The sequence below is a fragment of the Adiantum capillus-veneris genome, chromosome 21 (genome assembly GCF_014529385.1).
Source record: "Adiantum capillus-veneris isolate H3 chromosome 21, ASM1452938v2, whole genome shotgun sequence".
In the NCBI taxonomy this organism is placed as follows: Eukaryota; Viridiplantae; Streptophyta; class Polypodiopsida; order Polypodiales; family Pteridaceae; genus Adiantum; species Adiantum capillus-veneris.
In genome coordinates, this window is record NC_140951.1 from 88939329 (window position 1) to 89011417 (window position 72089).

General features: G+C 42.3%; 1 protein-coding gene across 3 annotated transcripts; it reads right to left on the reverse strand.

Moving 5' to 3' along the window:
- Positions 1-12898: 12898 nt before the first annotated feature.
- Positions 12899-38620, reverse strand: LOC147431319 (serine/threonine-protein kinase 52-like). Of its 3 annotated transcripts, XM_086494567.1 has the most exons (10): positions 38410-38620; positions 37801-38021; positions 36049-36170; positions 35764-35972; positions 14443-14617; positions 13960-14094; positions 13839-13872; positions 13665-13705; positions 13487-13520; positions 12899-13287 (listed from the first exon to the last, which is right to left on the reverse strand). In XM_086494567.1, the coding sequence occupies exons 1-10, from the start codon at positions 38562-38564 to the stop codon at positions 13262-13264; spliced, it is 1152 nt and encodes a 383-aa protein (XP_086350693.1). In that variant the 5' UTR covers positions 38565-38620; the 3' UTR covers positions 12899-13261. The 3 variants fall into 3 exon arrangements, with proteins under 3 accessions (XP_086350693.1, XP_086350692.1, XP_086350691.1); XM_086494566.1 differs by having other exon boundaries at positions 13665-13872; XM_086494565.1 differs by having other exon boundaries at positions 12899-13520; positions 13665-13872.
- Positions 38621-72089: the final 33469 nt, after the last annotated feature.

A 72089-nucleotide genomic window follows, 5' to 3' on the forward strand; every position in this document is an offset into this window, starting at 1 on the left:
CTCTAGTAGGCAGGGGTGCTATCACACAGTCTCAGTGGTTCCTTTTGACATGACTGGTGAAAGGTTGCTAGCACGACCAATCCACTCTATATTCAAGATTCTCGTTCTCACTTTCCTTTAATTACTATCATTTCACTAGTCATTACGTCTGTTTACCAGGTTATGGAAAAGCTCACTGCAAGAATTAAGGTCTGCTCTGACCTAGAGAAAAGAGCTCTGATTTCGGAGAAGTTACAACTTGCTAAAGAAATTGAAAGCACCTTTTCTAATATCTCTCCTGCATAGGGCTGTAAAACTCAAAAATATATAACCTATGTATAAGATCTTCAGATCTACTTAGCTCTTCCAAATTGCAGTAATCTAACTACTGTTATTGAAATCTTTGCAGATTGTTTCCCTTTCCCAAGGGCTCGCTCTTCATGTGGAACCCCTTTCCTTTGCTTCTCTAGTTGTGCTGAAATGTATACAAGATAGAAAAGCCTCTGCCTTAATTTTTGATGCTTTGAAGGAGTCTAGTATGTCTCTTGTCCAGCTTATTTCATTTGACCAATGGGTGAAGGTTCTTGCTCTCCTCGTTAAGAATAAATCTGATGGTATCAACCTTCTGCTGGAATTTACTTCTAATTTGGCTCGTCTTTCCAAAGCCCATATTCAGGACTTAGCATCATTCTCTTTTAAAGGCTCTGAACTATCCAATCTTCTTAGAAAATTTTGCGGGCTTAGTCCCATCTTTGTTACGGCTCCCTCTACTCCAATTGTCCCTCCACCTAACAACCTCTTTTGCTGAGATGCAGTTGCATTGGAAGATGTAAAATAATTTCAGAAGGACCTTTGTTCACTCAGTGAAGCTTCACTTTTGGATATGGTGCCGAAAGTCTCTAGGGCCTTTCCTTTTTTACCATCACGATAGATTGAAGTAGAATCCTTGGGGGTAGAGCACATGCCGTGGATGTTCCCAAATAAAGGGTTTCTTGCACCCATTTCTATGGAAACTTGGGTCTTCCTTGCCAACCTTGCCCCTGCCACTATTGAAGAATGAAAAATTAAAGTTCTTAAAGGGATTCAGCTCTTGGTTAAAGGAGATCTGATTAAAGCTCCATTCAATATGAGTTTCCTTGATGATAAAAAATGTAGTTCGAATACAGGTTTATATGCAAGAACCAAAGGTATGATGAACTTTAGTAAAAATAATGTTGATTACTACATTGAAACAGTGTGGAATGTGTTCAGACCTTACCTTAAGTGTGCATGCAGATTTTTAGACCCCAAAGTTGCGTGTGAGTCAAACATCTTTTGGTTTGACCATGCTATTTGGTACGCCCTCAACAATCTGCCTAGTATCTTTCCTGACAAAGCAGAAGAGTTTCACCTTTCCCTCTTTTGCTCATGGCTTGGTGGACAAGCTAAGGATCTGGTCTTAGCTCAAATCGCCTTTATTCAGTACAAAACGATTATGTGTGACACCCTCGAAGAGCTTGGTTCTGATGGATGTGGCACACAACTAACCACTTATGGAGGCTTTAAAGGAATCAAGAGCATGGTTGGGAAAATCAAGCCGAATATTGATGATGATGAAACTCAAGTTTCCAAACGCCCTAACACTCTTGTCTCTCCGTCTGCTTCTTACACCTCTTTCTTAACTCCCTCCTTGAGTGATTCTGTTTTTGGGAGAGGGAGAGGTAGAAGTTATGTTAGAGGACGGGGTAGAAACCTATCAATCAGAAACCTTTTGGATATATAATCTGCAGGTACGAAGGAACGCTTGTGGCAGACTTTACCTACCTCCGAAGGAAGAAATGTGTAACATGATAATTTCACATTGCTTGTTTACTAGCAAGATTTTGGATTTCTTTACTCCCCAAGCTATTTTTACAGAATGTTTTGGACATGTGTTTCGATCAAATCTGTTACTAAATGATGTGATGTTTGGATGGAAACACTTGCCACCTATCAAAAATCTTTTTTATTCAAATGATTTCCTCCATAATGAAGTGATTCCTATCTGCTCTTGTCACCTATTTCCGAAGTTTTGTAAGAATTTCACTAACTTTGGATTACATGTTTGTACTTCTAACTTAGAAATCATATCTGATCCTCCTGTAAGGAGCCTCTTAAGTAAAGCCTTGAATCATATTCCTCCTTTTCCACTAATTATATAATTCTCAGATTGCCTTATTGGCTCTACTTGAATGCCTAGCCGACTTGGCCTTAAAACTCCAACTGGAGGTGGATGTTCACATTCTACTTACCTCAACACTCAAAGAAATTTTCTAGAAAAAGATCAGTCTTATGCCGCAAGTATGGCTAAGTATTGATACTACCTGGCTTATGCCTAAAATTATGACCTCTATTTCTGACGTTAAGGAGAAATGGTTCATTATTGGCTTGGATAAAGCCTGAAATACTGCTTCCTTTATATGTAAAACATTAGCATTTGAGTCTGCCTATTCAAGACTCAATAGTAAGGATTTTCTTAAACTTGAGACCTCTCCACTTAGTACGGCTACACTATTAAATAAGGAATTATCAGGACTTGGTTATTGTCCTAACTCTCTGAAAATTCCTGTACTCTTCCCAACTTATAAAACTCATAAGCATAAATTTGGATGGATTTCTGACGTATCCAATAGCCTGTTTTCTTGTGTTACGAATGACATCACCTACTGCTTAAATTTTATTTTGCTAGAAATTGAAGCAATCTGTGCCATCAAGCGTAATGATCTCAAACAATTTAGAAATATAGATTATTGCCCATTTTGGGTTATTAAAAATGCAGCTGAGGTTTCTATCAACCTCCCAGAAAACATTTTCTCTATCTTTACGGCAGACATAACACAATGTTATGAGCTTATCCCTTTAAAAGGACCGTATGGGCTTTTTGATACTTTATCTATTCTTATAAAGATAGCCTTTTCTCACAGAAAGAAACTAGGGTATACATGTATCTCACTAAAGATGAATAAAGGTTGGGTTGAAAAGTCTAATAAGTCTACACCTTTCATCTTTAAAGAGGATGATTTGTATAAATATATCTTTTGGCTCCTTAATAACTTCTGTATCCAAGTAGGTGATACCTGCTACAAACAAATTTTAGGGATCCCAATGGGATTTTCATGCTCTCCGATTATGTGTAATCTCTATCTTTGTCACTTCAAAATACCAATGGCTCTTAAAAATATTAAGTAACCCTACTAGTGCTTCGTTACTCACACACTTTGAACTTTCTTTTAGATTTATGGATGACCTGTGTAGCCTTAACAATCCCTTGTTCGAGGTTAATCTTAAAGATATATATCCACCTTGTCTTAATATTGAACCTACGTTCTTTGATAGAGTACTATGGCATGATAAATGGGGTCATTTCTAGGACTCATTTCTTGAATATTGAGTTTACTCTGACTCCCCCATTCTTGGGTAATTTTTATACTCGCTTCTTTTGGAAAAGAGAAAAGGTCAAGCTTGTATCCTCAGAATTTACAAAAAGGAAAAGCAATAGACCCTTCAAGAATTCTCTACACACCTGTCTAGGAATGCTTTTTCTCGTAATGTATGCCTCGTCAGACAATTTTATAGCATATGAAGAAATCAATACTTTGATTACCAAGTTCATTAATAATAGGTTTTCTAGAAAGGACCTCGTTGCGTGTATCTGAAATTCTTTACAAAAACACAATTGGACTTGCCTTAAGTTTGACTTACAGAATTTGATAAGTCTCTTTAAATGAGAATAAATTTAACTGCAGCATCAAATGTCTCAAATTAATAAAAACGCTTCTTGAGGTAGTAGGCCCCTATTCTATGGGGTCCACTACTTCATAGAATATGGTGCATGGGAATGGGTGGGCGCGTACACACACACACACACACACACACACACACACACACACACACACACACACACACACACACACACACACACACACACACACACACACACACACACACACACACACAAAATTACATGAGTCCTTTCACTTGACTCACCACCTAAATTGGACAAAAAAAAGCCTGATTGTTGTTTTTCTTAAAAATGACCTCTTCATCTACATCTCTATTAAACCGCCCATTACATGATCACACAAATAGCTGTCACAATAATAACATGTGTTTGGACGCTTGGCTAAAGGTAGGATACGAGTCGCAAGACTACCCCATACTCCCGGGTGCGTGGTGTACTATTAAAGTATCCTCTTAGGGGATGTCTATAACTACAATACAAAAAAATCTTATGGTGAGGTAGAAACTGGGCTAGCAAGTATAACCGCTCTGAAAACCCTTGCTTCAGTGAATGTTCTACATAATAATATTGTGGCCCTGCGCCCATGGCTTCAGTTACCATCGCCACACGGATATTGTTCCTAAAATGCTCTCGACCCCAAAGGGTCACACGCGTCACTCAGTCCTGATATGTCCACCACTTAGTTTGGGTAACAGATGTTCCTAATTGCGAAAATAGATGACCTAACGAAGTAGTGTGGATCTCTGAGTAGATTCACTTGACTGATGAAGATGTGCTGTTGCTATGGCAAAAACCTGTTCTTGAATATAAGCCATAACATATAATGTGTATGATACACCTGATGACTGAGTAATCTGGAGGTGTAAACTCCGTGGAAGTTACTCTAGACTAATACTATACACTCGGTTCTGTAAAAAAGACGCCCGTCTTATATAGACCCACTTTTGATTCCTGGACCAATTTGGAACTAGTACGGATTACTCAAACTAATTGACTTATCTAAGTAGATTAACTCTCATCTTCGGGATTGGTGTATGTATACTCTAGTAATTTGCCCAAGTGGATAAGCTGTATGACATAAGCTCATTGGAGGTTTCGGTCTTATGGGTAACTGGTTGTGTATGACCACCCAGGGCTAGTAACTCGTAAATAATAATGGACCGTGTATCGACCATGTGAAAGGATTACTTTCTTCTGCCATATTAAAAAAGGCGTATTTGTCTTGTCCTTGCATTTAACATAAATATATCTCTACATTAAAATTATACGACATCATAGTAGTGTTTAAGTTATTCCTCTGCATTGAGTTTTGTTGTTTCAGGTCGCATGCACCGTCTTTGTACTGGAGAGAGGGTTTGCAGGAAAATACTGTAGTGGGTGTGTCTCGATAAGGCCTGTATCCTCCGGATCTTGGGCTGAGTATAATCCTTGAGAATGGGGCCCTTATTGGCGACCTTGATGGCGGGAAAACTTGTCCGACTCTGGGTCCTATCTGCAACAACAGAGTTCCATCAGTATCTATAAAAAACTCTCAAGGTGAGTACTCTTACTCACTTAGCATTGTGCTCTGTAATCATCTGCGTGTGCATTCAAAACTGTTGACTGCTATGACTTCAACATGTCGAAAAAGACTGAGAAGGGGATTGTGGAGTCTTCTTCGTCTCCTAATCTACAGGTTGACATAAAACTTTTTCTCTATTGAAGCTTTATAAAAATACTGTGAGCCGGACTGTTTGGCTAAGATGATGGTGCTTGAAATTTGGTAAATTGTAATGTTTGAAAAACCAGTAATTAGACTTAGTTTTTGATAAACTTCTTGTTCTGGAAATGGATTTTTGCTGGTTTATTGGAAGAGATGGGAATTATTCCTGTTGATAAGAGTTGTTAGGTCTCGAGATTAGCATACTGTATGGTTTGTGAGTATTGGATGGCTTTATGACGGATGGAAGGTGGTGAGTCTCTATGGCTGATGATGTTGTTTTCCGTAAAATAGCTACTCAATAGGATGTATGTGCTGGTGAATGAGATACTGCATGTCTCTGAAAAGTGTCGGAAATACCCTTTAAATAAAAGACTTCAAGACGTTGAGCTGTGATGGTCTTATATGACTGATAAGATACTTGGGTAAGCTGTAATACTATTGGTTTGAGGTATTTTGGGTAAGTAGACAAACCTTAGATCAAATTGTTGCTCAATTCACGAGCTGGTATCTCTAAATCGTCTGAGATAATTGAATTCACTGTCATACTGAGTACTGGTTTCAGAATTGCTACCTTATCTTCAAATGATTCGTAGTTATTGAGTAGCATCACATACCCTATTGCGGTAGTATATATAATTTTTTGCAAATTTACTTGCTCTCTTTTACCTTATTACATCACATACTTGTAAGATTGCTGACGGTTTTTTGTGGCTCGCCACATGTTCAGTTTATTGATTGATTACGGCTTGCCGTGTTTTGGTTTGACCCTCGGCTATACAATAAATTAAGCTTGCCATTATTTGCTCGTTTCTTTTTCTCACTCGAGTATATAGGAACAGTTTTGACTACCCACTTTCCGCGGATACAAGGAAAAGTTTTTATGGTGATGGTTTAAAAGGTTCTCGCTAATATAAGAAATCTCATCAACTCTTTTTTAGCTGGTCTTGGCTTGTTAGACTTACTTCAACTTTTTCTCTGTCTACTTCTGAGCTGGCTCTATGTAATGATTTTTTACTTAAACTTGCCTGGCCGGTGTGTTTTCAGAATGGTCGCTCTGAGGCATACACTATCAATACACATATATAGTCCTTTTTCACAAAAAAGACTTCGATTGTTACTTTTTTTAATAAAATGAAAGGGTAGGATTGAGTAGTCTATGGTAATATGGTATAAAATGTAGTTTGTAGTTGGCTTTGCTAAAAGTATGTCGGACATGACATAATGACGGAGGTATTTTTGATAGTGGCAGTAAATATGACTGAACCGGCTCAAAATTCATAAAATAGGCTCTGGTTTGTATTTTGAAAGTCGTGAAATACTTAGATGTTTTTTTTTGGGTTATCTCAGCTTTTAAATAACTAAAATTTTTTGTAAAATAGGAACTTTACCAAAGGACTTCCTTTTCTATACTTCAAATTACAAAAATAGTTTTTTGGGGATATGATTATGTTCTAAAGAAAATCCAAGCTCAATTTTTCAAATCCCTCTAGGATGGTTTGCAGATCTTGGACCTTAATATATTGTTGTGTTGCTGGTTGGTTTGGCTTCCGTGAATATACTACTGATGCCTTTTGGGCTTTGAAAAGGAAACAAAATCAGGCTCTAACCTCTTACATACATAGCCATGCTGGCCTTTATATATACAAGAGATGTGGTAGTCCTTAAAAAATTGATATCTGGCTCAAGCTTTCTTGTGCGTACTCCTATGGAGTAATATTCTCTCGAATCTGATTAGAGAAGAAGTTTTTTCAGGTTAAAACTCCTTAAAACTAAGGTTAGGCAATGGAAAATTTTATAAAATAAATATGGAACTAACTAGATATATAGTTGCTCTGTGGAAATTTCACGTTCCAATATCGGATTGGCAAAAAGCCAAGGACTCTTTTTATGTTTTCAAAAGGAACAAAATACATGTTGAGAAATGTTTGTTTTTTCATTGTGACATGGATAACAACTGGGATGCCCAGCATCCCCTACGTACAGTCACGTGCTAACGAATTGTTTTCTTGTGGCTATGGGTGCAGGTGAGGGGTACCTTCTTTGATTAAAACATTCTGTTCTTAACTTGTTGCGGATCTCTTACCCTGAAGCAACATTACCCAGAATTTGGGACTACTGTTTCCCATGTTATATTTTGTTATCTTTATTACCTTGTATAAAATTTATTTTCAACTGCAAATAAATTATTTACAAATCCATTGTTTTTTCTAGAATTGTTGGTCTGTGAACAAGAGTGTTCGTTTGCGTATATATATAGATTTAGAACTGCAACACACACACACACACACACACACACACACACACACACACACACACACACACACACACACACACACACACACACACACACACACACACACACACACACACACGGATAGTTCTGGCATGTTGCTATTTCCTTGGTATAATTTGCTGGGACTGTTGGCCGGGGGTGCCCTTAGAGTATAACGGCCTTGAATTCACTAGGTAATTTTTTTTTTATAGTAGGTGGTACTTTAATGGGATCTAACCCTTGGTTGTTTATTGGGTTAAGTGAGGTGGACGCATTGGCTTGCTATATCCTTTGTATAATTGGCTAGGTTTGGAAACCGTAGGTGAATAATGGCTTGAATTCACTAAAGGATATTAGAGGGTGGTACATTAATGGTACCTAACCCTTGTAGTTAAAAAGGGGTTATGATCATTTGGCGGGTTTCTTGGCTCTGTAAACCCTGTCATTTTCTGCTTAACTTCATGGTGGCTCCCTCCTGACAGGCCTGCTCTACAATACCCTCTAAGTGCTATCTCTCTCTCTCTCTCTCTCTCTCTGTCTCTCTCTCTCTCTCTCTCTCTCTCTCTCTCTCTCTCTCTCTCTGTATTAGGCGGCACTACTGTATACCTCTACCTCTTGATGATGGGCCTGCCATACAACGCTATTGTATACCTCTACCGCTTGATGGGCCCACTATACAACACTGGAGGAATGTGGCCACTAGCTCCAAATGCTATAAAAGGTGAACTCCCATGCTCACTTAGCATTGGTACTGTATGCTTCTATGGTGTATGTGTGTACTTGAGAGTTGTTGTCTGTACATTGGGATTGTGAGGGAGATACCTGCAAGAGGTGTAGTGTTAAAGTTGTTGGCTCTATGGCAAAAGGCAAGGATAAGCAGGCTATTGTGGAGCTGGATGCTTCGACTTAATCTAAGGTGACCTATGGAATTAATATGGACTTCTATCTGAACTGTTTGGATGTGATATGATTCACTTGTTGTTATGGTTATATTCTTCATGCATATGCCGGAATATACATAAATGGCAACTTCTACTGTAACATTTACGGCACTGGTCTTTTTCACCTTATGGGTTTAGGAAAGGCTTTTAGTTTATGATTAACTTATCATTGGCACATATATGTGCATCCTTTTGTCTGCGGCTTTGGTTTTGAAATTCCTTTTGAGGTTAGGGATATCTGGCAATGCATATCTACGGGATTTTTCATAGGCATGTTTTAAGAATAACTTTAAAAGGTGGTATCCTCTTGCAAACACTGGATAAATGTTGCCTTCAATTGTTGTTTTAGCTAAAATGAAATGACAGAAGCTCTTAGTGAATGGCCCTATATAATAGGGTTGAACTTTTTGTGGGGGGTAAACATACAGCGTGGTATACTCTGTTATGGTTGGTGCGACTGGTATGATACTGATGTTGTGCCTCTGAGGTTGTTATCGAGCTTACCATTACTGCTCGATTTCAATCTATAGTGTTTTAGTGTTGTGGATATAGAGCTTTAACATTTGCTCGCTTAGCCATGAATGGGTGGTGGTGTACATGGTTATGATTGATTGTGGCCACAGTGGTTATTCTATCGATGTGTGCTTATGGGGTTGGTACCGAGATTACCATTCTTGCTCAGATACGGTCTATGCCGATTTAGTGTTATGTATATTGATTCTTTGTAAAATTGCTCAACATGGCCGAATATGGTTATTAACGGTTGTGAACAGGGTTATGATTGATTGTGGCTGATTATGGTTAAGATAATGGTTATAAAAGGTTGTGGATTATGGTAGATATGGTTGTAAATGGACTACTCATGAGGCTGTAAATGGTTGCTTATTGCATCTAAGTTATGGGCCACAGCGGCTCACTTTCCTAGCTTTTTGAACAAATATGGAGCTATGAAATATCCCATTTATATGTTGTATGTTTTAGGGAAGTAGCACTCATACTTACTTCTTTATACGTGTTCTCAACTCCGTATAGGGATGTGTAGGACTTACTAACATCCTTTTATGTTACGGGTGACTCCAAAGTCTAGATTGACTTCACGTATGAGCACTGTCAAACTGACCCTGAAAAAAAGCGTCAATTAATGCCAAACTCTGTAAAGTCAAGAAACATGTAATATGTGGCCCACTTCGATGCTAAATTGCCTCATAAAACTTGTCTACGGCCTTATCTCATGAGAGCTTGCAAAGCTAAAGGGGCTCGAAATGTTTTTTTCCCGTAAATGAAATTATCTCTGAATATATGAGTAGCTTCACATTTTTTATTATTTATCTTTGAAAGCATTTCACTTGGGTGACATCTATAATATGTGGGATACCCATGCATCACCTGCATACGGTGCCAATGCTAACTGAAATTTGTGTTGTTTCCATGAGTGCAGGTGAAGCTTACCGTCTCAACTATGGTTTTCAAAGTTCCTTGGCTTGAAGATGGGGGACTTATATATCTTCAGGCTCTTGATTCTCTTGTACTTGTGTATAAAGTCTGTTCTATACTATGAATGGGAATTATACCACCTTTTCATTGACATAGTTTCTAGTGTCTTTTGTAATTTGAAAAAGTATTTGAGGTTCGTATTTTTGTTAAGTCATAGAGAGTTTTAACGAAACAATTGGATTAAAAATCGAACTCCAGGTCTATTAATTGTGGTTCTTACTCAATTGGGAACAATAGGTTGCTATGGAAAATTTAAGCCTTTAAAACTATATTTTAAGATAAGAGTTGACCCTTAAGAAAGAAAGAGAAACTTTTGGCTAAGTTTTAGGAAAGAAAGAGTGGTTTTAAGAAAGAAAGATTATTTTTAGCAATTTTTATTTTATTTTTAGAGAAGCAAAGAAGGTAAGTCAAGATTAGAGCTTTGTTTCTTCTTTTTAGACAAGCTTCTCCTAAAATCAGAGTCTCCAAATCTCACATCAAGACGCGTCCGCATAAAAAGTACATACATACATACATACATACATACATATATATATATATATATATATATATATATATATATATATATATATATATATACACACACACACACACACACACATATATATATATATATAAGTTGTGAATGCGCACGAACTTTTCTTCGTGCTTTTCACTATTATTAGCACCTTCTCTTGAACTTGAGAGCCTAAATAAAGGCCCCTCTTCTCTTAGTTTCCACACACACACACACACACACACACACACACACACACACACACACACACACAAGCTCTCAAAAGCGGAAGCTCTCTTGTCTTGACGCTGAAGTTACCTTCTCTCCCTCAAGCTCTCACCCTCAACCCATCTGCATCTCCAACTCCAACTCTACCATCATCGTGCTATCCCTCGATTGTAGAACTCTCTTTCCTTCTCTCTTGCCATCTTCTTGGCAAGCAAGTAAGCGATGACTCTGCTTCATCTCAACGTAATGCCCCTGAAGCGAGTGACACGAAGCTCCAAGAGACATCACTTCATTATGGAAAATCGCCAAAAAAAAAAGATCATAACCCTGTCTTTCTTCCATGTGATTAAATGGTCCGATGCCATTCTATTCTATGCTTTAGAAAGATGTCCTAACCATTTCAAACTTTTCCAATTGCTCTTTGGCTTGTGCACAGCTCGTATAACTAGATCACTAGAAATACCATTCTTTTTTATATTTTCCATGATGTTCAAACATGTTTTTGGCCTACCAATGGAAAAGGTCTTAGTGTTTATAAAAATAAAATGAAATGATGGCTTTAGGTGGCAACCCCGTTTAGATCATTGTTTATTTCTTTGATGGTAAGTCTTGCACTTGATAAGTTCAATGCTGACCATTGCATTTATACTCTTTTTTTAGAGTGCTAAAAGTAAATCTACTACAAACTAAAAGACTGACATGGGCGTGTGTATTCATGTTATGAGGGATGAGAGGAAGGGAGCTCTAACATCGAATGGATGTGGAACTATTTACATAGGGGTTAGAGAGAGAGAGAGAGAGAGAGAGAGAGAGAGAGAGAGAGAGAGAGAGAGAGAGAGAGAGAGAGCTACAATTTGTGATATAAGCACTCAAAATGATTGGTTTGTTGTGTCCCCAAAGAGTGGTCTAACAGTAAGGCTTTGGCCTCTCAACCTATAGGTTGTGGGTTCAAATCCCCCGTTGGGTCACCTCTAGAGGGACACCTTGTGCTCACCTAGTGTTCACGTTGCTAGGGTTCTTACCCTTGGACACTCGAGTGCATCCTCCTCCTCAAGTGGGTTACCCGAGGAGGAGGTTCCTAGCACATGGTGCATCAATTAAGTGGCCATGGTGATGCCTACACGTGGCAATTGCCCGATGGTACATGGCCCTTGCCTGACCAAGTTTCATGGCTAATATTTGGAAGGGATAAGCACCTCCCCTGTGGGCCTCTAGTGCGTCCAAAAAAAAAAAGATTGGTTTGTTGCTAACAAAGAATGCCTTTTGATTGTAGTCAGAATACTATTACATGTTTGCCAAACTTTGAGGTTTGTTGCTATCAAAGAATGGCTTTTGATTATAGTCACCTTACTTTCCTCATAATATTGCCAATCATAGAACCACGTGTCAATTGACCTTGCAAACTAGATAAAGTTCAAAGTTGCAAGATTTTACATTGCATAGGCAGTACTCTACAAATTAGTGTTTGATCAATTTCAATTTATCATAGGTGTCATAAACTTGTCATTTTGATTATCTCCACAAGTGCCTGCTTTTGAAATGTATTCCAATAAAATAATTTTTCAGTGGCCATCATGATGGGAGAGAACAATTGGTATGATTATTACAAAAATATATGAACTTGCATAGTTTGGAATTTCATGATGTGAACAAGAGAAGTCAACTTACATTCTCTTCCCCAATTCTTGGATTCTATATGGTAGAATGTATGAAGCAAGCACCAGCTCTACTAGTACACATGCCACCGCTAATTTAGACAGATGCGTAAAACCAAAATGAACAAAATGCGGCTTATACAAAGCTTCAAGATTTCTAAGAAATTCAAAGTTGCATACCATGGAAACTTTTGCCTAATTTGAGATTAAGATGTGATCTTCAATGCCTCTTTAAGGCAATCTATTGGCATGCAATTGCACATTCACAAAGTTCATGATTTTGTATACTGTCACAAGCTTCTTTGTGAAGTAATGTGAGTTATAGAACACCCAAGTTTACAAAAAGATTATTGAGTGCCAAATTGTTACAAACCATTCATCTTGAGGCAAAGTTTCATTGGAATTAATTTGCTCAATACATGTTGTAGTATTCTTGTCAAGGAAAATTAGCAAGTAAAGAAGCTAATGCTCAAAACCACAAACTTATCAGCACAAACAAGCTTTCTAGGTTATTAAATCAATCCATGTTGTGACTTGCATCAACAGCCTTACAAGTGCAGTGCACATGAGTGATCAAAAGGTGTGTTTGCCTTAAAGTTTTGGGCCTCAGCAGTATCACTTTGGGCATCATCCTGCCCCGGCTGGCTTGCAGACAGCTGGAAGCTCTTTTCCCCCTTGCCAGCTTGCCGGCTCTAGCCCAAAAATAAAAGTGAAGTAACATTTGTATGCTGTTCTTAGGTTAGGTTTGCCAAGCTGCAAGCTGGAGGTAGTATACGAGTTATGAGGACCTCATCAAATCTGATTGCAGATGCTGACTCTCAAGAAAATGTATTGGGGATTATTTCTCAAAGAGACAATCATGATAGCCCCTCATTTTGCAGGACACAGAAGGCCATGTACTTGGAATGACAAATAAAGAGATGGAAGCAGACAACTCTTAATTATAGAGAAAAGCTTACCTTGCAATGCCTTCTCTTTGCATGTGTATCCAGCCTAAAACCCCAAGCAAAAGCACAATCATCCTCATTAAAGAAAAATTAAAAAACAAAACTTCAAAGCAAACCATCACCTTGCCAAAACCACCACCCAAAAAAAAAACCACCTTGTAATTGACCTCAGAGAAGCAGATATGATCACCTGCAAATCACGCAAGACAAAAGAAGTCTCGTAGCTTGCTACTGCTATTGGAGGGTTTCATCCTTCCCTCACTGCTAACATCGATGTTTTGCAGCATAATAACAACATCCGCCATAGTTGGTCTCTTCGGAGGATCGGGATCCCAGCATTGCTTCATAATTCTAGCTAAATCACCAGGGCAGCACTTTGGGATCGGTGGTCGCACATTCTGTATGAACACCACATCAATCAGCAGCGAAAATTCCAAATATTGATCCCAGAAAAGGCTTTAGTGTTCGATGAGCTTTGTCGTCACCTTCAGCACTACTTCTGATACGTACTTGCTGAATCCATAATGCTTATATGGCTCCTCACAATTATATATCTCCCACAGGCACACTCCAAAGCTATACACATCACAACTTCTATTGTACGGCTTGCCTTCGACCACCTGTCAGAAGTATTGCGGACGCCCATAGTTGTAAATGGGCTTGCACAAAAAGATGCTTCCAATGTTGAATGCAAGGTTCATCACCTCTGAACCTGCTTATATGAGAAGTGCCATGAAAATTCCTGCCAAGAATGTGCCAAGAACCAGATGCAGGCAAACGGGGTCGTAACCTAGCAGTTAAGGTGGATGTGTGGGTGCCTAAAAACCCAGGTTCAATACCCAGCAGCATCTCATCTGTACCTCAAAAGAACCAGATGCATTTAGGGTGTCCTGCTCTTGGGTCTTGAACAAGACCCAGCAGTCATAGAAGATTTTTCTGTACCTCTACTGTCAAAGCAATCAACCAACCTCAGGTGCCATATAATGAAGAGTTCCTGTATCGCCTGTCATATCCTTAGCATTTTTGGCCTCAAGTCTGGATACTCCAAAGTCAGCTATCTTGAGATTCATATAGCTGTCCAAAAGCAAATTATCTGGCTTCACATCCCTGTGTACAACTGCTTGAGAATGCAGATAGCTTAGCCTGCAACAATGATGGAAAAGTTAGAAACTGCTAAAAATTAACATAAACCTTCTTCATTGCAAGAAAAAAAAACATTTAAAGCTTGGTTAAAGTTAGCCTCAACAATAATGACCCTTGGGGTTTACTAAAGCTCTATGGAGGTGCAAAATGTGGATATATGATTCATTTTCAAGGGGACAAAAAGACACTAAGAGCTATTTTGGAGAGTGAACCTTGGGAAACAAAGGGCATGGTCTCATTTGGGAAAGTGTGAGAAGGAGGTCGCCTCACACTTTCAAAAGCAAGCAAGGTTGTACATCCATTGGGGCATCACCTTTACCAGTAAATCTGGGAGATTCTTGATGTTAGAGGTCTTCTAGGGCTGTTGACCTGCTAGAGGTACTGTATCATAACATTGGCCATGCTATATAGAGAGTGTCACTTGGCACACTTCCAAGAGCCCTGCACTAGTTATTTCAAATATTGGGTAAAAGTTGACCCCATGTCAAAGTGCAGCGGAAGGCGTGGTAACAAGGGAACACACGAGTGAGAGAGGGGAGAAGAGGAGAGAGAAAAATGCTAGAGAGAGAGAGAGGATGGAGAGAGAATGTGTGCTCAAGCCTTGCGGTGCCCCCCCCAATCCAGGGAAGTAACAATATGCCCCACCCACATCTCAATGACCCATGTCAAATAAATGGGAATATGAAGGGTCCAAAACATGGCGCCTAACGTAAAGGCCTGAAGTGTCACACCCAAAAAAATATGGAAAATCCCCATGATGCCTGGACTCTAGAAAAGACTCACATGGGGCTGGGCACAGCCACAAAGAAGCCCTCACTCCAAAAGGGATGGTTTAAAGCTTGAAAAAATTTATGAAATTTTCACAACAAAAGTTTTGAAGACGCCAAATTTTGAATCCATGTGCCACCATGTGCAAAGTTGGCACCATTCGAATCCCAGTTCTTCAGGAAATCCCTCCGAATATGAATCTGTTCTCCACACTCATGACATATCACCTCCTTCTCAAATCTCTCACCAATACCAGAGGTGTCATCCTTCTGTGCCTTTTGCTTTTGCTTCTATATCCAGACATACTGTCTGTCCAAGAGGTACCAACCTCCTCCGGCTATAAAGCACACGTCACGAGGTAGTTGCAATACTCCCAGCAGTATCATCAATCCAATTGTTCCACTCAGCACAGGTAAGACAATGATCCTCCTTTCTGAAGAAGAATCTAGGATCACTATCGAGGGGTTAACAAGGGTGTTTAGGGATAAGTAGAAAGCTGGGACTAGAGAAGACGCTCCTCCAAGATCCACAACACATCACCACCTTCGGCCAAAAGCTTCTCCACCTAACACCAAGAGGCCGCATATGGCTGGATATGCCAGAACTCACCACATTCCCACGAGAACACGTACAAGGGTATAGACCACATCCAACTATCTCCAACAACACATCCACCTGAGAAGACCATGTAGACTCAATGCAAGTTAAAACCACCAAGTCTCTGTTGAGGTACTGCAATATAGACTCTCCATTGTCCATCTCCGACATATCCAGCAAGGCACGAGAGAATAATGTCCTCAGTAGACAGGTCAAACCAAGCTCAAGGCTGCAAGCAACCTCCCGTCGAAAGGAATCTCCAATCTCCTCAGCAAGGGTTGGTTCACCGATTGAAATTGGTACAAAATCAGCCCCCTCTGCCGCACAAGTCTCCAACTTGCTGGATGAAAATCCGCAAAGGTACTGGGCACGAACCCTTGCACTCGAATCACCTTCTAGTCTTCAAAACCCATCGCTGGAAACTCCACAGTGAAAATCAGCAACACTCCTTGAGCGACAACAGGCTCAAAAACACAGGCACAGCTTCACGACAAAATCACTGCAGAAACAAATCAGCTCCCTTTTGTTGCAAAAATGCTGGTTCAAGGGTGCTCTCCGCGACAAACACGCAGCCAGAACTTGACCTCCTGCTGGCTGAAAAATGAAGCCTCAACCAACCCCCTTCTTGCGCTCCAGATCCACTAGGCATTGACAAGCCTATGCCTCATACCATGTCAAAGTGCAACCATGACAGAGAGGTGAAGAGGGAGAGAGAAAAATGCTAGAGAGAGAGAGAGAGAGAGAGAGAGAGAGAGAGAGAGAGAGAGGAAGAAGAAGAAGAAGAAGAAGAAGAAGAGAAGAGTTTTAACGTCGTAGGAAACTATCCCAAGAGACCTTAAATATCTATCGGACGAGGAGAGTTGAACTCAAGACCTGTTATTCAACAGGGAAATGGCATAACCAATCTACCACACTTGGGTGATAGAAAGGTTATAACATTTTCCTCTTTTTATTAGCACACACACCCCCACACACACACCCGAGAAGAAGAGAATTTTAACGTTGTAGGAAACCTTAAAGATCTATCCGACGAGGAGAGTTGAACTCAAGACCTGTTATTCAAGAGGGAAATGGCATAACCAATCTACCACACTTGGCTGATAGAAAGGTTATACCATTTTCCACTTTTTATTAGCGCGCACACACACCCGAGAAGAAGAGAATTTTAACGTTGTAGGAAACTATCCCAAGAGACCTTAAAGATCTGTCTGACGCGAGAGAGAGAGAGAGAGAGAGAGAGAGAGAGAGAGAGAGAGAGAGAGAGAGAGAGAGAGAGAGAGAGAGAGAGAGAGAGAGAGAGAAATGAAATGTTGTATTGAACGTCTTCAAAAGGCCAAAATGACCTATGAGACCAAACTGATACATCCTTGTGGATCTAATCCAATGTCTGGGTACAAAAATAAAATGAAGTAAAGTGAAAGACTAACCTAAAAGACTAAAATCGTTGCATGACATGGGAGATGCCCAGTACGACTATTTGCAGAGGCGGACATCGACGAAGCTCTTCAGCGACCGATGCAATACTTTCTCGGACAATGCCCGATGCCGGGCATCCTCGGGCATGGATGATGATGATGATGATTTCAGCCTCGTCTAGCTCTCCCGAGCTCAGTGGCTGTGTCCACTAATATACCTTTGGTAGAAGTAGGCTCTACAGTCTGTTGTGAAGCATGCTCCTCCAGCTGCTGAGTCCTTGCTCTAAAGAAGTCAGTGATCTCCCTCTGTGAATGTCTCCAACTGCCTGGTCTCCTCAAGAGACTCTCCCTGTGTTTGCGCAACTCTAGCAAAAACAACCTGAGGCATTTCTGATCCTGATATCTCATGAATCTAGCCAACGGTCCAAAGCCCTCTCTGAATAGACAGTAAAAGCAGCCTAGTATCTCATAGTAAACCATACACTGACAAATGTGATGTAACTCTATCTCTGGCTCTATATGACACAACTGGCATATCCTGGCTTCTGCTGGTACCCTCCTAAATCTGCCAGTCTCAATCTCTAGCTGATCCGATGATGTGCGCATCTTACCAATAGCACATCGTATTTCATAGGATAAATGAGTGTCCATATAGGCTGGTCTGATCACATATCCATCCTCTGTTAGGTGGAGGAGATGCTCTCTATAGAAAGCCATCTTCGTGCTCAACTCCTGTACCGGCATTTTCATGTGCTTCTGGTATCTAGTTGAATCAAATCCTGATGTATAAGTCCAGGGATCTTTGTCCGTGTGAGAGAAAGGGAGAGAGGGAGGGTACATCCAAGGAGTATTGGAATGGAGGAAGTCTATCCATGCTGAAGCCATCTGACTGAAAGTTGAAACCATGATGTCATCTGCCCATACCAACATGCTGTGTCCCCTTGCAGCGCTAGCTGTCGGGATGACTCGAGGGCTGGCCCAGCGTATTTGTCTCTAGGAAGGTCCCATAAGTTATGCATGAAGGAAACTAATCTCGTGATGGCCTCAACTACAAGAGGGGGAGCAGCTAGCTTAGCTCGAATAATCTCATGTGGCATTGAGGCCTTAGCCCGAATCATTCGAGAGATCATAGAGACTAGAGGCCTCTCCATACATCTCCATCCATCAATGCTACCACACCTTCCCCTAGTGGTCCACGGAGGGTCCCCAAATCTGAACCCCATAGGGCATAGCTGAAGCCACTAGAGTGTCAAAAAGCCACAGCATTGTTCGAGGTTCCTGAAACTGAACCTACGAACACATCTTCTCCAATCCTCCCAAGGCTGCATAAGCTCTCGTCAATCTAGTCTCTGCTTCTCTCCTCAATGAAAACGCCGGTCCACTGAAGACTACCCCAAGATAGGTGTATGCATCTGTATACTCTACCGTCTCCTGGCCATATGTAGGTGCTGACCTCCAGACCCACTGTGGTGTGGTGTTAAACACCATAACCTTCGTTTTCCCCGGGTTAACAGACAATCCACTATCGTGGGCAAATGTGTACAAAGCATCTGAATGACGCTGCATCCCCTCTAGGGAGTCGGAAATCAACACAATATCATCAACATATAACAATAGTGAGATCCATGTCCCTGCCAACTGTGTTCCTCTATCACCGTCCCTCTCAATGTAGTCAGCAACCTCATCCACATACATGTCAAATAGTACAAGAGATTTGGGAAGAGGTGAAGGATCTTGTGGTACCCATCTTGCCCATCTACAAAGTGCTCCGAATGACCGACATGGAGGGATCTACCATAGGCCTTCTTCACCACTTCATGACGAGGCATACAAGGAAATAGAGGCATCAACCATTCGTGATGGTCCACCCGATGGGACGTGGTATCTCCTTTGCTCTCCATTCTCAAGTCGACAATATGTTTTTTGCTAATTTGCACTATGCCTCACCTCTCTCTCTCTCTCTCTCTCTCTCTCTCTTTTTGTGGTAATGTCTTTGAAGATTCCCCCAAGAGGAATGACATCCTCTTTCTTTTCCAAAAGTGGTCAACCTTGTTTCAACTTTCACCCCAATAGTGGAGTGAACCAAATCAGAAATCCCCTCTGGAGTGCGTACATGCCCCACTACTGACTTGTAGAGAGCCATGATCCCCCAAATCAACTCTTTGGGTATCCCCATCTCTTGCAATCTACGCATCAATCTAGCTCTGGCCATTGTATTGAAGGCTTTGCGAAAGTCCACAAAGCAACAATAGAGTAGTCTCCCATGTGATCTCCCCTCCTCAATAATGGCTCTCAGTGTCTGAACATGATCAAGAGTAGAGAAACCTCCCCTAAAACCCGCCTGTCCTACTGCCTGTACACCCTCTCTCTCTGCCCATCTACTCAACTGCTGCTCAAGGATAGATGCGTACAACCGTGCCAATGTGTGTCCAATCATTATAGTGTGGTAGTTCCCAGGCTCCATAGGGTCCCCTTACTTGAAGATAGGTACGATCGTGACAAACTCCAAGTATCAGGTAGGCCCTCGCACATGGCACGGCTGAACATCACTGCTAGAAGCTTTGTAAGCAAATCTTTGGCATGTATAAAATGCTACCAAGCCATCGTGATCATATGCTCTCGTAGTCTTCAGCTTGTCAATGACTTTCTTTACATCTCGGCAGTAAAGAAAGCATATGTGTGTGGACATGGCTCTGGCGGATCTGGAAGAGGTGGTGTCACAAACTGCTGACATGTCAAGTCAGTAAAGAGCAGAGCCAACCTTCAGATCACGGCCGAGGGGCTTAAACCCTAAGAAGAACAAGCAACAGAAGAAGAAGTCCTACCAACTTATGGGACCCCGTCCGATGGGGCCCAAGTGAAATAAAGGATTAAAATAAAGCAGGACCCACACACACACTGAAAGACTTGCGTAGCAGTTGATGACGTGGTAGCTGTATGGAAAAACTTGGAAATTGCGCTGACATGATGACGTGGCAGACTGTACGGATTTCTGCGTTTTGCGCTGACTGTTGACGTGGCAGTTGTACGAAATTCCATGATTTACGCTGATAGCTTTTTGGCATTGCTTTTGGACCAGAAGCTTTTGAGTTTGAAGGCTTTTCATGTAAACTGATTTTAGGGCCTTTAAATATGAGGCCATGGGCTCATTCTCTGGCATGCTTCCTATAGAAGGTGCAGAGTCTGGAGTACCGGCTTGTACTGTGTTGATGCAATATAAAGAAATACAAAAAGGGTGCCAAGGTTTGAGGCCAATACTCTCTGGGGTGGAATTCCGCCACTCTGTGTCGCATGTTGTCTCTCTCTCTCTCTCTCTCTCTCTCTCTCTCTCTCTCTCTCTCTCTCTCTCTCTCTCTCTCTCTCTCTCTCTCAGTTCAATTGTTATTGAAGTGCTAAAAGTCTGTTCAGTCTGTTCTTTTCTATTGGCACGTGGTGCCCGTCTTGTGACAGGTGGTTGCCTCGAGACTGTGTAGAGAGATGATGCCTATTGACCCCATACCTCCGTAGAAGTGATGACCGGTGGGGGGGAGTGCTCATGGAAGAGTCACCATGCCTCGCTTGAATCTTGGCTCAAAAACAAATTGATATAAATCCTGCTCTCGTGTCACAAAATGGTGACGCCCGCAGTACAAGTGATGATGTGGCAGAAACGGTACGGACAACAGTACGGACCTCCACATATTGCGTTGACACGCTGCTGATGTGGTTGTATGGAATTCCGCGATTAGCGCTGACGGTTGCCGGTGTCTCACATTGTATAGAATTCCGCTTTTTGTGCTGATGCTTTCTCTGGCAGCTTTTGGAGCTAGTTGCTTTTGGAACAAGTTGCTTTTGGGATTACTGCTTTGGGACCAATTGCTTTTGAGTTCAACTGCTTTTGGGGTTTTGCTTTTGGCATCCCTTATAAGAATAAATAGACCCTTAGGGGCCTCACTTTTTAGAGCATTTGGACGCAGAGTTTGAGAGCAAAGGACCCTTCGGGTTTTGTACTTTGCTCAAGCATTAATATAATAAAGAACTACCGAAAGGGACGCCAGGCTTTGGGGCCAATAGGGCACCGAACTAAGCTAGGCCATGTTGACTCAAGTTTTAAAGTTGTGAAGTATTTTAAGTGATTTTCTCGTGTGTCGTCAGTATCCTTTTGAGTTTCCTTTCCAAAATCTGTTCTGGAGCGAGTATCTCCTCACCTTGTAATGTCTCCTCTAAGAGGTGTTATTTCTGTTAGATTCTCCACGAGAACCCATGTGTAATCTGGGATTCTTTAAGGCTTATGCCCTGTAAGACAGAGCGATAAAGACGGGAGCACGCTCGATGCGCGATGAAGTAAGGGTGGGAGTATCTATTAAGTCCCGGGTCGGGACACGAAGATTCTTCAATAACAATTTCCAAAGTGCCCAAGTGCCCTTTTTGCTCTTTGATAGTACCGGTATGCTTTGGGAAAAGCACACGTCTGATGCTTTGATACCACTGTCACGGGCTTGGGCACCCCAAGTCGGAAATCCGGTATATCTTGTTGTTTGTGTGCAGATAACTAGTAGGAGCGAGGAACATGCATATGAAAGCATTTGGAAACATGGAACTGGACCTCGACTCTTTTGCAACGAGGTGAACCATTTGCCTAAAATTTTGCCTGTTGTAGGTGAAATCGAAAATAAGATGATGACGGATTGGGAGCGACGACAACTCTCAAATGAACCCGATCACTTTGAATGAATGATGATAATTCTACTGCATCAAGATTCCCATATGAATGAAATGACTAGATACTGTTGTGAGTGCATCAAGAGTTCCTGCGGGATGAGATGGCTACACAGGGATCTAGATGCATCAAGACTTTTGGACGGATGAGATGACTAGATGATTGAAACAGTGTGTTCAATATGAACTAAGTGTGTGAATGAAGACCTTTGAAATAGGAATTTCTGAAGATGAATTTGATTTATGTATGAAATTAATGTTTTCTATAAGAACTTGCTAGTTGTGTGCATATAACAGGTGAAAATCGAGAATGAGACGATTTTCGAGCAATGACAGTTCTCGAATGAACGAAAAGAATCATGATTTTTGAATAATGAATGATTCAATGGAACCATCGTGAGCGCATCAAGAGTTCCCGCAGGATGAGATGGCCACACAGCAAGAACTGAATGATTGAAATACTCTATTCAGTATGAATTCATTGTCTCATTGATGGATTGGGATCCCCGAAAATGATTACTCTCACACGACAGTGCTTGAGTGCAGATGGAACGATTGACCAAATGCTGCAGCATTTCGGTCTCGTAAATCTATGGACACGATCGCAATATGGGATTAGTCAATCCGACATCAATGAGATCTGGGATAGACCTAGATGCGATTGCTAAATACGTCGCCAGGAATCATGGTCCTAGATCAGAACGAAATCCATGGACGTGATCATGATATGAGATTAGTTAAATCGACATCAGTGAGGTCCGGTGCGGATCTAGATGCGATTGCTACATACGTCGCCAAGAATCAAGGTCCTAGATTCTATGTGATGTGCTCTGAATGTGATCTGAATGTGATGTGATGTGATTGTCTTCTTTGTACAAGTGCTGGATTGGTGTCGACTAGTGCATCGGTACTTAGAGTCAATGTCTATTGAACTGGTTTATGGCTTATGTCTGATTTTGCAAGCATCATCGAGGGCGATTACAATTCTTTCAAGAGGGGGATATGTCACAAAATGGTGACGTGGCATGACCACCCGCAATACAAGTGACGACGTGGCAAAAACGGTACGGACAGCAGTACGGATCTCCACATATCGTGCTGACAGGTTGTTGACATGGATGTACGGATTTCCGTGACTACCGCTGATGACAGTTGTTGATGTGGCAGATTGTACGGAATTTCGCTTTTTGCATTGATGCTTTTTCTGGTAGCATTTGGAGCAAGTTGCTTTTGGGATTATTGCTTTTGGACCAATTGCTTTTGAGTTCAACTGCTTTTGGCATCCCTTGTAAAAACAAATAGATGCTTAGGGGCCTCACTTTTCAAAGCATCTGGACGCAGAGTCTAAGAGCAGAGGACCCCTTCGGGTGTTGTACTTTGCTCAAGCATTAATATAATAACGAAATACTGAAAGGGACGCCAGGTTTTGGGGCCAATACCTTTGGGCACGGAACTAAGCTGGGCCGTGTCGACTCAAGTTTTAAAGTTGTGAAGTATTTTAAGTGATTTTCTCGTGTGTCGTGCTGGATTTCCGACTTGGGGTGCCCAAGGCTCCTAGAAGTACCTCCCTCTGAAGTCGAGCTCTGTTCTCTCTGCACTCCTCATCATACCAACTATTTTGGGGTGTGCTCCCAGAGCGTCTCGCTGCCCAGGCTCAATGTGTGGGTATGCCTTTGCTGCTGCATTCGGAGACGGAGAGAGAGAGAGAGAGAGAGAGAGAGAGAGAGAGAGAGAGAGAGAGAGAGAGAGAGAGAGAGAGAGAGAGAGAGAGAGAGAGAGAGAGAGAGAGAGAGAGAGAGAGAGAGAGAGAGAGACGAAACGAAACGACATATATATTGTATTAACGCCTTCTAAAGGCTATATTGACCTATGAGACCAAAGAGTTAGATCATGGTGAATTTGATACAAGGTCTTGATAAAAAGAACAAAAGAAACTAACTAAACAGAAACACTACTAGAGCTGTAAAAGGAGATCCTGAGAGGTACATATACAAAAAGTGGGTGTGTATCTCAGAGAACAGATACAAAATGGTAGATATGTATATCAAAATCCAAATGTCACGTGACACATCCAACCCTATGTGTCCGTCGACAAGCTACAGCACGACAAGGATTCAGTCAGTCCAGTCAGTCTAGATTTACAAGTGATCTGGCACTTTTGTGAGTCTGTTCGCAGACCGTGCATGCCCAGGCACTTAGTTTAGATGCATATCCTCTGGTTGCACACAGCATGATCATAAGCATTCCCATCAGAATCCATCAGAATCCTTCAGGGGAATTTTCCAGTGCATTTAGCCTATTTTCTCTATTTTTGACATTTTTCACTTATTATTTTTAAGTGACTTTTGTTGGAAAGTAGGTAGGGAAAATTGAGTAAGTTTGTATATAAGGAAACCTAGACTAGCACTAATTGGCAGAAGAGGCAGCAGGAGCACCATCTCTCAACAGGCAACTTCTCAGCAAGAACCTCCCTTGGTGGCGTTTTTCCTCCAAGCAAGGACTCCCCTAGCCTAGCGTTTTCCATCAGGCATCAACATCGCCATAGCCTCACTAGCATTGGCGTTTTTCATCAAGAATTCCCCACAAAACAACCTCAGCCCCTAGCGTTTCCAAGATCCCCAAATCGCGTTCTCCTTGCATGGCGATTTTCAATAGATAAGGAACCAACAGATTTCAGCCTTTGACCCCCTTAAAGACCAACAGATTTCAGCCGCAAGGACCAGCCCACATCAGCGTTTTTGGTGCCAGACAATTTCAGCCATTAGCGTTTTTGGGACAGCAGCAAATCAGCCTCAGATTTCAGCCAGTAGCGTTTTGGACAGCAGTACAAAAGCGTCAGTTTTCAGCCCTTAGCTCAGTCTCGCCATCCCCGTCATCGTCATCGATCTAGCCTAGACTTGCATCAGTCACATGCATCCACTTTGTACCAGTTTGTGCAATCAATAGTAGACCACTCTCGCCGACGAGAGTGGGGCCTTCGGAGGAGGGTCTTACATCGTCCTTGGTGTGGTATTTCTCTTCTCTCTCTATCTCTCAGTCTCATACACTTGCACGCACAGTGTCCATTCACTTTGTTAGTGATCATTGCAGTCTCTCATTAAGAACGAAAGGCTCTCCCTTCCATAAGAACAAAAGAACCTTGAGCACAATTCGGAGCACTCATCTTGAGCAAAGTTCAAACATTCATTCCGCTGTACCTTACATTGGTATCAGAGCTTTGGCACTCAAGGAAAGAACCACAAGAATCACAAGAATTTTTTTCCTTGTTGCGGTCGCACGTAACCCAAGTCCGCTTGGGCGTGTCGATTCCTAATCGTGTTTTTGAAGACTGACAGGAATCCCAGGAAAGAAGGGCTTGTCCAGCCTCCCCTTGTGCCTCTTTTCACTCATTGAGAGCGGACCGTGCACTTAGCTGCCGGCCAATCGACGTGAGGTGGGAAAAAGCAACCTTAGTGTGAGCGCAAGGCTGCCTAGGGGTGCGCCCGCGGAAAAGAGCAGAACTCGGGTGAAGAGAAGATCCTTCTCAAACACAGATTGCAAGCGAAAGAAAACCCTCAAGACCCACAAGAACCTCAAGAACTCAAGAACCCCAAAAACCAAGATCCGCAAGAACCCAAGTTCCTTGTGAACTTAAGAACCCAAGACCACCAGAACCCACAAGAACCCACGACTTCAGTGGATGGTCATCACTCGAAGCGGAATGGATACTTCGCTTGGAGGTGATGAGCATGAGAGAGGCGAAGAAGAATTTTCCCCACCAGGAGGTTTTTCCGACCCTCCCCCTTCCCCCTCTACGCCAAGGATTGCACTCACTCCTATGGAGGAGTTGAAGCAATTGTTTATGGAAAGGAAGCTAGAACGCGAAGCAAGAAATGCAGAAAGAATGGCAGAAATGGAACGCAGACACGTAGAAAGAAAAACAGAAAGAGAAGCAGATTGAGAAGTAGAAAGAGACGCAGAAAGAAAGGCAACCAAAGCAAGACAAGAACAGAGCGACAGACACATGAAAGAGTTCTTGCGACTCTTTTCTCAAGTGCAAGCACAGATGCAAGAGATTCAGGAGACGGAGACTCTCTCAGTCTCTTCTTCTCTCAAGCATGACACACAGAATTTGCATGATGATTTGAATGACAATGATTTGCACGATGATTTGAATGACAATGATATGCATGATGATTTGGATGTTAATGATGAGCATGATGATTTGCATGATCAAGATGTGATTTCTCCAAGCATGATGATTTGCATGATCAAGATGTGATTTCTCACAAACATGATGAGCTGCATGGAGAAGAAGTGATTGTTCACATGGATGATGTGTTAGTGGCTACTTTCTCTAGTGAAGCTATCATTGTGGAGACGATCAATCACGAAGAACCGATCTTGGCTCTCGAGCCTAGGTCCACAGACCCCCCCCCCCCCCCCCCAAGAAGTATTATGTGTTCGCATGATTAGTACGCACGCATTGTTCGAGTGTTTCATTCGTGATCGGTTCCTGTACTTTCGTCAGCATCTTTATGTGATCCCTTTTCCTAGGCATGACATATTGTACGTTGAGCACGTTTCACTCATGAATAAGCACGAATATATGCGGATTGTTCATGAAAAGCTGAAAAGTATGCATGTAAGGAAGTCACATTCCATGTCTCTTCCTTGGCATGACACATTTGTAGAAAGAGCACATGAAAGTATGAGCACCAAGCATGGGCATTTCCGTTGTGAATTTCCACAGTTGATTGATTTAGATCAGAAGAGAAAGATTCAATCTCATTGTTTGCATGTGTGTGGTGAACAGGTTAGCACTCCGTCTATATGTTCATCTACATTACATGCACAGTCTTTAGAGAAGACGTGATTTTTTCCAGTCACTTTACATGGAATAGGTATGTTCATGTTTTTGTGTTGGAAATGGTTTCAGGAATTTTCAGCCATGGAGATTCTTGAAGTAGAAAGAAGCATGAATCTCGACGAAGTTGAAGCATCGAAGGAGCCACAGAAGACTTTGTGTCGCTTTCGGCGCGGCCCAAAGAAGCAAGCGTTGCAGACCTTTATGAAGTTCAAGTACCGCACGACCCACACATCAGAGTGGGCCGGCGAAGAGTCCCTTCCAAGATTCCGGATGCTATTGGCGATCTCCCTCGACGCCATACAGTTTGGTACCAGTAACTCACTTTGAAAAGGAGGGGATGTCACGTGACACATCCAACCCTATGTGTCCGTGGACAAGCTACAACACGACAAGGGTTAGTCAGTCCAGTCAGTCTAGATTTAGAAGTGATCTGGCACTTTTGTGAGTCTGTTCGCAGACCGTGCATGCCCAGGCACTTAGTTTAGATGCATATCCTTTGGTTGCACACAACATGATCATAAGCATTCCCATCAGAATCCATCAGAATCCTTCAGGGGAATTTTCCAGTGCATTTAGCCTATTTTCTCTATTTTTGACATTTTTCACTTATTATTTTTAAGTGACTTTTGTTGGAAAGTAGGTAGGGCAAACTGAGTAAGTTTGTATATAAGCAAACCTAGACTAGCACTAATTGGCAGAAGAGGCAGTAGGAGCACCATCGCTCAACAGGCAACTTCTCAGCAAGAACCTCCCTTGGTGGCGTTTTTCCTCCAAGAAAGGACTCCCCTAGCCTAGCGTTTTCCATCAGGCATCAGCATCGCCATAGCCTCACTAGCATTGGCGTTTTTCATCAAGAATTCCCCGCAAAACAACCTCAGCCCCTAGCGTTTCTAGGATCCCCAAATCGCGTTCTCTTTGCATGGCGATTTTCAACAGGTAAGGAACCAGCAGATTTCAGCCTTTGACCCCCTTAAAGACCAACAGATTTCAGCCGCAAGGACCAGCCCACATCAGTGTTTTTGGTGCCAGACAATTTCAGCCATTAGCGTTTTTGGGACAGCAGCAAATCAGCCTCAGATTTCAGCCAGTTGCGTTTTTGGACAGCAGTACAAAAGCGTCAGTTTTCAGCCCTTAGATCGGTCTCGCCATCCCCGTCGTCGTCATCGATCTAGCCTAGACTTGCATCAGTTACATGCATCCACTTTGTACCAGTTTGTGCAATCAATAGTAGACCACTCTCGCCGACGAGAGTGGGGCCTTCGGAGGAGGGTCTTACATCGTCCTTGGTGTCGTATTTCTCTTCTCTCTCTATCTCTCAATCTCATACACTTGCACGCACAGTGTCCATTCACTTTGTTAGTGATCATTGCAGTCTCTCATTAAGAACGAAAGGCTCTCCCTTCCATAAAAACAAAAGGAACCTTGAGCACAATTCGGAGCACTCATCTTCAGCAAAGTTCAAACATTCATTCCGCTGCACCTTACACTAGAGATGGCTCGCATCGGTCACTGCATGATCATGTTGATGTCCTCCATGGTGAGAGTCTACGCATGGCATCTCCATGTCTCGCCAATATAGATTTGATCCTTTGCTGCAACCTTCTTCGTGAATGGGAGCATCCCCTAATCCTGGGCCTATTGGATCTCCACAGCTCAGCTGCTCGATCACTCAATATACCTCTCCTAGTGATGTGCCCTGCATCCGTCCTCTCTGGCTGGTTTCGCCTCTGCTCAATCTCTAGATGGAAGAACATTGTGATCTGTCTCTGGGTGTGTCTCCTTGTGTGTGAGCATCTCTCTTAGTAACCCTGCTCGATATCGTTGAATCTCCAATAGATAGAGGCCAAGGCATCTCTGATCCCGGTATCTCATAACTCTAGATAGAGGCCCAAACCCTCTCTAAAGAGGCAGTGAAAGCGGCCACGTATCTCATATATAGAGAAGCTCTATCTCTCGCTCTCTCTGACAAGCTTGCACAACCTGGTGTCGATTGAAATGCCTCAATATCGACCAGGCTCAACCTCAAACTGATATGGTGTGTAACAAACTGTTGACGTGTCAAAGCCTAAAGAATGGAGCCAACTTACAGATGTGGCCGAGGGGCCTAAACCCTAAGAAGAACAAGTAACAGAAGAAGTCCTACAAACTTATGGGGACCCCGTTCGATGGGGCCCCAAGTGACACAAAGGATTAAAATAAAGCAGGATCCGCACCCACACAAAAACTGATGACGTGGCAGATTTTCGAAAATTGCACTGGCACGATGACGTGGCAGGCTGTACGGATTTCCGCGTTTTGCGCTGGCCGATGATGTGGCAGGCTGTACAGATTTCCGTAAATTATGCTGGCAGCTTTTGGTATTGCTTTTTGGACCAAAAGCTTTTGAGTTTTAAAGGCTTTTTACTGTAATTGCTTTTCAAGCCAAGGGCCTTTAAATATAAGGCTAGGGCTATCCAACCCTGCGCTCGCTGCTATTGTTCGACCTCGCTGCGTCATCGCTCCCTCCCCCCCAGCGCTGCCCGCTGCCTCCCCCCCCGCAGCCCCGCTGCCTGCCTGCCTGCGTAGCCAGCCCCGCGCTGCCTGCCCACCACCACCCGCGCTGCCTGCCCACCATTGCCCTTGTTGCCCCCGCCATCCCCTCCCGCTGCTGCCTACGCTCCCGCTTTAGCCCCCCCCCCCCCCCCCCTCCCCCCGCGTTCGCCCGTCCGCGTGTGTTGTTTTTTCTTCACACCGTCAGCTCTCTGCAATTGGCCACTTCAGCATTGAGTCAATCCTTGGGGCAGTGCTCTACGCGCCAAATTGCAGCGTCCTTCCGTCGCCCTCTTCTTACGCCACAGCAGTAGACACAGATGGAGGCTCCAGCTTCGCCACAGAGGGACTCACCAGAAGCCCCCTCTCCCGACCCCGCTGAGCCCACCATTCGACTTGCTCACTCGCCAACAGAGCAAACGAGCCTTGCCGTAGAGGTAGAGCGATTGCAGGCAACTTCGATCATCTGCAAGATTCTCGGCACACGACCTAGCAGAGGAGAGCTGCGAGACCTTCTCCAGGCCTGCCTTCTCGCAGAGGTGGGTAAGATTTTGGATGTCCAAATTCTCGGACGGGGTTACTATCAGATCGAGTTTGAGACCTCCGAGATGGCGTCCAAGGTCATAGCTATGAGTCCACTGGCCATCCGAGCATCACGTGCCCACTTTCGACAGTGGCGACATGGTTTTGACCCGGCTTCGGATGTTCTAGTAGAGGAGGCACACATCCCTATCTCGGTCTGCTTCCCGGGTTTACGGAGGGAGTACTTAACACTTCTCTTCAGGATCGGCTCCGCCATTGGGACTGTCCTGGAGACACCTCGTACGGCAGCATCAGTAGCTGCCAAGGCGACTGGCATTCCCTCAGTTCGAGTTTTGGTCAGAGATACCCACACGCTCCCGAAGGTTATCCTTTTGCCTCGGGTGAGTGGGGGTTGGTTTAGACAGAGTGTGGAGTACTTGGGCCTCCCGAACCAGTGCTTCATTTGTCGACAGATGGGCCATCTAGCGAAGGCCTGTCCACGGAGGAGGCCGCGACCTGCACCACAGCCTCAGCCCCAGTCTGCCAGGGCTGGCCCGCAACCACAGTCAGCGGCTCAACGCACACATGCTGAGCCACCCTCCGAGCCTGGGGCTCCAACGGAGGAGGGGTGGCAGCAGGCCCGTGGTCGACGACGACAGGGGCCACAGCGTTAGCCTGGCACTCAGAGTGGCCCTCAGACGCCTACTCAGCAGTAGTGGGTTCCCACGGGGAACCGCTTTGGTCCACTTGAGCAGGAGGAGATCCCTGCGCCAGCCCCCACCTCCGCTTCACCCTCGACAGCCTCTCCCCCCCCCCCAGAGTTCCCCCCCTCTTCCTCATCCTCCCCCCCGCCTTCTGCTCCCGTCGCCTCTCCACCTCCCCCCTCTACCTCTATTGCCCCATCCCGCCCCTCTTCTCCACCGCTCCCCCCCCCTGCTCCTCCCCCCCCTCCTACTCCAATCCACAGTCGACCCAAGGGGCAGGGCCTTCTCCGGCGGCTAGGAGATCTCTTGGCAGCGCCTTTGCCACGAGTCGCCTAGCGAGAGAGGGTCAGTCTTCTTACGGCCCCCTCTACAGATTCAGACATCTTCCCTTGCTGCTATCCCTCGTGGTCTGACGAGCATTGACATCCGACGCCACTGGGCTTTCTTCGACTAAGGCTTCACTCGTTTTCTCGGCGATTCCGCAGCAGTTCATGAGGCAGCCTGCTTCAGGGTCCATGCTTTGTTCCTTGCCGCTATGGGGACAGAGGCCTTGGACTCAGCAGTTGGTTTCTCCTTCTCCCTTTGTGGCAGGGCCGAGACAGAGTGGACCCTCAACTCAGTGTTGGGATGGTTGCATACACAGATCCTAGAGTTCTCTCACCACATGGGAGAACTTGGAGTTACAGATATGTTGCAGACTTTGTGGCCATTGGCCAAGTTTGCGGTGACACCCCCAGACTCAGCAGGATGTAGGCACATTGTAGTGTACTTTGCTGGTACGCAGTGTTTGCCTTGCTATGTATACATTCATGAGGACTCCAGGACAGAGGAGGTTGCTTTACGCATGGCTCGCTCTGCTTGGGCTTGGGCTAGGCACTCACTGCAATCACGCCTATCTAGAGGACGCTCGGATACGGATTACTCCCCATCCAAGCAAGCCTCGAAGATAGCCCGTCTAGCTGCTGTAGCAGCATCTGTTCTCTCTCGCTCCCCATGAGGATCGTCTCATTGAACGTGCAGGGACTAGGTGGGCCCCTGTTTCAGCGTCAGCGGGGCCGATTGCGTCAGGAGCTTCAGCGTTGCCTTGTGGGAGGAGAGATTGATCTCCTTATGCTTCAGGAGCACCAACTGTGTGAGAGCCGCATTCGGCGATGTGGTCAGATTTTGCGTGGACGATATGATACCTATTGGTCAGCTGCTTTTGGACCTGGAGGCATCCAGGGTGGGGTATGTATAACTATTGCGGACTCATTGCAACAGGCCATTGTGGGCAGAGGGACTATTGTGCCAGGCAGGGCTCAGTGGATTACTATGCAGGTTCAAGGTGGCCTTGTGGGTTTCCTGAACATCTATGCGCCCAATGTGGCGAGTGCTCGTGCAGAGTTTTGGTCACTGATTGTTGAGTCAGTGCCGCAGGCAGATCATTGGTGTATAGGAGGGGACTTCAACATGTTGGAGGACCCTTCTGACAGGATTGGTGGCAACCATGTAACTGTGCATGGAGTCGAGTTGGCAGCTTGGGAGAGGTTGTGTATGACTTTGAGGGTCTCGGATACATGGCAGCACTCTGGTTTTGTGAGGCCCCCAGACAGTCTTGCTTTCTCTAGATTGGACCGCAGAGTGGGAGGAGTGAATTATCGCGGATAGATCACTTCTACACTAGTGACCACTTCAGTGACTTGGGAGGATCAGTGGGCATCTTGGCAGGGACCTCCTTCTTGGACCATGCACCAGTGATCCTCACAGTGGCAGACATGCAGAGGAGTGGGAGCACGATGCTCCGCATCCCAGAGAGGGTCTTGTTGGACTCAGCACTCAGAGAGAGGGTAGAGGCTCTCTGGACAGAGGGCATGGACAGACAGGATTCTCCTGCAGACAGAGTGGCCTCAGGCCTAGCTCAGATTAGCCACTTTTTTCTTTAGGAGTCTCTGGCTTGCCGGGCGGCAACGAGAGAGGCGGAGCAGCGTCTCAGACGGGGCATTGCTTCATTACAGAGGATGCAGGAGCAGCATCTAGACAATCCATGGTTGGAGGAGCAGTTACAGCAGGCTCGACAGGAGCTTGCTAGCACAGAGGAGAGGCGTCATGAGTTTGCTTTCCACCGACAGGCATCTCAGTGGACTCAAGTGGGTGACAAGAGTGACTGGTGCTTTTCTTGAGACAGTGGGACCTCGGCACTCGCATGCCAAGGTCAGTCAATTGAGGAGGCCCGATGGGTCAGTTGCTTGTGAGCCCGAGGATATGCATGCAGTTGCTACTGACTTCTATCGTGAGTTACTGTCTACTAAGCCCCAGTCAGAGCGGCAGGATGCATGCAGGGAGTAGGTTTGGGCACAGATGCCATGTCTTGTGACTGAGGAGATGCGTCAAAGGCTAGAGATGCCACTTCATCTTGAGGAGCTGCACACGGCTCTTAGGGTCCTCCCCCGTGGTAGCTGTCCAGGTGAGGATGGGTTGACTCCCAGCTTTTTCTTGGAGTACTGGGACCTGCTTGGCCCAGATCTCTGTAGTGCTTTCCAGTACATTTTGCACACAGGAGTGATGCCTGACAGCATGAGTCACAGGGCCTGATCTACCTCATTCCCAAGGAGGGTGGCTCCTTGGATGAGATTCCACAGTGGCGCCCCATCACCATCCTCAACTCAGCCTACAAAATTCTTGCCAAAGCTCTAAGTTTGAGGATTCAACCACTTTTAGAGAGCCTTATACATGAGACTCAGACAGGTTTTGTCAAGGAACGCAGTATCCTTGACAACATCTTTACTTTCTGGGAGGCTTCTGCCCTGGCACGGCTCCGTGGTGAGGACCTTGTGATTCTTCTTCTCAATTTTGAGAAGGCATACGACAGAGTTGACTGGGACTTTCTAGAGGGCACTCTACGCAGGATGGGCTTCTCAGATGCTTGGATAAGAGGGGTGTCAGCCTTGCAGAATTTGAATGTCATATGACAAAAACTCAGAATCTTCACTATGATCTACCAACCTACGGAGTCCGGACTACAAAAAACCTATTGTGTCAGGCATCTCCCGAGTGTGCAAAATGTGTTGGTAGGCACTACAAAGGTCTCGACCAAGCACTTCCCAGTACTCCAAGAAGAAACTCGGCATCAAACCATCCTCCCCTGGGCAACTATACTTCGGGAGTGCCCTGAGGGTCTCATGTAGCTCCTTGGTCTGGAGCAGGTGCTCAAGCTCCTGCCTTTTCCCTTCAAATTGACCCTTTAAAAAAAAAGGTTTGAAACGGAGTTTCTTCCGGTCCGAAATGGTGAGGAAACATCGTTTCTGTTTCAGGCCCCCGAAACACCATTTCTTGTTACTATGCTCGTGAGAGCCTCAACCCCAAAGGAGGGGCAGCGAGCTCTGCTCGGATAATCGCGTGAGGAACCGAGGCCTTGGTCTTGATCATCCTAGAGATCAAGGAGATAAGTGGCCTCTCCATATGTCGCCACCCATCTGTACATCCACGCTGACGACTATGATGATCTACTAAGGGTCCTCAAACATGCACTCCATATAGCATAGCTGAGGCACCCAGCGTATCAAAAAGCCATAGTGAGAGAGTGTGTGTGCTCAAGCCCCACAGGGACAAACTCTGCTATCACAATAGAGACTACAAGGCTCACAACTCTACAAATGTCCAACACTCTTTGGTCTAGAGCGTCCGGACTAAATCAAACACTCCCCCAAAATGCCTGAATGCCCCTACGTTCCCTATAAAGGAAAGTAACAATAATGCCCAACCCACATCTCAATATAAATGGCAATATGAAGGGTCAAAAACATTAAAACAGGGCGCCCAACAAAACAGCCACAAGTGGCACAATGGACAATATGTGGGAAAAATCCCCAATGATGCCTAGACTCGAGAAAAGCCTCACAAGACCAGGCACAGCCATAAAGAAGCCCTCACTGAGCACAAGATCTAGATGGGAAACCCAGGAGATAACCTCCAAAACTCTAACACACCAGATATACAGGTTCATTATAGACGCTAGAGCACCCACAGATGTCAATGTTCTCATTGATGATGTTGAGCAAACCCTCAGTTCGCCATGACATAGTAAGATCAGAATTCAATGCGCCACACATAACAGTGGAGGCACTTTCTTCAGACTCTCCATTTCTATAGAGAAACTGAGAGACTTCCACGGCTTGCCTTTGAGGCAAGTCAAGGGACAATCGAGCCTGATATGCTTCAGTAGAATTAATGGCAGCAGAAGTATGGTTATGATGAACAGTTTATCCCCTGCTCACTATGATAAGTGTGCATCTCATATATCGCTTTCAAATAGTGGCATGAACAACACATTGAGACGAACTCGGACAAAAACACATACAAATGGGCGACACTTACACGGCCCCTACCTACAAAGATGGTGTACTACACATCATTTTTTTACATTTGACAAGTGATAGCTTCATCTAGAGATCACACTGCATGGACATATACACAGTCTAAGGTTGGTGATAGGACAATTCAAAGTGTCATCCCACAGTGCTTTGTTGGTTCTCTTAGTAAGATACCAATATCGATGGCAAGTACTCCAGACCATAGTTGCGAAAGACAAGTAGGACAGGCACGGTTCACAGAGTATTCCAGCTAATGGAGATGAACCCCTCCAAGGGACCGTCAGGCAGCAAGGTTTACCCTCAATCGAGCTTAGGAAGTTACAAGACTGGGGCAAATTTCCATGTGTTGTAGATTACTTCAATAGCATAATTGTTAAATGAGGCAACTCTATTCAAACCTCACTCAAGTTAACTAAAATACTGTTGATATTTTATGGGTTAACAAACAAGCAAGCTAACTATCCACTTTCTTTTCTCATACACATGCATGATACCAAAGATTGTATGGGAGTCCAACCTTGTAACAAGGCAATTAGATCATGTCAAGTCAAATGAAACCTAGCTTCACTATTGTCATGCACTTAAGTTGAGAGACTAAGAATTATTCACCTTGTAATTTATTCAGAAGTTGACAAGCTTAATCAAACTTGGACATTACTTACTTAATCAAATTACAAAGTAAAATTTGTTAAGATACATGAAAAGTATGGCTCACCCTTTTGCCAGGTCGCGAGCAAATTTGATTGCAAGTTCATAAGAAATCTTTGATTTGGAATGACGTGCAAGATAATGTCTCAAATTCCCTCCGTGCATAAATTCTTCCACAATACAGCCGACAGACGAAGTAATATAAACCGAACCAACTGGCTCCTTTCCATTCCCTCGAGTCTTTATTCTTGTATCACCAATGTGAGCTCCTAGAAACTAGAGATACATATCACTTACAAAAACCTCAGCGATAAACCACTAATAATGTGAAGTTAATTAGTTTTATTCATACCTTTGTGACGTTGGGATGACTTAATTTGTGCCACACACTGGCTTCTTGGATGTATGATTTTCTGATACCATCAATTTCAGCCTTTGTCATTGTTGCTTCTTCTCCCCAATCTAGTAGTTTAACTGAAACAAACACAGAAAAGCACAACAGCTAAGTGCATTGAGTACATCATTATGTAATTGTTTGTGTATCTATTCAATTTATTATCTACACCACATATGCAAAAAAGTTTACTTTTTGAGTATCAATGCAACTATAAAGAGGCACAAAATAACCCCCAAAAGTTTTGCTTCTTTCAATCGAAGATTTCATGGACCATACTACATGGTGTGCCTTTTCCCTAGACGGAAAAACCTTAACCCTAAAACCCGTCACATACCTCCCTCTAAAATCGAAGCAAATGTGACCTATGTTGTGATGGCAGTGTGAGCGCATGAATGTAAGCTAGTTATCGATATGTCAAGTAGGTTTAAAACTTATTATCTGGCTATGATAGATAACCTTTGAACACAATTGTTCATCCAAAGCCACTTTATCCATAAGAAACCATTTCTTTAAGTGTAATCATTCACCAAAGCCACTTTATCCATTAGACACCATTTATCAGTCATCCAAAGCCAATTGGGGAGCGACCATAGCAAGCATCCACCTCATAGTATGATGGATAATTCGCTCATTTTATACCTCATAATTTCTTAGCTGCTTGGTCTGCTACATGTTTTCATATCCATCAGCTTTGTTCATGTGTCTCAAGTGGTCTTGAGCATTTACAACTACATAATATTTGTAGAACCAAAGCACGCCGTAATTCCACAATGTGATATTCAATGGATTTGCAATTCCTTGACCATGTACTCAAGGAGATCCAGTCAATGGAGTGGAATCATTAGCCAGCTTTGTTTCAATTGGATCTTTTTCAGCATATTCATCAGTGCCCAATTTTTCCACTAACTATGGAGAGATAAAGTTCTGCATGGATCCAAGATCAGAGAGGATGAACACCTCGAATCTTGCCCCAACATTTGCATGGTCACTCATGGATCATGACAAAGAATTTCGCTCAAATCAGCTACCAATCAAACAGTTTCGTGTGGTTTCTTACTATTGGGATTGTCAGCCAAAAGCGTTTCTTGGGAAATCTCAAGAGGTATGTGGTCCTCTCCACAATTACCAGAGCAAAATCATGAAACTGATTGCTTGTAGAAAACACAAGCAGAAATTCAGTAACAGTTGCAACAGAAAGACATTCACAAGACACAAGGAATGCAATTTCCCTCTCAGAGATGCTAGATCCTAAATGCGTTATTGAGCTGATGTTTGAGCACAGAGTACCACTGCTCTATGATCCCACTCAAACAATCTGGATAAAACAGACACGTAGGCCTCTCACTTATAGCTCACGGTTGCTAGAAGCAACCACAAAAGCAAATACTTCAAATAACTTGAATCAAATAAGCTTAAAAATTCGCGAATGATAGCTCAATATTCAGGGTCCAAGCAGTATGCAACACTGTGCATTGGGCTGGCAGACTTGGGTGTTCCGCCCTATATAGGCAGCCCCTGCCTTCACACTTGTGAGTTGTTGTATCTGTATAGGACGCCCAAAGGTTCATATTTAAGCAGTAATGCATAAAGAAGTAGAGTACAGTATTAGGTCCTTTACTTTCAAATAACCTCTATTTATCGAATGTGGTCGCAAGCAGCAATGGCTTTTTGTTTACAAAGTTATCCTGTGCTGTCTGGGAAGCATACCAGCAACATCTTGATTTCCATAGTCTCCTTTGTAAACGCATCCAAAAGCTCCCTTGCCAATGACATTAGCGACAATGAGGTTCGAGAGGTCAATCTCCCATGGGCGTACAGGGCGTACCACATTCTTGGAGGAAGGTCCAGGGGGGTGATCCAAGGCTGCGGGCTGAAAAGGGATTGTGGGTTCAGCAACTTGGATTTCCTCCTCGACGGGAGCATCAGGCCTGAAACACAAAATTGTAGAGTTAAAGTGAGTTAGGGATTGAGAAAAAGAAAGTCCAACATTGTAGAAGCCATTGTACATTCGAATGATGCTTCCCTCTTTGGCAGCCAGATATCCAAGAATGAAAATTCCATTAAGATAGCATTCAAGCAAGCATTACAACGTGGTGGGATATCTGCGCACACAGACAGTAAGTGGCCATTTCCCGGACCAGGCAACATGCCCCATAGATTTGAAAGATAAAAACCTAATTTTCCTTCACCTGTGGAGACCCTAATGCATGTGTTTAAAGGGGCGGGGCGAGACAAGAAGAAGAAGAAGAAGAAGAAGAAGAAGATGCGTCAGAAGCGGCCATAAATTGCAGGTTCTGATGCTATGAAGAGATTGACCTGGCGGTAGGAGGTGAAGTGGATGCAGCAGGGGCGGAGGCAGGGCGAGGTGCAGGCGCGTGGGCACCATCGAAATGAGCGAGACTGATCTTGTCTTCCCGCATTGCAGAGGCGGGCCTCGGTGGGTGCTTTCGCTCCGCCTCCTTCTTGTCCATTTGGAGTGAAGAGAGCTACAGAACACCCTGCTGGCATCAGAGGGCACCCCGCGTTCCTTCCGTCGTACCTCTTGAAGTTGGCGGAGTTGTTTTTAAATTGGGAAAATTACCAAAACACCCCTCAAATTTCAAAAATTCCCAAAATACTCCCAACATTTTGTCAGAAATTCCCAAAATGCCCTTCAATTTTTCCACAATACCCATGGTTGCGAGATTAAATTTCTCCAAAGATAAAAAAATATGTAGCTTTTTATAAGAAGACTGATTGTCTATCAATACAGGATGCTAAAATTAGAATTTGAATTGGTCAAGTCAAATGAATTGCTTCTAGACATAATTGCTTTTTTTTTGCCAGGGAAATTCCACAAATTAGAGGGGTATTTTGGTAATTTCCTTTTAAATTTGGGGCGTGTTAAGACTGCTAACACTCGTCGCGGACCCTTGCCGGCATCACATGCTTGGTCTATTGAGGAGTCCGCTCACACACACCCTAGTGCCCACTGCGTGCGCATAGACAAACACACACACTTATTGGTTGTACATGGAGCGTCCATCACATGGGCTGGGTGGGCAAGCTAGAAGCCTCACTATAGCTCTTGGGCGTGACGCATCCTACCATGAGGGCATGGCAGACAGAGCTCCTTGTGTAGTTTAGGAAACAAATGGGATTCGTCCAAGATGGGATTAATTTGAAACTTACGTCGAGACAAAACCTTAACTTCGAAGAAACTCGTTTTCTTAAGGTCTTGTTTGAGTAGCCATTAAAAGGAAATGGAATTAAGTGATTTTAACTCAATGAACCTAATGCAAATTTCAATTAGGATTAAAACTTTAGTGAGAAGATTTGATGTGGATAACCCTTGCATAACATAGAAATGTTAAGTGTGAAATTTGTCTTAGATGTGCAACAGGGGATGGTCCTTTTTGGCTAGGAATGATAACCATTGGTCTATATAACTGAGATCGCCTTCATTCAAGGTCCTGAAATTAGGATTGAATGGGGAGTGAATCCCGGCCTGGTGGGAGGACCCGAGAATGCGTTTGGAAATTGGCATAGTAAGGTAGGCATGATGTCAACGGGAAAAGAGGAAGGAATATGGATCTAGGAAGGCATCAAATAAGGGAGAAATATGTGATTTAATTAAGAAAATCTTATAATTGTTTGGTAAAAGGGACCTTGGAAAGACTAGGAACCTAAATGGGCTATTTTGCAATTGTCCTCATTAGCCACACCTTTGCTCTGCTGCTCGTATTATTTATCTAAAAAAATCATAGAGTATATTAATTTTGTAAGCCTTTTCCAAACAAGATTTAAAAAATACGAATTGAAAATTGTGTAAGGTACCACCTTCACACGTGGCGGAGGAGACAAGATACCCAAGTCTTGGGACGAGGATAGGGTTATGCCTGAAGAAGTATATGTGACTGCTTGAAAGATAATTAGATAACTTTAATAATACTAAAAGAAATAGGAAGTAAAATAGTCTAAAAAAGAAAAAGGTGGGAATGACCTGATAAATGCACACTTACAAGGGTATGCAATAGTTTGCATGCTTCTTGAAAATGCTTGAAATGTATTCATGGTTCGACGTGTTTGAAATAATGTATCATAGTAGTACCTTGGAAAAGTGCATGTATGAAACGGGTTGGTGGGAGGGTGGTTTATGGAGGGTAAATTTGTTGGCCGAAAAGTTGAACCCAATTTTATGTTCTACATTAAGATAAGTCAAGAACGGGGGAAGGGATTCCAATCTACAGAGTGGGGATCAAACTTGGGAACGAGGGATTCATGTAGTTAGTAATTACTCTCATCTTAGGGGAATGCAATGATAGTTGTGCTCGGTCATAATCGGGGGGAAAGTGCAAGTAACCTTGAACCAAGGATGAATTAGAGAACTCCGTCCACTTGACCCTGGAAGGTTGAGCTCAAATTTAGTCTGATGACTTCGATTAGAAAGTTGAACCGATGAGGAAAGTTGTTTTCGGATCAAGGGATCCATAGGAGAAAAGTGAATATTAACACCCCTTTGTTTTGGCATCGAAGATCAGGAGGAGTCTTGTCTAGGTGTCGGTCTCAAGTGGGAGGGGTGTCAAAAATCGTGATGTACCCATTTGGAGATGGTGCAGCCGACAGTCCCTGGCATGGCCCTCATAGAAGCAAAAGGCAAAACACTGGTTTAGTGTTGATGGAACCTAGACATGTGACATTCAACAATTGGCATGACAAATTTAATGGGTCACTCCTTTTTGCTATAGAACCCCCACTCCCACCCTACTAGATTGAGTTGGATATAATGCTGTCAAAGTTACGTCCTGATAGAAGGACCTTTCAAATGCTGCGACGACTGACGTATACAAACATAATGATACAGGTACAAAATTTTTATGTCGAAATATTGGGAGGTGGTCCTTTGACTATTCGTTCGTGGGTGGTTGGCCATGCGGACCATTTACCGTTGGAAGAATGGTCGGATGAACTATACCAAGGGGTTGAGAATAGTTAGGCTTATCAAAGACTCTTTCAGATGTCTCATGTGGAGTAGCAATAGTACATGAGGGAGGAAATAATTGATATGGTAACTCAAACTATTTTTTATGGGAATGAGCGCTAACTATTGAAGTGAATGTATTGATAAGATACCTAGCCTTGAAATGGTTGCACTGCATTGCACATAAGGATGGGTGATTGCACTCCCCGGGGGGGGGGGGGTTTGAGCAACAAACATCAAATTTGCAAGCTCTCAAGCCAGAACAATGTCAAGGAAAACTATGTGCTCAAATTAAGAAAAAGACACTATAGTGAGGATTCTTACAGACCACCGCGCGTGTCAGGTGTTACCCTGTGCGAACTACGGAGTCCAAATTGGATTGTCATTAGTGTGGAGTGTTTGCAAGTTCCATGTTTTGGAAACAGAAGATATCAATGGATAGAGTAGTTTGGGTGCCTCTTTCGTAGGGTCACTATGTAAAGGGGTACACATGTCTCGTGCTGTATTGCAATTTGAGATCTTGATGAATAAGTAGTTACAATTTTCCTTTACCTTCTTGTTCATCTTATGTATTGCTATTTTTTCTGTTGTTGCTGTGTACAAAGATGTATCTGTGAAGAGGGTACTCAGTTCCATACCTCAATGTGTCGAGCATGGTACACCAAAACATACTTAAATTAATCATTACATTTCAAAATGTAACTATGTAAAAACAAATTTAGAGAGAAACTCTAAGTCTCTCACAACTTCAATTTTACAATATTCAAAATCTATGCTTAAGTCGCCATCACACTCGGAATTGAACTCTACCTGAGCATTCCCTCATTCTTCTCAAAGCAAACTAAAGTTGCCTGCCCTGCGAATATTGAACATATCCTACAATAAGTGCAGCCCACAGTATGAATGGAAAGCTGAGAGGTCGTCGAAAACTTATTGTATAGCTTTCAATAGTACATTGTAGTTGATATGCATGGCAATTTATGCATTGTCAGCCATAACGTGTTGTCAACAATGAGATTAGAAAAGGTCTTTTGAATTCAGCCGATAATATAATGAGAAAAAAGTGGGATGTTGTGCAAGCTACCGGGATGCATTCAACAACTAGCTTCTAGGGTAGAATCCAGCACTGTCATAGTTGGGAGGCAGGGGGTAGGTGTTGTGGACTATCAATCTGCTATCAATTAAAACTCTGCTACAAATGATGGATATCGCATCACAACGAGAATGAAAGTGAAGCTCCTCCAACGATTGTGTGACAACTCAGCAAATGGAGTCGCTGCCACCTCAGCGCACATTTGTTTTGTTGCTATCTGCACTATAGGCACTGTCAATGCTCTACAGACTTGCCACCTCAGCATCTGGAATCGGTAGTGGACACTTGTTGGCCCTCGTCCTTCTAATTGTGATGGCCAAGAGTGGTCGTGCAGTGATCATTTCCTGAATAAAGTGCTCCCGGCCTCCGTTGATTGCCATGTGGTCGCTCGTTATTTTAGGAAATGGTCACTACACGACCATTTTCTACACCATCTTGCTACCCTTTGTAGGTGGGCTGTACAGGATTCCTCCTTGATCATCTGCATCATGTGCGTCGCCTTCTTACCATACTTGAGTCAATTGGTCCTTATAGTTTCCAATAACTACTTTTGCTATGACGCATACATTACGACATGTATGTCATCCTCTATCTCTTCGTCAACCATGAGCACCACATATTACCCAACTTGCTCATTGCCAAAGAGATATACCAGCTCCACTACAATCGTTGGACACATTGGATGAGGGCAGGCAATAGGGAGGTATGAAGGGAAACAAAATTAGGGAGGGGGAGAGCGATTGGCCTAAGAGGGAGTCCCCCTTGTGGTGAAGAAGAGAGAGACACAAATGCATCCATGAGAGATACATTCAAGAAAGAAGATGCTACAGGAGTCAAGGATATGGTGGTGGGGAGCATGCTAGCTGGGGGGTTTTAATAGCCCCCAACTTATAATGATGAGCATGTTCTTAATGAGCCTGTAGGAGGTGCAACCTATTTGGACCAAGGGAGGGAGCTACAAAGAGGGTATGGTGGGGAAAGTTGTAGTTCAAAAAGACACCACCCTCGTAAAAGGTGCATCACATGTGGGCTGAGGGGAGCTCCTCTTACTGCAAGACAACGATGGTGTGTAATTGGAGCTGCAACATTCAAAACTTTGCAGATTGAAGATGAGGTTGCGATGAAGCCAAGGGTAGTCATGGAGTTTGAGGGCACCGCCCTTATGTAAGGGTTTAGCTTGACGATAGGGTTCTTGTGGCCATAGAATGTGAGTTGTTCCCCAATCCACAGACTCTAAGGTTGTGATGTGGTCCTTGACAGGGGCCTAAACAAAAATTAGAGTCCCTAAGTATGGAAAATCCAGGGAACAGACCCTTACCATTGGTAATGTCTTGGGACTATATCCCTAGAGAAAAGACCTAGGCCTGTCTCGCAAGCAAAAACAAGACTGTTGGGATTAGTGATGCAGGAAAACACACACATCTTGGAGAAGACGGAGGAAGCTCAAGGCACACAACAGAGAGTGTTTTACTTAGTGTGCAATGGAGAGATAGATAGCCCTAGAATGATGGGCGTATATACTGTTGGAATTAGGGTTGCAGAGAAACACACACAGCTTTGGAGAAGATGAAGGAAGATCAAGGCACACAATAGAGAGTGTATTACTTAGTGTGCAATGGAAAGATAGATAGCCCTAGAGTGATGGGCGTATATACAATGCTCGGGGGAAAAAAACTCCTAAAGAGGGAAAAAATGGCATGGCGGTCCTAGTGTGTTCACACACATCACTACCACATGTATATGGTAACAAATCCCTCCTAGAGTGATGCGGTGAGTGAGAGATGGCACATGAGTAAAGGGAAGTGCCATGCCCTGAGGACATGATCAGTCCACAAAGGGGAGAAAGCCCAAAGCTTTGCAGAAAGCTTCTCACTTCTCACGAGACAATGCCTTTGTGAAAAGATCTGCAAGGTTGTCTTGTGTTGGCACGTAAGCCAAGCTCATCTCTCCTGCTGAGAGTCTCTCCCTAACATAGTGGTAATGCACCTCAATGTGCTTTGTGAGAGCATGAAAAACTGGGTTCCTCGCAACTAACAATGCGCTATGACTGTTAGTGTAGATAGTGTTGGCATTGTCCTGTCCAACACCCAAATCAGCCATAAGGCGTCTGAGCCATACACACTCAACCGTAGCTGTGAAGACTACCCTGTACTCAGTCTCACAACTCGAAGTGGCCACATTAGGTTGCTTCTTGCTCAAACATGATATACATGAATTGCCAAGCATGAAACAAAAACCACTTGTGGACACTTGCGTGTCAAAACAACAAGCCCAATCAGAGTCCGAAAAAGCATGTAAGTCTGGCGGCAATGATCCCCCCTTGGGATAAAACAAGCCAAGATGTAAAGTGCCACTAAGGTAGCGGAAAATCCTCTTGACAGCCTGCCAATGCTTAGACCCTGGGCTATGCATAAATCTGCTGACCATTAGGAAAAGTTTGGACTAAAAAATGGGCCTTATAAGAAATGCCAGGTCAGCTTAGAGAGAGATAATAAAAAGTCCCTAATTTCATTTTTGATATTCACTTTAAAAAAAACTCGCATATCAGATTTGGGGGATACGTTTATTAAAACTCTCAAAAAGTGTTCAGACAATGATAACATACGACGGCTCCGAATTGAACGCCGATTGTCTCAATCTTTCAAAATTTTCAAAACTAAGATTTGGCGCTCAACGAGGTGCATTGAATGTTATTCTTCTTCTCATTTTTGCGTCTCTCTTGCTTTCCGCCTGCGCGCAGTCTCCTCCTTTGATCTCTCTTCCATTTGCTTCACTCTTGCGCTCTCCTCTGTTTTGAGCTTTCTCATTCACCAAGTCATCTCAATGTCATTATCATCTTCACATAGAACTCAAACGAGGAGTCAAAACGATGTGTATCATATGCATATCGATCTGTCCAGAGAATACGAGCCCCTCCACAAGAAGAATAAGCGAGGCATCCTTTTCGAAGCTTCAAAAGAGATCTTTGGGTGGATGGCAGGATATATCCTGAGCATCCTATCACCAACTCAACTCCACCGTTCAGAAACATAGCGTCATTGCTGAACTATGTAGGAGACGGCTATTCTGGTTTATATGGCTACACTAAGCATTTGGCGGCCAAAAATGATATTCTTAAGCTTGAGAGAGACCTTGCACACGAAGAAAACTTTTGCTTGAAGCAAATTGTGACAGAGTGCGCTCAACAACTGAAAGGCAAGGACGAAAGCATCACGCAGCTCACACAGGATCTCAGAGAAAAAAACACTGTCTTGGGTCCTCGGTTAAGAGAACGACGCTTACGAGACATTGAACGACTGAAGGTTGGTTCTGGGGGTTTGAAGAAGAGGGTTAAAGCAATCAAGTAAGATTATCATTCAAGCAGGTTTAATTCATCTTTACATTTGTAGTTTTATATCTTACTTTTCATATTTATGCTTAGATCGTTGTTACATCCTCAGTCAAATATTGACAGCAACACACCAACTTCTTCAATTCCTTATGGTCTCATACTAAAACGCAAAGATGTCGCCGGACTTTTGGACGATAAGCGGTACTGCAAGATTGTTGCTAAGCAACTTGACACTCTTTTGAAACATAATCAACTCCAAACATGTGATGTTCAGTCAATTTTGGATGAAGCCGGAATATCCAACAAATGTTATTCTGTAATTTTTAGGTATGTCTGGTGTTTGAATCAATTGTCTTCACATGTCAAATCAAATGTCTGCAATTTTTAGGTATATTGGATATGTGTAGCATTTGAAAACTTGAAAATAGTCCATTTACTTAATTTTCTCTTTACAGAACTATGCAGCAACAAAGTAAGAAGTTCAATCTCAAGCATACGTTGCTGCCAAATCCTTTCTCCATTCGAAAGACAAGACTGGAGGTCAACCAGGAAGTGCTTCGGACATTGGGCACTGCTTTTCACATTGAAGCAATGTACATATGGCCATCAACAAAGGAAGTGGTCTATGACAAATACAATAATACATTTTATGATTTAGTAGCTTTGCAGACATATATTGTTCAATTGTTCGAGGTTTCTCAAGAGGAATGCAATGGAGTCTTGAAGTTTGTGCTTAAACTGGATGAGTGCGAGCTAGTGAAAGAGACAAAGGTTGAGCGTGTCACAATAACACTTATGAATAGAGCATTGTATGAAAGCATTGCTTCAGATGACCCTAGAAACTTTAGTGTGCAATCCGAAAACAATATTTTCTTATTAGCCACATTCAAGGTTTGATATCAACAAGTTTTTGCTTTAAAAAATGGTTAGACATGTTTCATTTGATTGGTTTGGTTTTCCCATTTCAGGTGCCTGGAGAGAATTTCGATATTCTTAACTGGGTTTTCCATCAAACAAGTATTCCTGAAGTCATAAGCGAATAGAGAAATGGAAAGACACTCGATGTATTAGGCATGGGTTCATACACAGTAGAGTGGCATATGGCTGGAGATCTCAAAACCCTATGTTTCATTTGATTGGTTTGGTTTTCCCATTTCAGGTGCCTGGAGAGAATTTCGATATTCTTAACTGGGTTTTCCATCAAACAAGTATTCCTGAAGTCATAAGCAAACAGAGAAATGGAAAGACACTCGATGTATTAGGCATGGGTTCATACACAGTAGAGTGGCATATGGCTGGAGATCTCAAAACCCTAAAGTGTATGTACAACATCTCAAAAGGAGCAACAAGTAAAAGCCCTTGTTTGTATTGCATGGGAGGAGTCATTGGTCTTGACAAAAGAAATTGGAGGAGAGCACCGGACAGGCACTTGCAGGACCTTAACTTCCGCCCAGTGTTGGATATTCCACTATCTAGAGTACATATTTGCATGATGCATGCACTCTGCAGAATCATTGAGAAACTTATGTTTCTGTACATTTGTTTTGCTTGGACCACTCGGCCAGCATCAACAAAACAAAGGGCTATATTATCATTGGAAACAATTTTCTCAGATATGGGCTTGCATGGAGGACATGTGAAAATAGAGCAGGACGAGAAGAGGTCTAAGAATGGTCGAGATGTGCCAAAGAAGTTGTCTATTGGCGGTGTGAAAGCCCGTCTCTTCTTGTCGATGCCAACAAGTGGCAGACAACGCAAAAGCCAAAGTGCTCAGGAAAGGTTGACATTGAGATACAACCGGTGGAGAAACCTGCACAATGCAGTGGTTGACCACGCAGACAATGGTGCAGCAAGGACTCGCAAAGCGAACGTGTGGAAAAGTTTGGATTCCATATTCAAGTTTTGTGAGCTCAATACTTGGAGAGATAGTGACTATACATCGTTTCAAGACGCTCTGGAGACCTTCCACAAGTCTTTCATAGCTGCATGGACAAATCAACACATAACTCATTACATGGTATATTAATTTATTTGATAAAATTGTGATTATATATTTACTATAAACAATAGGCTGGTTTTTTTTTGCAGCATATCATATGCAACCACATGCCTTGGTTTGCTAGGCAGTATGGTAGCTTGGCTATATGGTCTACACAAGGTATGGAGAAAACTCACTACCAAGCCCGTACTGGCTATTTCAGCCACACTTGTCTCTGAGGTGGTGCAAACAAAGCCAACAGTTTGGAGGAACTACATCAATGGACTTATCGAAAACTTATGCATAGAACACATCGAAAGGAATGTGTCAAAGACAGTCAGATTGGCCAAGCAATGAGATTAGCAAGCAAACGACGGAAGAAGGAAATATGGGAGACATCTTCTACGGCATCGCGACATGCAGAGTGGCGACTTAAAAAAGAACGCACTGGAAAAACTTGGACAACTCCGACCCAAGTTGTTTGAGACTTCCTAAACATAGCGCATTGTAACACAATATAATTTTTTGTGCCAAGAGAAGACAACCAGTCACAAAAGTGAGAAACATAATGTACTCATTGTTTTGATAGAAAATGTACGATTTTTTGGCATCGACAATATACATTGGAGCTTCTCTATTCTTCATCTTCATCAGGAAAAGTTACAAAATATTCTGGCCTTTTTGCCTGCTGTACGTTATCGTCTTCTTCTTGCCTTGGTCTTTTGCAACCTAGTCCTGCAGGTTCGTTTGTCGACAGTACATTTGCCTCCACCTCCACAGCCACAAGAGACATTTCTTCAGTAGGCAGATGTGCAATTGGTTGTTTATTGCGAAACATAGCATGCTTGTCATACTCTAGTAATTGCGCAGGGTCAGTGATTCCGCATGCCAAACCATATGCTGCTTGGGTCAAAAAATAGCGACTACGCAAACCATACATTCCTGGCCCTTGGCCAAACATATACAATGCGGCCTTTTTTTCTAAAAGCATTATTTTATTTGCGTTCCACCTGATGACGGCCCCTCCTAAATATCTTGAAAGTGTCTTCAACGCCATCAAGGGTAGCTCCGCGTTGTCATTGTAGAAGGACGAATGGAAGACCAAAAAACTCGGATACTTAAGATTCTTTAAGTATTGGCCGAGAGAGGAATTCTTCCCTAAATCTCCCATGCCTCGTCCACGAGGGCAAGGAATGAAGGTATCATCATAGACCACCAACTGCAACAAATTAAATTTATGAAATGAGATAAGTAGAAATCAAAAAGGTAAGGAAAATAAAAAAAGATTACCTTCTGGTTTTCATCTTCCTCAAGTAAGTCCTCATTCCATAGGTTGATGCCGCCCTGACCTCCAGTGGGCGCATTGGAGGTTGAGGCCAAAGATGATGAAGAAGTGCTTGCCTTACCCATTTCTTCAATCCCTAGCTTTTTTTGCACTTCCATGAACTCCTTTTCTATTGGAAGCGTGCGCTCATACCTAGCAACATCATTGTAAATCATCACAAGTGCACTTGCGGGGTCAACGAACTCATCGTCATTTACATGGGCATCTATAACAGAATACTTGTCGTGCTCAGGGTCAATGACAGCATCATCCTCTCCGAGATTCTGTGCCACAATGGCAAGGCAATAGTCCTCTCGAAGGTCAAAAAGCTCCATAATGTCGTTAAGCAAGACATACTGCAAATCACCAATAGGTATGGTAGGTAGAACACTAGTAGGCAAAGCACCCTCCGAAAGCTGCACTCCCTCTGAAACCTGCAAGGAAAGGCTTCCCCGAGACTTGGGCTCTTGACCCTCCCCAGTCTGATCCTCTAGCGAGGCCTCTGCAGCATCAGAATGCTCATCCAAAATTAAATGCAAATATAAAATAAAACCTGCATAATATTCAGCCACTCGACACTTGCGGTTATGAAGTGTACACTTGTGGTCTGTTATCCGCAAGTGCACTCGCAGCTTAAGGCAACTCCTAGAAAACATGTGTTTCTTGGAGGAGTCCGAATTGATATCCTTCATGTGAACAAAACGAACTCCTTGTATCTCGACAATGCTACCAGACGTTTGCTACTAGAAGGTCTGCTCAAAACCTGATAGGTAATGTTGCGCGGAGACAATCCACTCATGCAACGAAAAATCTGGATTGAACATCGGCCTGATCTCTGTCTCGCGCTGCTGAAGCCCAACGCGGTATAGAAAATGAGATAGTTTGTCTTGGGGAGCATCCTCAGAGCAAGGCACTTCCTCCTCTGCTTCAACATTGAAGGGGTCCATAACGGAAATTCAAAAGCGAAGATAGACGAGAGAGCACAACATCCAAACAAAGGGGGAGCAAGTCATATTTATAGGACTCCCGAGGACAATGATGACATCGATTGACGTGCATCATGGGGCCGGCGTGCATCATGCAGTCGCCGTGATGATTACGCCACGTGTCAGCCGTCGTTGAACGGTCGCGCCACAACGCGAAATTGGTGCCGCCACACAAAAAAAGCATCGCTATCGCGTTTTGGCACGACAACTTGTTGTCGCGTCATAACGCGATCCGGCCAGTCAAGAGTAGTGCGGTCCGCCTCCTCGCGTTGTGCCGTGATTCCTTTTTTGTCGCGCCATGCGTGCATCATGCGATTATTATGCCACGTGTCAGACGTCGTGGAACGGTCGCGCGACAATGCAAAATGGGTGCTGCCGCTATACAAAAGCACCGAGATCGCGTTCTGGCGCGACAGCCAGTTGTCACGTCATAACGCGATACGACCAGTGCAGAGTATTCTGGTCCGTCTCCTCGCGTTGTGCCGCGACGCCTTTTTTGTCATGCCACGTGTGCATCATGCGATTATTATGCCACGTGTCAGACACCGTGGAACGATCGCGCGACAATGCGAAATGGGTGCTGTCGCTATACAAAAGCACCGCGATCGCGTTCTGGCGCGATAGCCAGTTGTCGCGTCATAACGCGATATGACCAGTGTAGAGTATTCTGGTTCGCCTCCTCGCGTTGTGTCGCGACATACCATTATCGCTAGGGCAACCCGTTGGGGCGCTTTTGTCCTGATGTGCCATGTGGTGCGTAATCATTATGCTCGTACGCTTCCCGTCATACCTCGCAATGTCATGATTAATGCAGCCACCTCTTCTCATTATACTTATTCCACTAATATAAACACCCCCCCCCCCCCCCATTTTTTTTCTCACCGTTTTTTCCGAAGTGTCTCTAGTCACTCTGCCTTTTTACCCACATCCAGATTTCCATATTTCCTCGCATTCTCCTCGTTCAGGTCATGGCCCGCACAAAGCAAACAACAAGGAAGGTTTATCCTGGCCAGTCTATTCTGCAGGGCCAGGCTAGCTCGTCTACTATGCAACCGTCAACATCGCATGTGATTCCGGGCAAGACCATGCCGCAGTTATGTGCAACAATGCGAAGAAGAAGATACGAGCAGAATAGGAGCGTTCTACTCGAACTTCGTAAGCTCCAAAAGCACATTTCATTGGCAATACCTAAACTGCCATTCCAGAGAGTAGTTCGCGAGATTTGCGAGCAAAACAACCTGAATTTCCGGTGGTCTCGAAGTGCAATGGGGTGCTTGCACGAGGCCGCCGATGATTTTTTTGTAGAGCTTTTCCAGGACGGCTACATTCTCTCGGCCCACGCCCATAGGACAACATTGATGCCGGGAGACATCAACACACTTCACCTTCTCAGGTTCAGGTATGACAAAACAATACCGCCTGCCGGTATTTCAGACTGAAAGATGGACACTATTCTCAGAGTACCACCTATTGACAAGGTCAAAGTTCATGAAGTGTCTACACAAATGCATCGATACAGCACCCGTCTCAACACCGAGCGGGACACAACAGAAGACGATAGTGAGAGATTGGAGCAATTACGCCTTGAGATGATGGAGGAACAAATGGCAGATGCCATCAGCGACACTAACGCTGATGATTTGTCATTGCTATTTCCCTACTTCCATGTTGGCCTTCCTGTGTGGGGACGCATTATGTATTTTCCTTATCACCCCCAGGAGATTGCAATTTTACAGAACCGGACGAGGGAACTCACAGACTCAATCATCAATTGCTTGCTTTGGTGCGTGCTATTCTTTTTTTCACAATAAATTCTTTTAATATGTTCAATTTTGTATGACACGAATTTCTTTACAGTTTTGTAGTTTCAAATTTACCCTGGAATATGCAAGATGATGTCGCCGTCCTTGACTCGAACCTCTCGGTCGTTTTGACGTCCGAGGATACATCATTAGTGGAAGTAGTTGACTGGTTCCAGTCAGTGAACATGGATACGGCAAAATTTTTTGTTCTGGCTTATCATGAAGGGTACGCAATGTTTTCAATAGTGAAATTATTTTATCTTGAACTCTAATTTATTGTGATGACATATGTTTTGCTTATGTTTATTTGTAACAGATCTCATTGGAGTCTTGTTCTCTTACACCTTGAACAAAACCGGTGCTACCTTGCTAATTCATCCCATGGATTTCATGGTGAAGTACGTAGGTAAGAGGTTTTGTATTTTATTCGACATCGCATAGAATTTTGTTAAAAGTCGTTTATGAAATTTAATTGTATTTTCCGCAGATCTGTTCGGAAGCTTGTGTCTGCTCTTGAAGCTTTAACGCAAGAGCAGATATATGAGAATCTTACGATTATTAGTTGCAAAGTCCCTAAGTAGGACGATGCCTACTCTTGTGGATGGAGGGTCTTATTCAATGCAGAAATTTTGTTAGGGGTCATGCTTGATGGAAGTCGTAGAAGTGTAAGCATTTGACACTCGTTTATAGATTTTTATTTTAGTAAGTTAGTAGCTATGTTAATAAACATGATGTTCTTAACGCAGGTAAGAAATTTGGTAGATTATTCAAAGGATGATGTTTCTTCTTTTAGAAACAGAATGATTGAAAACTTGATCAATTGCGCGACCATGCGTCCAGACGGAGCACATGATGCTTTTATCCCACCAGCACCAAGGCCTGCGCCTAGGCCTCCGCCGACAAGATACCCCGTGTCTGCCACACCAACACAAGCACATATCAATATCTCCCCAGATGCCTCCCCAACCCAAGCTCCCACCAGCTCTCATCCTGAAGAAACAGCTCCAGAACCCTCAAACCCCCCACCCAACACCTCTCTTGCTCATGAAGCAGCTCCAGAGCCCCCAAACCCCCCACCCAACAGCTTTCCTACTCATGAAGCAGCTCTAGAGCCTCCAAACCCCCAAGCCACAACCTCTCCTCAACCTCAACCAACAGCCCCCACATCACCGCACACACAAGATTAGAAAGAGATTATGAAATGTACTTTTGACAAATTGATTACAAGCAGTGGATCGAAATTTGACTTTTGTTTTGATTATGGTTCAAAGTTTACAAAATGTTAAGTACAGTTTTCAAAAAAAACGAGAGAGTGAGGATCCAATGGCGTTTGGTAATGTAGAGAGCTGCCTTTGTCGAGTAATCTTGGAGAATAGTATTTGAATCATTGTGTAAAGTTAGTTCACTATTTCAAGTCTGTTGCTGGTAATCTGTGCACAAAGAGTCGTTTTTTCTTGTCTGTGAGGTACCTGCAATGCAACGTACGCGATAAGACATTGGGATACATGAGCACGATAGAGACATCAACGTATAAAAGTAATACATGTAGCTTAGTACCTTTCGCATGTTACACTTGAAAACAAATTTTGAAGGCAAATTGAGATCGGACTCATTTAACAGATCCTCTCGAACCTGTCTTAAAGTGGCATTTGATCTAACCACAACAACTGTAAGCAAATAATTTGAAAACCATATCTCGATGGACATCAAGGGATTAAAAGCATCGTCACTTAAATCTTGATCCATAGCTACCAACTGACCATTCACTCGATGCCATCTCATGTAGTAGAAAGAAACTATAAAATTCTGTGATGCTATCATAAACTTGCACACAACCGAGCGCTTGTCAACTTTGCACAAAATGCCTTGAGAATCACTGACATCCCAATTATCATCCAAAAAATCAAGACAAGTTTGGGATTTGCAGATGAACATGGTTTCTATTTTTCTAACCTCCTCATCGTGGAAGAAATCTATAAAGACATGTAATGGCATAAATAGACTGACTCGTACTTGTCTGCTTGCCATGTTTGGTCGCAAACACTTCAAAATTTCCTGATGAAGCTTGAGTTTAAAACACTCAGAGGTTTCTGAAGTTGGAACTGGCCACTTTGGGGAATCCTGTTGGGGAAGAGGGAAAGGTTTCAAAGTGCCAAATCCATGGACATAGCAAGGGGCGTTGTAAAAGTAGTCGTAAAAGAAAACTCCCCTCTCTGCGAGAGCTCTTCTCGCACTAGTTCTGTACATAAGTTCTCCCACCGAAGCATGAAAAGCATCAAAAATACCAATTATGCACTCAACTGGTTGCTAGTCTTCTTTGTTAGAAGGATAAATATCTGCAAAAACAAAAGATAAGAGAATGGTCACAAGAAATAGTCAACAAAATAACTTGAAAGATCTTTAAAAACATTTTAGCAATATAGTAGTCACACAGTTTGGTCTATGAGCAGGAAACCCCAAAGGTGACTGTTGTAGTCGTAGTTCGGAGTGCATATATGCATGCTTAATGAGCACCTCTTTCACTGTCTTTCTCGTTTGAGACAAGCGAAAATCTTTCACACGTCCTTTGTAGCTGTTGATGAATTCATTTGACATCCGTTTTCTTCTTCTTGTTTGAAGCAGAACCCAACTACCACTGGTGACTGTGGTAGACATCCAGCGACTATGGTCTAAGTCAAAGCTGTTGAATAGATCCACAAATTTAACAGAGGCGGATGGTCGTCGTGGTCATCTTCCTTCCATCTCTACTTCTATTAGTTGTGAAGTGACACTACGCAAAAACGATAAAAGAAAAGAGGCTCACTAGTTTACACAAGAAGTAGTAGCTTGAAAAGTGTTCATCAAAAGACGTGCCTCATTGAATGTGATTTATGGCACATTCGGCCTTCGTCGTCCATGGCAGGAGATAATTTGCACAAATCGCGTCGTATCTTCTTATTGAGATCTTTTTAACATAAAAAACTCTTTTTTGAAAACGCAAAAATTTGAGATAAAAATAAAATAAATTGGAGCTACCGTTGTGGTGACTCAAACTCTATTGGTCGAGCAACATTCTCCCTCTAACGCCAAAAAGTCCTTTTTTGAGTCCAAACTTTTCCTAATGCTGTGAGACTGCAAACTGAATATCCGGCCTCGTGTTGCATACATAAATGAGGCAGCCAACAATAGTTTGGTAAAGAGTGACATTAGCAGGATCGCCATCATCATGTAGACTCAACTTCAAACCTATTTCCATGGGAGTGGCAATAGGTTTGCAATCCTCAAGTCCAAACTTACATATCAATGTCTCTATGTAACTTTTCTGACACAAGGAAATACCACCATCACACTGCTTAAATTGTATACCCAAGTAATGATGCAACATCCCCAAATATTTCATCTTGAAAGTAGCATTCAAATCAACCTTAAATTCAGCAATATGTCTCTCATTTAGTCCAGTGGTCAGCAAATCATCCACATAAAGAACCACAATGATAAGTACATCACCCTCAGGCTTTACATACAATGTGCTTTCTGTTGGACTATTTTACGAAAGCCTCATTTGACCAAATGAGTGTCAGCTTTCTCATACCAAGCACGAGGAGATTGCTTCAACCCATACAAAGCCTTCTTACATCTGCACACTTTGTCCTCTTGTCCTTTTATGAAAAAACCACGAGGCTGCGTTACATAAACTTCCTCAAATATGTCACCATTCAAGAAAGCAGTAACAATGTTTGATTGATGTACATCCCAACCAAAATGAGCTGCCAATGCACATAGAAAACACACAGTAGTCATACGACAAGTGGGAGAAAAAGTCTCTCCATAATCTATGCCTTTTTACTATGCATAACCCTTTGCAACAAGTCGATCCTTATGGCGATCGATCTCACCATCCGGCTTGCGTTTCAACTTGTAAATGCACTTTGTACCAATGGCCTTTTTGCCAAGAGGCAAATCACATAAAGTCCATGTGTCATTTTCTATAAGTGCATCATATTCTAATTGCATGGCAGCCATCCAATTTTTTGAATTCTGTGCTTCATCAAAAGACAGAGGCTCCTCAACATCATGTAAGCTAGACACAACCAAAGCATAACAATCTGATGCATAAGATGCATGGCAAGAGCCTGAAAGAGTACGACTAGACAAAGGTGCATCCAATATACTGTCACGTAAAGTGTGCACCAGCCATTTTGGCATACCTCTAGCTTGCTCATTTTCAGCCCTTTCCTCATCAAGTACATCATGTACATCTGCATCAATAATAGGCTGATCTGTAACATTTTCAGAAACCCACATAGGCTATACATTTGCCTCATCGGAACTTACATTCGTATTTCCACCACTGAAAAGAGGCAACAAAGTGTCATAAATGTCCTGTGAGCTTACATTATTGTCTCTAGTACATGACAGCAAGGGCTGAACAGAATCTTCCACAAACACTACATCTCGTGAAACCAGAATACGTTTTGTTTGCGGATGATACAACCTGTAATCTTTGATTTTAGCACTATAACAAACAAAAATACATTTGACAGCCTTATCATCCAATTTTTTGCACTGTGTTTGTGGCACCAAAGCATATGCCAAACAACCACAAACACGCATGTGCTCAATAGAAGGCTTTCTATCATGCCATGCTTCATATGGAGTAATAGACTGCAAAGCTTTCGTAAGACACCTGTTTAGTACATAAGTGGCACACATGATGGCCTCAATCCAAAAAGAATGCGGCAAAGCTTGACTTTTGACCATACATTATGCCATTTTTGTAAGTGACCTGTTTTTCCTCTCAGCAACACCATTTTGTTGAGGTGTATAAGGCAATGTACATTGGTGTTTTATCCCACGACTAGGCAGAAATGCATTGAATTCATGAGACATATACTCCCCCCCTCGATCAGAACGGAGGGTGGTGCCCATAGTACATTTCAAGACATTTTCAGGCATAGCCAAAAATTGTTTGAAGCACATAAAAACTTCAGACTTCTCTTTAAGCGGAAATACCCATGCATGCCTGGAGTAATCATCAATGAAAGTCACAAAGTAAAGGTAATTGCCCAAGGACGAAGTTTGCATGGGCCCACAAACATCACTATGCACAAGCTGCAACGTGCATGTGGCCCGAAATGAACCATCCTTTGGAAACTTAGAACGCTGCATCTTACCCAAAATACAGCCTTCACAAACACGTTTGACAGGTGCCTCAAGAGGCGGCAAAGAAGCAACCATATCAGATTTCTGCAAAAGCAGCAAACTAGAAAAATTCAGATGACCAAAACGTGCATGCCAAAGTTTTACATCTGAAATAGCCCTTGAATTTACAACAGTATTTGCAAAATTTTATCCACACTTGTCATACAAAGTGAGCTTATACAACCCACGACACAAAAGGATGCAACAATTTCATCACCAAAACTGAGATCATGAACTGTATATCTATCATCCACAAATTTGACTACAAGTCCAAGTCTAGCAAGTGCGGATACAGACAAGAGATTCTTCTTGATCCCAGGTACATAAAGTGCATCAACAAGTGTGAAAGAACGACCGTTACCAGCAGTAAGAACTATTTTTCCAACTCTGTGCACCGGATAAGAGGCATTGTTGGCACAAGTGACTGAATTCCCATGAGGGACAGAGTCGAGAGAGGTGAACAATTGACAATGTGAGGTAATGTGCTTTGTAGCACCACTGTCAAAATACCACACATGTGAATCTGCAGCAAACTGACAAGAATGCATCATGGACAACAAGATTGTAAGTGCACTCTATACTAAAAGCCCATTCTGCATCAACATTAGCAACAGAGTCTTCTTTCACAGAAGACTCAACAATAGCTGCAGCCTGCAGAACCAGCATTTGCAGTGGAACCACCCTCTTTCTTCTTAGCCTCTTTGGCCTTCAACTTAGGACACGACTTGATCAAGTGATCATTAGCTTTACAATAATGGCAACGCATTTTCTTTTTTCCCTTATCACCAGAATTTCTAGACGAATTGCTACCAGTAGAAGCATTAGGAACAGAATTTTTTCCACTCGCAGTAGAACCATAAAAAGTGGTTGTATTGCTGTTACCACCCTTCTCTGAGAAGCAATACAAGCCTGTTCAACTGCATGCTGCCTAGTCCTGTTTTTTTTGGAAAGTGACTCTTGCGACAGCAATGTGCATAATGCATCAAACTTGACAACTTCAGGATTTCCTTGGGTCATCGGTCTCCAAGTATTAGCAAAAGTCTGGTAGGAATCTGGTAAGGCATCAAGAACAATCAACACAAGGGAACTGTCTAAAATGACTTCACCTGCAGAAATAAGTTGCTCATTGATATCTATGACACCAGCAAGGAAAGTGTCCATATCATCTTCCTCATGCATAATCTTTGACTCTAGCTATTTACGCAACAAAGCAATTTTAGCCTCATTGCGGCTTGCATAAAGACCTGCTAGAATATCCCAAGCCTGTTTTGTAGATTTTGCTGAACGGATGTGAGGAACAATGGTGCACTTCACAGACAATGCAATCAATGCATGAGTTTGTGCATCCTTTACATCCCGACGAGCTTGTTCTGCCATAGACAAAACAACTCTAACAATAGCAATACTTGTAGTAGGACCTGCAAGATCCTCAACATCGTCTACATCCTCAGAACCAAGACATATATCAATGCTTTGCACAATATTCCAGACGCCCTTTGACACAAGAACATGTTGCATCATATAAGCCCACATAGGGTAATTGTCCCCATCCAACCTGTCTTCAGCAACAAACATCTTGAAGACATTTGTGTTGTTGTCAGCCATGGTAAATGCTGCACCTGATGTGAAAACTGCCCAAAAATAGGAGAAACGGAGCAGGAACAACACGTGTTATATAGCACAAACCGTAGAAGACTGTAAGGCACCTGTTATGCAAAAAACGACATTGACAAAAATTCTGCACAAAATGACAAAATAGCCTGTGCAGTACTGCCTGTAGAAGAAACGAAGGCCGAAATGAGCCCGAATAAAAAAACTGAGTAGACTTAGCTCTACGAGCTCACCCAAAAATTTTTCTTGCCAGACCTCACTGTAATCAGAGAATGTGAGCAGACGTGTGTTGGATCAGCTAGCGACTAAGCCTGGGAGGATGCAACCTGCTCTGATACCAATTGTTGGAATTAGGGTTGCAGAGAAACGCACACAGCTTGGAGAAGATGAAGGAAGCTCAAGGCACACAATAGAGAGTGTATTACTTAGTGTGCAATGGAAAGATAGTTAGCCCTAGAGTGATGGGCGTATATACAATGCTCGGGGGAAAAAACCTCCTAAAGATGGAAAAAATGCCCCGGCGGTCCTACTGTGTTCACACACATCACTACCACATGTATATGGTAACATATACAATGCACGAGGGAAAAAACCTCCTAAAGAGGGAAAAACTGCCCCGACTGTCCTAACTGTGTTCACACACATCACTACCGTATGTATATGGTAACAAATCCCTCCTGGAGTGATGTGGTGAATGAGAGCTGGCATATAGAGTAAAGTGTCATGCCCTGAGGACATGATTAGTCCACAAAGGGGAGTAAGCCCAAAGCTTTGCAAAAAGCTTCAAACTTCTCACGAGACAATGCCTTTGTGAAAAGAATTGCAAGGTTTTCATGTGTTGGCACATAAGCCAAGCTGATCTCTCCTGCTGAGAGTCTCTCCCTAACATAGTGGTATGCACCTCAATGTGCTTTGTGTAAGCATGAAAAATTGGGATCCTTGCAACTACCAATGCGCTCTGACTGTTAGTGTAGATAGTGTTGGCAGTGTCCTGTCCAACACCCAAATCATCCATAAGGCGTCTGAGCCATACACACTCAACCATGAGCCATACACACTCAACCGTAGCTGTGAAGACTACCTTGTACTCAGCCTCACAACTAGAAGTGGCCACAATAGGTTGCTTCTTGCTCAACCATGATATACATGACAAACATGAAACAAAAACCACTTGTGGACACTCGCATGTCAAAACAACCAGCCCAATCTGAGTTCGAAAAAGCAAGTAAGTCTAGCAGCAATGATTCCCCATTGGGTTAAAACAAGCCAAGATGTAAAGTGCCACTCAAGTAGCGGAAAATCCTCTTGAAAGCTTGCCAATGCTTAGACCCTGGGCTATGCATAAATCTAATGACCTATGAGACTGCAAATTGAATATGTGGCCTCGTGTTGCATACATAAATGAGGCATCCAACAACAGTTTGGTAAAGAGTGACATCTTCATGATCACCCGCATCATGAAGAATCAATTTCAAACCTGTTTCCATGGGAGTGGCAATCAAGTCCAAACTTACATAGCAATGTCTCTATGTAACTTTTCTAACACAAGAAAATACCACCATCACATTGCTTAAATTGTATACCCAAGTAATGATGCAACATCCCCAAATCTTTCATCTTGAAAGTAGCATTCAAATAAGACTTAAATTCAGAAATATGTCTCTCATTTGGTCGAGTGATCAGCAAATCATCCACATAGAGAACCACAACGAGCAATACATCACCCTCACCCTTTACATACAATGCGCTTTCTGGTGGACTGTTATGAAAGACTCGTTTGACCAAATGAGTGTCAGCCTTCTCATACCAAGCACGAGGAGATTGCTTCAACCCATACAAAGCTTTGTCACATTTGCACACCTTATCCTCTTGTCCTTTGTTGACAAAAACGCGAGGTTGCGTTACATAAACTTCCTAAAATATGTCACCATTCAAGAAAACAGTAACAATGTCTGATTGAAGTACATCCCAACCAAAATGAGCTGCCAATGCACATAGAAAATGCACAGTAGTCATACAACAAGTGGGAGCAAAAGTTTCTTCATAATTTATTCCTTTTTGCTGTGCATAACCCTTTGCAACAAGTCAAGCCTTATATCGATCAATCTCACCATCCGGCTTGCGTTTCAACTTGTAAACCCACTTTGTACCAATGGCCTTTTTTCCAGGAGGCAAATCACATAAATTCCATGTGTCATTTTCTTCATCATATTCTGATTGCATGGCAGCCAGCCAATTTTTTTAATTCTATGCTTCATCAAAATGCAAAGAGTCCTCAACATCATGTAAGCTAGACACATCAAAAGCATAACAATCTGATGCATAAGATGCCTGGCAAGAGCCTGAATGAGTGCAACTAGAAAAAGGTGCATCTAATTTACTGTCATGCAATGTATGCACCAACCATTTTGGCATACCTCTAGCATGCTCATTTTCATCCCTTTCCTCATCAAGTATATCATGTACATCTGCATCAGTAATAGGCTGATCTGTAACATTTATGGAAACCCCCATAGGCTGTACATTTGCCTCATTGGAGTTTAAATTCGAACTTCCACCATTGAAAAGAGGCAACAAAGTGTCACAAATGTCCCGGGAGCTTACATTACAGTCTCTAGTACGTGACATGAAGGGCCGAACAGAATCTTCCACAAACACAACATCTTGTGAGACCAAGATATGCTTTGTGTGTAGGTGATACAACCTGTAACCTTTTCTTTAAACAATATAACCAAAAAATATACATTTGACAGTCTTATCATCCAATTTTTTGCACTTTGTTTGTGGCACCAAAGCATATGCCAAATAGCCAAAAACATGCATGTGCTCAATAGAAGGCTTTCTATCATGACATGCTTCATATGGAGTAATAGACTGCAAAGCTTTTGTAGGACACGTGCTAAGTACATAAGATTTCGTAGGACACACATGATGGCTTTAAGCCAAAACGAATGTGAAAAAGCTTGACTTTTGACCATACATCGTGTCATTTCCGTAAGTGACGTGTTTTTCCTCTCAGCAACACCATTTTGTTGAGGCGTACAAGGCACTATACATTAGTGTTTTATCCCACGGCTAGCTAGAAATGCACTAAATTCATGAGACATATACTCTCCCCCTTGATCAGAACGGAGGGTGCCCATAGTACATTTTGAGACATTTTCAGCCATAGCCAAAAATTATTTGAAGCACATAAATAATTTGGACTTCACTTTAAGAGGATATACCCATGCATGCCTAGAGTAATCATCAATAAAAGTCACGAAGTAAAGGTAATTTCCCAAGGACGGAGTTTACATGTGCCCACAAACATCACTATGCACAAGTTGCAACCTGCATATGGCCCTAATTGAACCACCCTTTGGAACCTTAGAACGTTGCATCTTACCCAAAATACAACCTTCACAAACATGTTTGACAGGTTCTTCAAGAGGCGGTAAAGAAGCAGCCATATCAGATTTCTGCAAATGCAACAAACTGGCAAAATTCAGATGTCCAAAACGTGCATGCCAAATTTTGGCATCTGCAATAGCTTTAGAATCCACAATTGCATTTGAAAATTTTTTCCCACACTTGTCATACAAAGTGAGCTTATACAGCCCATGGCATAAAATGCTAGATGCAACAATTTCATCACCAAAAGTGAGATCATGTACTGTACATCTATCATCCACAAACTTGACTACAAGTCCAAGTCTAGCAAGTGTAGATACAGACAAAAGATTCTTCTTGATCCTAGGTACATAAAGTGCATCAACAAAAAGAATTTCCATTTGCAGTAGTAAGCACAATCTTCCCAACTCCTTGAACCGGATAAGAGGCATTGTTGACACAAGTAACTGAATTTCCATGAGGGACAGACTCAAGAGAGGTGAGCAAATAACCATGAGAGGTAATGTGCTTTGTAGCACCACTGTCAAAATACCACACATGTGAATCTGTAGTAATTGACATGCATGCATCATGGATAGCAGGATTATAGTTACACTCTGCACTAAAACCCCATTCTGCATCAACATCAACATCACATTCTCTTTTCACAGAAGACTCAACAATAGCTGCATTTGTAGTGGAACCAACATTGGAACCACCCTCTTTCTTCTTAGCCTCGTTGGCCTTCAGCTTAGGACATTGCTTGATGAAGTGATCATTAGCTTTACAATAATGGCAATGCATCTTCTTTTTGCCCTTCTCACCAAAATTTCCATACGAATTTTTCCCAGCAGAAACATTAGGAACATGAGATTTTCCACTCGCAGAAGAACCATGAGAAGTGGTTGCATTACTTTTACCACATTTTCTTTGAGCAACAATAAAAGCCTATTCAACTGCGTGCTATCTTGTCCTGTTTTTTTGGGAAAGTAACTCTTGCAACAACAATGTGCATAACGCATCAAACTTGACAACTTCAGGATTTCCTTGTGTCACAAGTCTCCAAATAATAGCAAAAGTCTGGTAAGAATTTGGCAAGGCATCAAGAACAGTCTTTTGCACAAGGGAACTATGAAATGACTTCACCTGTAGAAATAAGTTGCTCATTGATATCCTTGACACCAGCAAGGAAAGTGTCCATATTATCTTCCTCATGCATAATCTTTGACTCCAACTCTTTACGCAGCAATGCAATTTTTGCCTCATTGCGGCTTGCATAAAGACCACCCAGAATATCCCAAGTCTGTTTTGCATATTTCACTGAACGAATGTGAGGAGTAATGGTGCGCTTCATAGACAATGCAATCAACACATGAGCTTGTGCATCCTTTACATCCCAACGAGCTTGTTCTACCATAGGCAAAACAACTTTAACAGTAGCAATACTTGCAGCAAGACCTGCAAGATCCTCAACAGCGCCTACATCCTCAGAACCAGGACGTACATCAATGCCCTCACAATATTCCAGACACCCTTTGACACAAGAACATGTTGCGTCATGTAAGCCCACATAGCGTAATTGTCCCCTTCCAATCGGCCTCAACAGTAAGCATCTTGAACACATGTGTGTTGTTGTTGGTCATGACAAATGCCTGCAAACTGATCTGAAAACTGCCTGAAAAGAGGAGAAACAAAGCATGAACAACACGTGCTATATAGCACAAACCGTAGAAGACTATAAGGGAAATGTTATGCAAAAAAAGGCACTGTCAAAATTTTTGCACAAAATGACAAAATAGCATGTGCAATATTGCCTGTAGTGGAAACAGAGGCCAAAATTAGCCTGAATCAAAATTCTAAGCAGACGTGTGCTGGAGCTGCTGGCAACTAAGCTCGGAAGGATGCAACCTGCTCTGATACCAATTGTTGGAATTAGTGTTGCAGGAAAACACACAGCTTGGAGAAGACGAAGGAAGCTCAAGGCACACAACAGAGAGTGTTTTACTTAGTGTCCAATGGAAAGATAGATAGCCTTAGAATGATGGGTGTATATACAAGCATGGCAATAACCTCCTAAAGAGGGGAAAAATGCCTCGACGGTCCTAAGTGTGTTCACACACATCACTACCACATGTATATGGTAACAAAGACAACTTCTAAAAGAATTAAACTTTCCTGGCCCTATAACCTCTGTGCATGGGCTAAGAAATCTCTTTCAACTTTTTTTCTCCTATACGTGAGTGAGGGCATAGCCGCTAGTAGACTCCTCTTCCACTGAAAAAGTTTACTGGATGTTAATACGGGGGGATGGATAATTATCTGACTAGTCGGGTCCACCTCTCCATGGTTGACAACCTTAGTCGATCCCCACTTATCACCCCACATTCACACATGCGTTTTTATTTTCTAATTACTACCACATCTTTCTACACTTAAAATAATGATTCCTTTTAATTTTTGATAACAATGATTCCTTAAAACAAGTATTGAAAACAACATTCAAAACATTATTTATTAAACAACATCTTTAAACTCAAGAGAGAGTACTATGAATTAAAACATTGACCATAATAACCATGACCAGTACTCTTCTTGTCACAAGATCACCTAAGGGTGAAAATTCCTTATCGATAATGCGGGGTGAAAAAATATCGCCAAAAATTTTGGGGTGCCCATATGCCAAACAAGTTGCCTATAAAATCAAGTGGCTCCCCTACGATAAGAAAACGTTATCCTAACTTATGTATAAACATCAAGATATAAATGGAGTAGCATCTCATCGTTCACAGGGGTGGCTGACTTAAAAGTGGCCTTATAGCCATCCTTATTCATTGAAATATACCAAGAAATCGGAGGTGTCTTCATACAAGCTAATTAAGGATGATCAATTAGATCTTTCTTAAATCAACCAGACAACATTTCTTTCCTAGTTTATAAAAAAAATGCATGATGTTTCTTGAAAGCCAATTTAATATTTCCTAAGTACCTAACCATCCCTTAACAAATGCAATGTTATAACTTTAAAAGAATTTATGCTACTTACAAACTTAATTCATAACCAAGGGCTTACCTAGGACTGGTCCGCACCGACCTCATGACCGTGGTTGGCCCTTGCCCTCTTTATATTGATATCATCCTCTCTAATTATTGATTTACATGTTTTCTTTTGGGGACTATAGTCTTTATCCTTATAAAAGGATGCTTAACCATCAGGTAAAGTATCAAAACTCATAACTTACCATAAGACTTCCATGACACATTTTTATCAATTACTTTAATTCTAATTTTCTTAGAGTCTAAGCCTTTTATTGGATTATAATATCATAAATAGTTCCTTTTTGTGTGATATTCTTATCATAGATTCCTCACACCTTGATTGAGCTATAGGAATTCACGCATAATCTCAAAAATTAATTTGCTAATTTTCCCCTTTGCTTTAAATAGTAACTTTTTGACATAGTAATTTGTTAACTACATAACTGAGCAAGATTTCTTTATACTAGCTTCCTCATGTTGTACCTAGTCGTTAATAATTATCCTATATTTTTTTGAGTTAATTTCCTAGTTTTTCACTTTTAATATAGTAAAAAATAGTTCGATGTAATAATTAGTAAAGGTAAATATTTGATGAAGATATATTATATCTCAACTTTTTAATGGTATATTCTAACTCTAAAAATTATCTTAAAAGTTCTAAGTTGATTTTCTTATTATCTCTTTTAATTTTTTTTAAATAGAGAATTTAGAACATAGTAAATAGTAAAACTAATAAAACTAATTAAGATATAATTTTCACAAGTTGTTAACACTATGATATAGCTATAAAAATTATCAACTTCTAAGCTGCTTTATTAATTATATCACTTAATTTCATGCTAAAATCAAAGAATTTAAGCAATAGTAATCTAATTAAGATATATTTATCACAAGTTTACAACATTGTAATATATCTCTAAAAATTTTCCCATTAACTTCTAAGCTGATTTACTAATTATCTTCCTTAATTGTGTGCTAAAATCAAAAAAATTAAGCAATGGTAATCAATAAAGTTAATTAAATAGTTATGATATATTTATCACAATTTTTTAACAATGTAATCTATCTCTAAAAATTATCTCATTTATTTCTAAGTTGATTTACTAATTATTCTACTTAATTTTCTATTAAAATTAGATAATTTAAGCAATGATAATTAGCAAAACTAAGTAACTAATTATGAGATATTTCTCACAAACTTCTAACAATGTAATCTACCTTTGAAAATTATCTCATTATCTTTTAAGCTGATTTATCTTACCTAATTTTTTGCTAAAATGAGAGAATTTAAGCAATGATAATTATTAAAAAATCATTAACTAATTATGATATATTTCATACGTTCTTAACAATGTAGTCTACCTTTGAAAATTATCTCATCAACTTCTAAGCTGATTTACTAATTATTTTACTAAAATTTTTACTAAAATCAAAGAATTTAACTAATGATAACTAGTAAAACTAGTTAACTAATTATAAGATATTTATCATGATTTTCGAACAATGTAATCTATCTTTGAAAATTATTTAGTAAACTTCTAAGCTAATTTACTTTTTTACTAAAATTAGAGAATATAAAAAAAGATAATTAGAAAAACCTGACTTCCCACATGTGAGGATGACATTTTTCTCACCCTCCCGTGTCCTTTCTCCTCTCCCACTCACATTCTCCTTTTCACACACACACTCTTTGACTTTCTCTTTCCCAAATTCCCATGAATTTCACAATCTCTCTCTATCTCTTCTTTCTTCCTTTCCCTCTCTTCTCTCTCTAGTGTGTAGCTCTCTCTCTCTCTCTCTCTCTCTCTCTCTCTCTCTCTCTCTCTCTCTCTCTCTCTCTCTCTCTCTCTCTCTCTCTCTCTCTACTCTCTTGAGAGGGGTGGGCGATGACTAAAGGAGCAAATGCCACCACATGGAAGCACCCCCGCCATGGAATCTCTTTTGTCATAGATTTATTATAGAGATCTATCGATTATATAGGTACACCTCCCTTATTACTAAATGACACCCTGAGATCTATGGTTGAAAAATGGCATCGTGTTTTGACATAGATCACACTAGAGAGAGAAGAGAGAGCTACACACGAGAGCCACTTTACTTTGAATTTTGTTTTCCACCCAGTCAATAATTTGTTTTGGTGATATATCTACTCCCAGTGGATAGCCAAGATGTTTGAATATAGTTCCTCTAGGAATCCTCTTCCCCTACCAGATCAAATTGTGGAAATTGTCTACAAAAACATCTATCACTTGATATTTGTCCAAACTCAAGTCTAAACCAACTGCTAGTGAGTACATATTCAAATATGACATGTATTTACCAATGTTGACATTATCACCATGCAAAAATGTGATTGTATCATTTGCAAACCCCAATGCAAGTACATGTTCAGTGCCTATCTTTAGAACTTTTAAGTTTCCCTTAGCTGCCTGAGCATGTAGAAAGCAAAGGAGGGGATGAGTAGCCACAACAAACAACAGAGGGTAGAGAAGGCATCCCTGCCTAATAGACATTCCCACATTAATATCTAGAGACAATCTACCATTGACCAACACCCTGGATACAACACTCAACCCCAATAACACAATGCACTTATAAATTCTCCTTCCAAACCCCAATTTTTGCATCACTTTCACCACAAAAATCCTAGATAACAGTCCAAGGCTTTAGTAAAATCTAGCTGCACAGCAGAACAATTTTCTGATCACATTTGTGAGATGCCTCTATCCCAAGCATAACAGAAAATATGTTATCTAGAATAGATATTCCTCCCTAGATATTCCTCCCTAGATATTCCTCCAATAAACCTTGATTGTGCTTCATGTGTATGTTCCTAAGAAAGAGGGATATTCTAATAGCAATAGCTTTTGCTAGTAGTTTGTACACTATGCCCATCATGGTGATGGCTATCCATTCAGAAGGGAGGTGGGGAAAATCTTCTTAGGTAGCAACTTGATGATTCCCTGGTTTAATAGACGGTCCATATGTTGAGTTACCCAGATCTTATTTATAATTGAGATAATCAATGATTTCAACTTATCCTAGAATTCCACCAAGAACTCTTTGGTTAATCCACAAACACCAGGAGTCTTATCATTTGCCAACTTTTTAAGAGCCCATTGTAGCTTTGCTTGATCAAAAGTTGCTCAAGTCTTGTGGCATTGCTCTCTTCAACACATGGACCAACTACATAAAGCAAGTCTTGTGGCATTGCTCTCTTCAACACATGGACCAACTACAGAAAGCAAGAGAGAAATAGAATGTCTCCTTTTAGAAGATTTATCCACCTCCTTGTTCATAATACCCTCAAAGTACCCTTTACATTCTTCTATATGTACCTCTGGTTGGGTTACCACTGTACCAACATCTTTCTCAATTTTTGCTATAAATTCTCTAAAATACTTTAATTTAAGTCTGTTGAAAAAATTAGATGAACACTACACATCTTGGATTTCTGACTATCTCCACAAAAAGCTAGCCCTCCTTGCCATGTCAGAATCAAACTATTTGAGGGTCATTCTTGTTGCAACTAGATTTTCCAGCTTTGAGTCTATTTGATGTATTCAGATGCATCATGTTCATATCTCTGGCTTTTAGCTTGCTTACCCACCTTCGTGATGCATTGTTGCATATTGGCACCAAAAAATGCCAAGCCTGCCTAGGATCTTTTCCTTTAAATAGATCATTAGTAGGACGTCTCTTTGGACCTTGCTATCCCTTTTCCAGTAATGGTCTTCCATAGGATCTCCCCCACATTCTAAAAAATATACATTGGGTTAAGCAAACGATTGATAAGTAAGTCACTCCAATATGGAAGGTCGTGAAAAATGAAGAGTATTTTCATCCTAGGTGGCATAAAATCTCCCGATTCTTGCCACATGTTCTTCCAATCACTCATCTTCAGTGGGTGCATGTCGTGTTTGTATATGTTTGGTCCACACACCTCATGTCCTTGTGGAAAAAATCATACATGCTCTTTGTACACTATCTTGCCCAAATAATTAGAGCGACAGAATCCAAGTCGAGGACCACATAGCGGACATGCATGGTTGCCCGAGTAGCTCAAACCTTGAATCAAAAGAAGAAATGAAAAAGGATCAAGCATTGAACAAGCACCACCTACAGAATGCATATAGGTATGGGTTTCAAAGTACTTACCTAAACACTCATCAAAGCCTAGCCAATCATGTATGGTCCACATGAGAATGCCTTGCACATGGGCATGTCATTGATCGACCGGTTGGGACATGTAAACCACATCAATCCCTGTCCGCAAGATTTGAAGATCTTCTATAATTGGTGCCAGATAAAAATCCATGTTCTTTACCTTGTACTTCCCTGGAACAATCAATGACAATAGCAGATGGCCCATCTTGACCGCCAACCATGGTGGAAGATTATAGTTCGCCAAGAAAATAGGCCATGTGCTCCATGAGGAACTCCAAATTCCAAATGGGTTTACTCCATCCATTGCTAAACCAAAACAGACACAACGAGGTTCTTCTTTAAATGCAGGCCATTGTTCCTCTATGTGCTTCCATGCAAGAAAATCAGTAGGCACCTAAATCAAATCATTTGTGGATCTAGTGTTTTGATGCCATGTCATCAAAGTTGCTGTAAACTTGCACATGAACATGCTCTTTATTCTTGGAATGATTGGAAAGTGTCATAGAATCTTTGTAGGGACCCTTGTGTGTCCTCTCTATACCTATTTGATCCGCATTTGGGACATTGTTTCAAATACTCATACTCATTTTGAAAGAGTACACAACCATTAGAAAATGCAGGGATTTTATTATAATCCATCCCCAAGTTTGTGAAACACACACACACACACACACACACACACACACACACTATGTCATATACACACACAAAAAAGAAAAAATCTACCATATATCTCAAAAACAACCTTACTTTGTTGTTGCAGGGGAGTGTGTGAGTAGTTACCTTAAGCCCGATAAGCCCCAGAGCATCATATATGAAGCGAAGGAGCAAGAGGAGAGCAAGAGATGAAGGTGCCGCGGGAAGCGTGTGCGAGTGCGAGTGCAAGAGCAGAGAGAGAGAGACCTGCTTTGGGTGAAGCGCACAACAACGTTATCCTATTGCATCTCCTTATTCTATTGTATTAAAGGATAAGTGTATATTACGTTAAGTTAGTAGATGGGTTAGTAGTAAGTGGGATGTCTGGCCAGTTGGCCTGAATCCCAACAATCTCCCACGTGAAGGCCAACGTAGCCCAAGTGACCTGATATGTACAACCGTGAAGCAATCTAGTGGCTTCAACCTATACCCATCAACTCACTGCAATGTGTAAACCGCTCCAAAGCTAAGCCTTTTGTCAAAGAATCTGCTGGGTTGTCCTCAGTGTGTACCTTGACCAAATCAATGAACTTTTTGGCCAAGAAATCTCTCACGAGATGATACTTGACTTCAATGTGTTTTGATTTGGAGTGAAACACAGGATTCCTTGCCAATGCAAGAGCACTATGACTATCACAATATATCATTGGATTCTCATCAATGCCAAGATTTCTGACCAAGCGAATAACCATACAGCCTCTTTACTTGCATCGGACAATGCAACATACTCTACTTCCGTAGTGGAAGACGACGTACAATCTTGAAGACATGACCTCCAAGATACTGCTGCTCCAACAAATATGAAGACATAGCAAGATGTCGATCTCCTATTGTTGACACAACCTGCATAGTCTGCATCCGCATAACCCGCGATGGATGCATCACTGTTCTCGAAGCGTAAACACCTGCCGACCGTACCTTTGAGGTACCTAAGAATGTGCTTCACTGCTTCCCAATGCTTGCTGCTAGGATTTTCCATATATCGGCTCACCACTCCCACTGTAAAAGCAATGTCTGGTCTTGTGGCTACCATAGGATACATGAGACTGCCAACTGCCGAAGAATATGGTACCTTAGCCATTTCGGCTTGCTCAACGTCAGATTTGGGTGCATCTTCCTTGCTGAGTTTCAAAAATGCTTGCATTGGGGTACTCAATGCTTTCCCCCCCTGCATATTGAAACGCTGCAAAACTTTCTAAATGTATGTTTCCTGAGATAACTCAAGAATACGACATTTGTGATCTTTTTTTATTTGCATGCCAAGAAACTGTGTAGCATCCCCCAAATCTTTCATTGCAAAATTATTGCTAAGTGTTTTCTTCAAGTTGGCAATTTTCGCAATGGATTTCCTAGCTATAAGCATGTCATCAACATACACAACTAGAATGATCATTGAGCCATCATCTAGCTTTCTTGTGTACAAGCAGTGATCCTCTTCGCTCCTTTTATATCCTTGAGACCTCATACATGCATCAAATTTATGATACCACTGCCTTGAACCCTGCTTTAAGCCATAAAGTGCCTTTTTGAGCTTACATACTAGCTCCTCACGAGATGCGTTCTCCTGAACAAACCCTTCAGGCTGCTGCATGTAAACATCCTCATCGAGATCCCTGTGAAGAAATGCTATCTTCACATCCATTTGGATAAGTTCCATGTCCAAAATTGCTACAAGACCAAGTACGGTTCTAAGCATTGTCATCTTGACCACAGGCGAGAAGATTTCATCAAAATCGACTCCCTTTTGGTGTTTGAACCCTTTGGCTACAAGTCTAGCCTTGTACTTTGGATGTGGATCACCTGAGGTAAATTTATTCTTGTAAACCCATTTGCAAGGTAAAGCTTTCGCATCATTTGGCAGTTCTACCAAGTCCCAAGTGTCATTAGTCAGAATTGAGTTATACTCGAATTGCATAGCCTGCTCCCACTTCACCACATCATCCATCATCATGGCTTCTTGGTAGCAGCTTGGCTCACAGAAATCAGTCAACATGATGTAATCAAGACCTGGCTCTAAATGCGTAGGTGGACGAGAGACTCTAATAGACCTTCTCACTCCTTGACCATTGCTATCCGCTCCCTCTGGAGCATTGCTAGTGAAAAGTACATCACTAGCCCGCTGAGTCAATTTCACTGTCCTTGAGGCAACATCCTCAAAAGTGACTCTCCCAATCTCTATTTCCTTGATAGGTTGTTTATGCATCTTCGACTCATTGAACATCACATTTGAACTACGTATGACGAGATTCCGGGTGCGAGAGACGATATCCTGGAACTCCATTTGCACCATATCCAATGAAAATACATTTGTGTGACTTTGGCTCTAACTTCTGTCGAAGTTGTTTAGACACGTGAGCATAAGCTTCACAACCAAAAACACATAGATGGTCATAGTGGGACTTACGCTTAGACCATAACTCTTCTGGAATCTCATAATTCAATGGCGTACTATGCGTACG

Coding starts and splice junctions, on each gene's coding strand:
- LOC147431319 (XM_086494566.1), bottom strand. CDS start 38,564: ATGGACAAGAAGGAGGCGGAGCGAAAGCACCCACCGAGGCCCGCCTCT. Junction 35,973..36,048: donor GTCATCCCAACGTCACAAAG/GTATGAATAAAA, acceptor ATGTATCTCTAG/TTTCTAGGAGCTCACATTGG. Junction 14,095..14,442: donor TTCATTATATGGCACCTGAG/GTTGGTTGATTG, acceptor TACTTCTGACAG/GTGGTCGAAGGCAAGCCGTA.